The following is a 69,458-nucleotide window of genomic DNA, read 5'->3' on the forward strand; positions in this document are numbered from 1 at the left end:
ATTCACATAACTAAAACAACCTGAATTACACTCTCTGAACATTTTGCCAGTGAATGGCCTTTCGATACTACAGAGCAATTTTGAGAAAGAAAGGAAAAACACCACAACACTTTGGGAAACTTAACAATCACCAGTGTGAAGAGTTGTTACTCTGCCAAATACTCCAGCAGCAGCTGTGACCCAGCTTTCCTCCCACAGCTGTGAGTGGCTGCTGAGATAAATGGATGCTTCAGTCTCCTTTCCGTGTATTACACTCACAGTGTACTATCCAGACTGAGAAAAATCCAGCTGTTGGTAGGGCCAACTGCACATCTTATATCCTTAAGGCATGCTCAGTTTTCAGGAGCTCTACTGCCTGTCCCAGGTGAGACCACCACAGTGCTAGTGATGGATAGGGAGGCTCTCAGGGTAGGTTCATCCCTTGGCTAACTTTCTCAGTGCGCTCAGTCCAAATGTTCACTGTGCCAGTCCTTTCACCACCCCTCACAGGGACCTCAGCTCTGCTCTTCATGCAACAGTGCCTGCAGTGGTTCAGAGAAGACTGACAAACACAGCAATCTCTAACCAGAGGACCTTTCAAAATCAACCTCAAAGATGATCCAACACTGAGTCTTTTTTTTCCCCTCCTTCTAGGAATTACTGAAAACTCCCTTGGTTCATCACTAAAGGCTGTAGAATGAACTAGAATGACACTTTACTTTGGACTGAACTATGCCATCTCATTCAGTTTCTGTAAAATCAGAATAATACTGAACAATTCTCCACTGCTGTGTTGTAACAACAGGCTTACTTCCATGACTCATAACTGGCATGCAAATGTAGTCTGATCCATCCCATAAATTCCTTTGATAGAAACCAGACATTTCAAGTGGCAGAAATTTCAGTGATAGAAACCCGCAGACAACCTTCTGTCCTTCAGTTCTCTTTCCCTGTTCTCAGTCTCTCAGGTGTCAAAAGGGAGCCCCATTCACTGAGGAGGTTCCAAGTCACAATGTTTACGCCAGAAATGTATTATGGCCATCTCCCCGCAGTATAATAGTGGCAAGAGCAGCTGTTCCCTGCTGCTGACCAGTCCTCCTGCCAGGTAAAACATTCTCCCAAGACATCAGAGGCTTTGGGTTAGACCTTACTGCCTGGGGAGATGCCAGCTCCCACCTTACACACTACAGCCTTCCTGTAGGTTATGAGGTCTGGGCTAGCAGAAAGAAGTCTGAAGCAGAGGCAGACACTGTCACTTAGAAACAGTGTATTTTAGGTTGGAAGGGACCACAGGAGATCACACAGACACACTCAAAGCAGGTCCAACTTGTTCCTACTGCAGCTGCTCCACTTTGTAGAGAACAATTAGGGCTCTGTGGGCAGCAAAAGTGAGAGAGAAACTTGAGCACAGTGGCTAGGACCCTCACCTAGGCTCTTCTGCTCTTAGGGACAACAGGGATACATGCCATGGCTGCATTCTGCCTTCTTCTGCATAGTTATGTATTGGTACTAGATGGGGAGTGCATAAAGTATTCAATAAATATTCAAGGCAAAAACTGTTTTTCCTCCTTTTCTGACTGAGTACTGAATCTGACTTGCCCATGCTTTTCCTCCCTCCTTGGCCAAGCTGATCTTTAATGTTTTATTTCCTACTGTCTGATAGGTAGGACAGTCTTCTGAAAGTCAGGAGCTTGAACTGCTTCTTGCTGAGGTGAGACTCAAACCCAGATCCTCTGTCAATCCTGGGGACAATACATAGGAAGCCTAAGTGCTTAACACTAAGCAAGGGATTCTGCTGCAAGGGCAAAGGACAGAAAATACAGAAGCTGGGATACTAAACATTGCAGTGGTGGGGTGGATCTAGGCCTTAACATACAGTGAGCTAAGCTACACATGTATTTCATACCCTCCCTTGAATACAAAGACAACAGGGGTTTTAAATAGTCATCATTTGCTTAAATCACACTTGGTTTTGCCCAAAGGCACACATGGCTACCGAGGCTGCATTGCTTCCATTACCAATTAATAGCTTTCAAATCGAAATGAATTTCCCCATGAGCAGATCTCCACTTGACTGCTGGACATATTGCAAGGCTTATCTGTCTCATTCAAGCTGTTGTTTTATGGGTTGGGAGATGACATTTTTCAGCTGAATTAGGCATTTCTAGTGTTTGCTTGAATGTGCAGACAGGACAATTTTCAAATTTTTATCAAAAGAATTTGTGCATAAAATTAAGTTTGTTTGCTTTATTTCTTTTTCTCTGACTCATTCTCAAGTGACTCACACTGCTTTGTGATAGTACACTGCAAGGAAATATTTTAAAAAATCTAGTGTAGTTTAAAAGTCCCTATTGTTTAGAAGTCCCTATTCCTATTATAATCACTCCCATTGGGAAGTAAAATAAGTGATACCAGCACATGTTTCTGAGCCAATATAACTGTAGTTACTGAGTAATTAAATTTGTAAACAAAAAAGGAGAAACCTTCATAATGAAATAGTTTTACTAGTAAAAGTATTTTAAGCACAGAGGAACTGAATGGCTTTCTGTGATTGCGTGAGGGACCATGACAGCATGTTGACACAATCAAAAATTTCCTGGAATTACTAAATTTGAGGTTACAGAAATAAACTGCTAAGAAACATATTTTTCAGTTTTATGAAGATAAATCTCTTTTAGCCTACTAGAATGTCATTTAACAATGTTGAAAGTACACACAGTAAAAAAAACAAATCCAACTGTACATCTTGGCTGCAGGTTTGTTTAGCGGTAAAGTTGTAATACCAATGCCTACCTTATATTACATGGCATTTCAAAACTACCATAGAACTTGGCAAAGAGTAACGGTTGCATCCTATTACAAAGAGGAAGAGCTTATTTTCCTAATCTTAAGTTAAAAAATGGAAAGAAGTTTGTTGGTTTTCTTTAGGAGATCCCCTTTGCTTTACTCTAAGGAATAAAACATTTGCCGTTTTCACAAGTATGCTGTTGCTCTGGAGGCCAAACTATGTTTTACGGAAATGTTACTGTTTATGGGTATGATTTCACAAGTTTATTTACCTGCTTCTTGATTATGAAGTTATCCGGCTCAGTGGAATTTGTGAGTGTAATGAAGAAGGAATGGTCCCTTTACAGTCTAAAGTTAGCTTTTGTCTTACATTCAGAGAATCCACCTGAGTCTAGTGCTGGGATCAGAAAGAAGTGTGGACTGGAAGCCAGGAAATGGCTATTTTTATTGCAGCTTTTAATCTTGGAAAATAGACAATGTTGACAACATCAGTAGTGTATTTGTAGAGTCACTAAGAACCCACTTCTCTGACTGAATCCTGCATGGTCGTGGAGCCAGGTATTTCAGGATCAGAATGTATCTGTATATGGGTCTCTGGGAAGATGCAGATGGAGCAAGGCTTCAGTAGCCCTCCAGGCCAGGCGGCTGTGGCTGCCTAACTTCCCTGGGAGAACGAGAGGAATTTCTCTGAGGATAACCTTGGAAGTAAAGATCTTCTGCCTAAACTAGCTTCCCTTCCTCACAGCCTTTGGCTGGAGGAAATTGGGGCAAGGAAATGACTGCTCTCTCCAATATTTGTAAAGGAAAATAGTATTATTTGATACTTTTGGAAAGGCCTTTACTCATCTCTCTAATCAGACTGAGCCAATTTCTCCATGTGTTGTTCAAATAAGCAGCTATAGAATAGTGCCTGGACAGGCACGCTCCGCTCACTACTTCTTGCCGTTTAACACAGGCCAGGGGAAAGTTGCCATGTTATTCAGTAAGAAGGATCAACATGCACCAGTGAGACTTAGGAAACAGATGTGCCCTTATCTCAAAGGCTAACACAGCCAGTGATAAGGTACTGCTATCTCTTGAATGTAGTGTGACAGACAGACTCCTAGTTACACACGGACCTGGCTGTGGTTGTGCACATAAACTTCCTGATCTGTGTACAGCCAAGCAGTGGAGTCTTATATTCAAAGGCCTGTTGGAAGTATTTGCATGCTTACAGTACTGGTGCATAACTGAGATCATCCTTTTGATTTCTTGTATTATTCAAAATGCACTCTCCAAAAAAGGTGAAGAGTGTCTCTGCTCCAAGAAACATATAGTCTGAACATATCACAGCGGTTTGGTCACTGTTTACATTTTCACCTGTCTTTCCTCTCACTTTTCAGAAGCAATCTGTCACTTTGCCTTTTTTTGGCAGTCCCTGGAACTTGACCAAAAGTGGAAATACAGGAAAGAGACAACAATGCAAAAGGACAATACACAGATCCAAGGCCAGTCAGTTCCCTGCTACAAATCTTCTGGCATGGACATATTTGTGAAGCCTTATGACTAAGCAGTGTCCCCACTCAGAATTTAGGAGACAGAACTAGGTGACAAGGATAAAGCACACTAACTCTGTCAGCTGCTGCAACTGGATTCACTAGCTGATTTCTGAACTGATAACTGCCACAGGGAAAGAGAATGGGGAGGAAAAGGGATGTGATAAAAATGATAAAAAAGCATCTTTTTTAACCGAAATATCAGTGAAGCGCTGTGCTGAAACAGACTTTGGTCAATCAAGAGCAGAGGTGATTGCCCCTACCCTATTTTTCCCAAAAGAGCACAGGCCAGTTGATCATTAACAGAGTCAAGCTGATCAAGCAGCTCCACAGTCCTGCCACAGTTGTTTTCTCCTGTATAGTCCTTGTACTTCTAGCACTGTGGACTAACAGGAAGATGGTTGAGGATCTGAAGAGAAAGCCTCTGATTGTTCTTGCTGTCATCTTGCTGCTCAGCTTAACACAAGCAGGTAAGAAAGACATGATTACTTGTTAAGCGATTGAAGGTTTTACATAGAAGGCTCTGAATTCAATTCTTCCCGAATAAATTGTGTTTCAAGAGGTCCCTGCTACAATCTAGTTAGATGCCAGGAGACAGGGCAATGCAGGAATGGCTCTTTCTTATCCCATGTTTTGATTCCGTCAGTGATTTTGTTCTGCTGACTTGCTTTAAAAAAATGATCCAAGATTATCCTAAAGAATGAGGAAGTGGGAAAAGGACAACTTGACCTCTGGCATCAGCACTGTATGCTTTGAATGCTGAGCAAATCTAATCTGCAGTAGTCAGGAGAAAATAAACAGAAGCCACACCCATTTCTTTCTTTAATTGTACCAGCAATGAAAACTGTGTTTCTGATCATCACTACGGTTCCACATCACCTACAGCTTCACAGTAGTGCACCTCCTGACTTACCTTCATTCATGATTCCCATCATTCATGATCCCTTTAGGCCATTTCTGGCATGCAGCATGATTTCACTGAACATGCCCTTTCTAGTTAAGTTGTCTACACTTTTCCTGAACTGAACCCAGAGAACCTATCTTTCTTCTTCCCCTTCAATACACCAGAAGACCAAAATAGACAACAGTAAGGGATCGTCACATCCCACAGAAAAGATCTGAGGGTTAAATCTCACTTCTTTGTGCTGACCTTTATGCCATGTTCTGCCTAGCTACTGTAAAGTATCTTTTGTGGGAATAGTTAGCAATTAGGAAGCCAGTTGCTTGATTTTTTTTCGTATTTTATTGTATGTGCAGATTCAAGGCTGTTTCGCTTCCTCCAGTCCAGAAAAGGGAAGGGGCATGCATTGTTATTTCAGCAGAATGTAGCTATGCCAGTTCATACAGCAATATTTTTTTAGGCCAGAAGGGATCATTTAATCAATTAATTGACATCTTGCTCGTCACAAGCTAATAAATTTCACACCATTAGTCCTTCAGTAAACCCAACATTTTGCCTTCAACAAGCCTTCCAAAATGGCAGCCAGTCCTACTCTGAAGTGACATGAGGTGGGGAATCCAGCTCTTCTGTGGGCAACCTGTTCTACTCACTAGCCATATATACTGCTAAACTTCCTTGCTTGATTTTTAGTCTAAATTTATCCAGTTTTGTATTAGTTATAGGTTCGTACCCTTGTGGCAAAGAAGGCCAATAGTATCCTGGGCTACATTAAGAAGAGCGTTGCCAGCAGGTCAAGGGAGGTGATCCTTCCCCTTTACTCAGCACTGGTGAGGCCACATGTGGAGCACTGTGTCCAATTCTGGGTTCCCCCGTACAAGAGCTAGATGGACATACTGGAGCAAGTCCAGAAGAGGGCCACAGAGATGATTAAGGGACAGAAACATCTCTCATATGAGGAGAAGCTGAGAGAGGTGGGACTGTTTAGCCTGGAGAAGAGAAGGTTCGGGGTGGGGATCTTATCAAAGTTTATAAATATCTGATGAGAGGGTATAAAGAAGACAGAGCTAGACTCTTCTCAGTGATGCCCAGTGACAGGACAAGAGGCAATTGGCACAAATCGAAACACAGGAAATTCCATTCAAACATAAGAAAATACTCCTTTGCTGTGAGGGTGGTTGGCCATTGGAACGGGCTGCCCAGAGAAGTTGTGGAGTCTCCATCCTTGGAGATATTTAAAACCCAACTGGACATGGTCCTGGGCAACCTGCTGTAACTGACCCTGCTTGAGCACAGGAGTTGGATCGGATGATCTCCAGAGGCCCCTTCCAGCCCCAACTGTTCTGTGATTCTGTGAGGATATTTTTGCTGGCTAGATGAAAATGCCTTGCAGTAGCTGCCTTTGTCTTCCCATAAAATATTTTCATCCTGTAAACTGATTGTCATTGATTTATTTTATCAACAGCATTCTCATCTTTGTTTCTGGATTTTTGACACAAATATCAGTTAGACTTGTACCTTCTAGTTAGCCCAGGAGAATGCAAATAGAAATATCCTCAATCAATGGTGACTACCTATTGGCAACCCTTTTTTTTTTTTTTTAAAGAATAATAGCCAGCTCATAAATGTGCTTAGTTGCTGTTCCATGCAGCTGATTTGGAAAAAAAATCATATTGTCATTCACTTCTCAGTAAAACAACTCCCAGAACTCAAGGCTATCATGACACCTACACTTACCTTCCCCAGCCAGAGTTGGAACTCCCTCAAAGAATAAAAACAACTTTGTTGGACAAGACATGTTTTCCAGAATAGGTTGATATTGATGTATGTTCTGTCCCTTTACTCTTTATTAATAGAACCCAAATTGCTACCTTCATTTTCCCAGGGAATTAGAATGGCCTTTTTTTCCCCCATTGCACAGACAAGCTAGTTATACTTTTTGCTCCCTTTCATTGCAGGGAATACAGACAAAGTCTCAGGTCATCTCTGCACTGACTTCCAGAGAGCAAATTTCCTGCGGGGCAGTAAACTTAAGGTCCAGTTTCTTCTATTCACCTCCTCCAGACCCAGCTGTGGGGAGCTGATTTTTGCTGATGATGGCATCAAGAACTCCAGTTTCAACAGCAGCCTGGAAACCAAGATCCTAATCCATGGCTTCAGGTGAGAGAAAGAAGAGCATTGTGGCTAAGTTTACACTAGTAAATTAAACACTGCCTGGGGCATTCCCAGGCACTGAGTGGGGCTGGCATGGAAACTCCCCGTCCATGTGACCCTCTTAGTCTCCCCAACAGAGTGGCTGCAGGCAAAGTGACTGCTAAGAACAGTGTCTGGAGTGCTCCAGCTCCTGAACCATTCAGCTCCCGAACTGTACCTGGGAGTTTTCTGGGAAAGTGCTGGTGGGTGGGGGCCAGAAGCATGGAAAATGCTGCTAACTGTTCTCATTCCGACATAACTTTATGTCCTGCAGTTTGTGACCAACTGCCTATCTGGTGTGTGTTTCACATTTTTGGAGCCTAAACAAAATGTAGAAAATTATTTTCTTTCTCTCTTTCTTCCTCTCAATTTCTTCTCTCTCTTCCTCCTTTTTTATTTAATAAGTCTTTTCTTCAAGATTCTATTCCCTTTCAATTGTCTCCTTGCAGCTCAGGTCCTGACTCATCAATACCCTGGATTAGTCAGCCCTGCGACTTCTAATCTTGAAAATGTACAGATTTGAGCCATTTTTTTTAAGCTATCACCATTTTGCAAGCTTATTCTACTGTGCCATTTTCCAGCCAGCTTGTGAACATATAACATTATTTGTTTTGACATGCAAAAGCCTAAATGGAAAGTGCATAGAAAACCATGATGAAACCACCCAATGTGTTACAGGAGCTTTTCAGAAAAACAGCTGCTCCCCTCATTTGACACAGCACTCCCCCCCACACACACCATGTAGTGTTAGGGGAAATGGGCAGGATACAGACTCTTTGATTTTCCTGGTATTCTGTATGTATGTAGATTTTTTTTTATCTTCTGCAGAGGAGGAAATGTAGCAGTGAGAGACTAGGTGATTTGACCAAGGACTTCCTGCCAGCTGATTGCAGAGCAGGACTCAGGTGTCTCTGGTCAGTTCACTTTCCCCAAACCAGCTCTGTTGTGGCCAATTGAAGCACCACAGAAAGACCAAGACTTCAGTCTGAGCCCTGCAAATGTTATTCTCACTCATTAAAATATTTAGTTCCTTTCTGAATCAGGCTGTGCTGGAAAGAGTTTGTTATTAGACTGCAGTAAAGAAATGCCAGGTGTGGCTGTCTGGCAACAGAAAAAACTTTCACGAACAATCTGGAAACCCCCTCTCAGACATGTGAAGCTCCAGCACCAGTGAACAACACATTGGCACATGCCCTGCTTTGGAAGATGCCTAACAGACTTGTTTCTGATGACTCGGCAGGGCTTTGGGTACCAAACCGTCCTGGATTGAAGGGCTCGTCCATGCCATACTGCACGCAAGCCAGGCAAACGTGATTGCAGTGGACTGGGTTTATGGGTCTACAGGAACCTATCCCTCTGCAGTGGAAAATGTCACACAGCTGGCCCTCTCCATCTCACACTTCATCAGCAAGCTGCTGGTAAGCTGCTATGTGTTTCCAGTGGTGGAGGAACATGGCCAGAGAACATCATTCAGGGAGACAATCCAGAGAGCTGCTCCCAACCTGCTGTCCCCAGGAGCTGGTCAAGCAGGCGCTTTATTCCAGACCTAAAGAGTTTTTTTTTTTTTTTTTTCCTTTCTTTCTCAGCCAGGCTTGAGCATGCCACTGTTTCTCTTCTTTCTCTTGAGTTTTTACTTTTTCCTGGAAACACATTCCAGTTGCCAGCTACCTCTCCAAGCCCAGAACAAACCTGCAGGGTGTCTTGGGTTATTGCAGGTCTGTGCTTCACTGGACAGATCTTCTTCCTCCTCTTCTGAGAAATTTTGTCCAGGGAGATGGAGGGGCAGGATTTGAGGCTATTTTATATTTGCTTTGGAGCTTCAGACATACTCTCTAGTGGCAGGAAAACCCTATATGTGTCCCAGTTTGCTCATGTAAAGCACAGCTGAACAACACTTACACAATGAGAATGACCCATCTTCGTATTTACTAGTCATGCGTTAAACTCTCCGTGTGACATTTGCACTGCAGACCAAGGCTGCACAGTGTGGGAGTTCCTGGGTATGCACCACATCGTGCTCAGGCACACATTTCTATCCAGAAATATGGCAACTCTTGGAGCAGATGTGTCATTTGGAGGAAGAGGGGGAGAGTATAAGGGGACTGTCACCCCACATTACTGCTCAGGTCACCCAGTGAACAAATGACTGAGTTGCTATTCAGTCCCCACCATCCATTCTGTGGTTGTGTTGAGCTCTGGTTGGGTACTTAAGGCCTTTCTCTGTCCAGCCTCTCCCACTACACTACACCAGAGCACTTTATTGTGCTTCTTATAAGCCTTGGTACTGCTCCAGGATTTAGCCTCACATATTTCACAGGCATCATTTATAATCGCATTCCTATGCTCTCATGCAAAAAAACGACAAAAAAAACCCAACAACAAACACTGCAAAGTCCTGGGACACCAGAGTGGGTCAGACTTTGGCTCCTGTTGCACAGCATCCTCTCCCATTGTATGGTACTGCATCACACAAAACAGCCTGCAGCCAGCTGAATTCCTTTGGATGGTGTCATCTCACATCATGTCTAAGTGGCTGTGCTTTACCTGACAGTTCAGCCCATGGATAAATACTTAATCTCTGAAAATACAAACTTAAAATGATAATCAGAGTATGGGTATGATGGTGGTATAAAAGTGAGAGAAAGTGAGAGAAAGCCATCTTCCTTCGGTTTACTGAGGAAGAGATTATTCACACAGGTAAGATGTGTTACTCAGCTGAGAGAGGAGGAACTTCAGTCTAAAACAAGTTGTGGCAAGAGGAGCAAAAGGCTGTGTAGTTATGAACAGGAGCATCTGACAGGCCTGGTTAGGGTTGGTTTTGCATCTGTGGACCCCAAGAAAGGCTCTGAAAAACAGTAAGGGCAATATCCATCATTTCCACATCTCTTTGGTTCTCCACTATATACATCAAGAGCAATGCTTTAAAGAATTATGGAGCTGCTGGGTGAGCTGGGACAAACTATTTCAACATTCTGCTACAGAAACACTAAATTGTATTATCATCAATCTGCAGGCCCTGGGAGTCTCAGGGACATCCATCCACATTATTGGGGTGAGCCTCGGTGCACATGTCGGGGGTCTGGTGGGGCACTTCCATGGTGGTCAGCTGGGACGGATAACAGGTATTGTAAAACTGGGTCTTGGGTCCTCACCTGCTGTTCAAGAGAGAGAAGGAAAGAGCAGGGAAGGGGACGTATCCATAGTTGTCCTATAACTGCATAAGGGCTCATTAGGCCCAAGCTTATAGGCTTCTTCTTAGCTTCAGAAGAGCCTGATAATGTCTTTACAGATGCCATTAGTCCCCCATCCACTGCCAAAAGTATACATGTGTTTGCAAAAGGGTCCTTCTGCCTCTGCTCTACCCTTAAAAATGGTGCCAGCTTAGAAGAGTACTAGGCTGCAAAGCTCAGCTAGCCCTGGTGACTAGTGAAACCCCACAACACCCACAGGCCTTGCTTCCACCTTTTAGCATGTATGGCCTCTGTGGTTCCTAAAATTAAAGTTCACAATGCATGTCATTGTGGCAGAGCAGCAAGAGTGGGCTGCTCTTCAAGGAAAGGTGAGCTGGAAACCAAAGGTGACAGCAAAGCGGGTGGGGTAGTGGCCTCACTGACAAGGGACACGGTCCTACAGTACCTGGGCAGGAAGAGCAGAGCAGGTCTGGTGACAGGAACCAGGATCAGCCACAGTGCATCACCAGGCTGGTCTGTAGTGATAAGGCAAGTCCAAGCTCAAGCAGGAAGTAAGTCAGAAAGCCAAGGGCAGGATCAGGCAGGCACAGGTTTGGGCATGGCATCCCTCCAACACAGCTCAGGCAAGGGTCAAGGGCAAGAGCCTGAGCCAATGTGTGTGGGGGGGGACGGGGGGGCAGGGGGACAGGGTGGGGAGGCAATGAGGCTTCTGGCTGCTCTTCCTCACAACTTGGCAACTTTCACAGCCAACTGGTCCAAGGCCACCCGGTTGCACCATACTAGAGCTGACCTTGGTCATAGACAGCCTCTGCTCTGGGTGTGAGGAAGAGGTTGCAGTTGGGTGATTACAGAGAAAGATGGTTACAGGCTAATCATGGCATTTAGAGCTTCTGGGTGCTCTCAGGGCCCTGCCAGCCTTTAGGCTTGAGGCATGCATAGACACACAGAATGTTTTAGGTGGGAAGGGACATTGGGAGGTCTCTAGTCCAACCCCTCACTCAAAGCAGGCCTGACTTCCAAGTCCGATCAGGTTGCTGAGGGCCTTGTCAAGTTCCAGGGATCCCCAGGGATGGAGATTCATCTTGATGGACAGTAAAATGCCACAAAGAAGAAACAGACACAAAGGCACCAAAAGACTGAATACAGTTCCCAGTCTGCCCAGCTACCTCACAGAGGTATCCTTAGTAAGGGTCTCACAGCACAGTCAGCAGGGCAGAACACAGAAACGTTGGCTTGGCCTTCACACATCACAGCTACCCACACTGCGTGAAACACAGGCATTTCTTACCAGGAGATGAGTTTCATGACAGGCTTTTTTTTAAGCTGTGAATGAAAGTATTTATTAGGAGGGGCTTTGGACAATCACGTTCCTGCATCAGCATTTTGTGATCAGCAACATCTTCAGATGAGCAGAAGCAGACTCTTCTAAAGGAAAACATGGTAATTAACCTCAGAGTCAGAGACTCTTCCTCTTTATGTTTTCTACACATAATAAAAACTCTGTAGGTTTATTTATTCCCTTCTTTTTCAGCTCTGCCACAAGACAAACCTTTTCCGCGCTCCTGATTGCCTTATGATTTCAAAGGTACACTGGATACTGCAGGCTGCAGTTCAGACTTAGGAGCTTAAGACAGGTGGAATCAGATCCAGGATATCTGTCTGATCTCGTCCCCTGTTTCCCCCCCCATTCACGCACAGACACACATATAGAGCAATGTGGTCCCAGAGCTATAAATTCCTTAAGTATTTTCAGTCACCCAAAAGGAGCTGTGGAGCAAAAAAAAGAATGAATGTCTTGGAGCTCAGAGCACAAATGTTATTTTTATGAAGTGAGCTTCTTTAACCCAGGCTTGGTCCTGTGGATATCTCCTTTTGCAGGAAGGCAAATGGTACAGGAATTGGAATGGACAGCACGTACGCAAAATTGCTGAAGAGCAATTTGTTTCAGTTCTTGCAGAGGAAATGACAAAGCCTGAGGGAATTCAGCTGCATAGAGAGTTAAGGCTTCAGTGAATAGTCTTCTAAGCTGCTGAGGATGTAGGTCTCAAATGGAGTTCATGCAGTTTGGGCTTAGAGGAGGTAGGCATAGAGAAAAGAGGACAGAAAAGTGCTTGACTTGGAGCTGTGGTGCTAGAACTAACTGCTGTTTGTCTTAAATGTTCCACCATCCTCAGGAATAACTTCAAGCTATACTGAACAGCATTTCAGTCTCTTTTAAAGGGTTTGGCTAAAACTTAATCTGTAGAAGCAGGCAGGGAACTTCCAAGCTTTTCGTATGTGTAAAGATAAAAGAACGTGAAAGAAAGAAAAGCAGCAGTAAATTATTCTTCTGATCACTTCTCTTCCTATTAGCTTTTAGTTTTAGAAGGAATCGGAAAGACTTCTTTTTTTTCCCCCTTCTCCTCCTGCCCCTCTTCACACATCAGTTTGTATTTTTTTGATACCTCCTTCTCCACAGAGAAATAATGGGACTGAGTCCAAGGTAGTGAAACTGGCCAGCTCCGAGGCTAAGTGGTATGTAGAGCAGAGCTGCTTCTTAAACTATTGTTCTTGCCTGGGAAGTGAAAAAAGTCTTGTGAGATGATTTTCCTAGGCAAAGTCAACAGGATAAATCTCAGCTAGAATAAGAAAATGATCTTTAACCTGTTCCTTGGTACTGCCAAGGAGAATTTTCTTTACGCCTTTGACTCCCCAGAATTTGCTCTAGGAGCAAGTTTGAGGCAAAAGTGCAGATGGCTGCTTGAGAACTAGATTTTATTTGGGAGGAGAGGCCTCAGAAGCCCCTTTGTTTTAAGGATGTTTGATAGGTATCAAACCTTTTTAATATTTAGATTGGTTAATGCCTTGGATGCTGACTGCATTATCTTATGGTCTTCAGTGATGTTTCACAGACTCTAGGGTTAATACAGATGACAGTACAAATAGGAAAGGTTTTATAAGTGTGACTGATTCTCTTTCATTGCAAGTCCAAAAGACACTACACCCACTTCTGTCAGAGCTATTTGAAGCTTAATCATGGCAAACTTGAGGTTTCATAGGCTGTTTGGTACAGAACTGCTACATAGGGATGGATGTTTAGGAATAGTAGAGGACAAAGTAAGGAAGCTGTAGTGGAACTTAGTGGGGACAGAAAGCATTCCGGAGCATAATCAGTGCAACACGTGGGAATAACATCACTTCTGCCTAGCAACTTTTTAAATGTTTGGATAAAATAATCAGTACAGAAATAAGAAAGAAAGGATCTGAGGAACATTGGTTGAGATGATTGTTTGATTTTGTTACAGGCCTGGATCCTGCAGGCCCTAGGTACACCAGAGCCAGCCCTGAGGAACGCTTGGATCCTGGGGATGCCATCTTTGTGGAAGCCATTCATACCGATGCTGACAGTAGGCTGGTTTCTATCCTCTTCAGACTGTGCTTCCATTCCTTCTGCCATCATTATTGCTAAGGACCATGTAGGTTATTGTCCCCTTTAGACCAGATGACAATGAGTTCAGGTCAGCTCTGAGATGTCTCTTGATTAGATAGGCTTTAATTAAAAGAGATAAAATCAGGGCAGCTATCTATACCCCAGAGCACTTCACAGCAACACAAATGGAAACTTCCCTGCTGTAGCCACAGGGCAATCTTCCAGCAAATATTTCTTCCTTAATCCTGCTACACTAGAGGGAGTTTCTGCTAGTTCTGCTGGTGTGGCTGTTACCTTCCTGGAAGGAATTTACATGCCCATTCTCTCTTTGCTTTTTCCCACCTGATGTCAGAGAGGTGCCACTGCGAGTGTCCATGGAGAGAATAACAGAGTCAAACCCACAGCTTGTGCAACAACAGAGTAACTTTTCTAAAGCGCTTAGGGTCTGTGTAGGTAGAACACGTCTGAAGAATAGCCTTTCAGTCACACTTTCACCTGGAGATCACAAAACTCTCTACCAACATAACTCTCAATCATACCTCATAATCCCCCATTAGGGTTGTAGTCAGTTGTGTTCCCATTTTACAGAATCAGGAAACTGAGTCACAGACATGGTGATTTAGTCGAACTTACCAGTCATTTTCATGGCAGGGCCAGGAGCAGAAGACCTGTTGGCACTTTCTGCTCCATGCAGCAGAGTCCATAGATGACATTATCTGCACAATGCAGGCGTGTAGGAAGGAACAGGAAATCTGTTCTTGCTGTGTGAAAAAAATAGGTCATGGTGGGTTGGCTGTTGGTTGGCCAATTACTGGGGCCTGTGAAAAAACATGTAGAGTATAGCCTGAGGCAACAGAAGAGTCAGGAATAAGAATAAAGCAGAATTTCATCTCCTTTCAGATTTCGGGATTCGGATACCTGTAGGCCACATTGATTATTTTGTTAATGGAGGCAAAGATCAGCCAGGATGCCCCCGATTCATCTCTGCAGGTGAGAACACTCTGTGGCCAAATGAAGGGCTTTCATGGCCACTTAGCAGCTTGTGAAAACATTGTTTAACAACCAGCTCCCACTATAGCCAGGGCAGGCATCAAAACAGGACAATATATTTGTAAAGACACATGGCAGCAGAGCTTCATGGCTCACAGCTCACAGAAGTACAACAAGCAGCTGGAATAAAAAGCACATACAAGTCAAGTCTCTTAGCAGTACTGCTGGCAAGAGATGTGATTTTGGTGACACTTCTGTATGAGCCAAAAACCTGGCATCAGCAGAGTTATAACAACAAGGGAAACATTTTTATCAGAAAGGCTGTCAGGTACTACCAGCAAAGCTCATTTTTGTTTTCATGCTGCAAGTTGTGTCTATACTTAGAAAGTCAGCTTATACAATTATTGCCTTTTCCTTCTAGAGAGCAGGACTTTACACAGTAAATGTTGTGGATAAATACTCAAATACCTTCTGGATGAGCCATCTCCACTGAGGGTCAGGTGACAGGGGACACCTAGGTCATGTTGCATCCCACAGCAGGGTCACAGTGCAGGTGAGAGTCAGGGTTATCGTACTCTATCGCAGAGAGCCTGGGGCCTTATTGATGGCACACTGACAGAGACTAGGCAGCCCTGTGGTTCCCCTATTCTGGGACACTCTGCTAGTGTAGGAGGTACATTTCCAAGTTCCTGTGTGACTTCCCTTGCAGAGGGATATAGGCTTTTAGTCACAGAGGTATTCTGCAAAACATTATTTGATGAGGAGGAAGTTGCTGCAGAATCTGTAGTAGTGTTTCTTGACCATACGTTCCTTAGAAACATACGGAAAGACTGAAGTAGTCTGCTCATGGCTGCTTTTCCCTGAATACATTTTTTCTTACAGGCTACAAGTATCTGATCTGTGATCACATGAGGGCAGTACATCTCTATGTCAGTGCCTTGAAATATTCCTGTCCTATTGTGGCATTCCCTTGCACAAGTCATCAAGATTTTTTAAATGGACACTGCCTGGATTGTGTGGACCCCTTCGTGGTCTCCTGTCCTCGAATAGGTATGGTACCAGCATAAGACCTTCATGGGGCAGGGGACAATCCATTCCTGAAAAGGTCTCAATGCAGAGCATGGCACATGGTTCAGATTTCTTGGAGGAGAATTTGGTTAGCATCTCTTTGAGGATGATAAGAAACTGTTCTGTTTGCTGGCTTCCATAGAGAAACCCTAAAAGCTCATATACTACCTGAGGCAGAACAACTGCCTTGAACATTTCTGGTCTTTAAATATTTCATAGGGTCCAGAAATAAGTTGAAAGAAAGTCTCCAGAATCGCCAGCCTAACAAGTGGGTGATTAGCTCAAAAAGATTATCTTGTTTAGAGAATCAACTGGAATTTTTAGCCCAAGCCTTAATTCCCATTCTTCTGCAAACCACTTGCTGTTGCTATCTCACTTCCTTCTCGCAAAGCTCCTGCCATGACACCCCAAGGATGGCTGCATCCTTGGATTTGGAAAAGGCAATAGCTGCCACTTTTAAACTTCTGAAACTGGGCTGTACCAAAAGCCTGGAAGCGCCCTCTTGTGCTGCTATTTGGAGTTTGGCACCAGAGGAATATAGGGAGAGGCCTCTTTTGGTATAGGTGCTCCCAGTTCAACCTCCCCCTCCCCACTTCTCCAAAGTCAAATGGTCAGTTTGTCTGTGGTGCAGGCCTCACACTGTGTCTCTCTTCTCAACCAATCCAGAAATCCTGTTTCCCAGCACCTTTTGCTTGGGTTGTTATTTATGTGTTCAATTTCTTTACTTGGTAGTTTTTAGACCCACTCATTTTGCACAGGTGCAAATGATACCACAGTTCATTAGCAGCAAGATAAAACAAAGCCACTCAGGGTAGCTAGAGTTGAATTTTCTGGGGGGGGGGGGGGGGGGATGCTTACTTGTCAATTGTCACCGCAGATTTGTATTTGCTCTCATTTGCACTGGTATAAAGAAAGGGTCTATCCTCCAAGCCAGTGGAGTGGGTGGGATGAGTGAGGGATGAATCAGGCCGATTATGTTTCTGTTCCAGGTCACTCATGTCTGTCCCTTCACCTGAACTGGCTTTTTATTTCCTCCTGCAGGTCTGCTGGAGCAGGCAGGTGTCAACATGAGAAAGCTGCCCAAGGAAGTGAAAGTTTATTTAATGACCAGTCCCTCAGCCCCATTCTGTGGTAAGTAGCAAAGAGAAAAAACAAGTTAGAAGGGGATTGGTTAAATGAGACAGATTCTCTGGAGAAGCAAGGTTGTTGCAACCTACCATCCCCATCAAAACCATACCAGATGCTCTGAGAAACACTGCTGAAGAGCAATAACCCTGCACATCTCCCCCATAAAGCCCTTTCCAATGAGCTTTTTTGTGTGGGCACAGCCTTCAGTTAACACAGCCTCATGGCTTCAGGACTGAAGTAAGGATAATGAAAATGCCTGTCTGTTTACACTGGACTATGCAGACTTGCCCACTGTCTCTCTCATCGTAGAGACTACCTCCTTCCTTTCTTACTTTCTTATGTCTGCTTAATCTTCTTTGTGCTTGTGGGGCCAAGGAGCGAGTGCTGGAGGCCTTCCTTTGGCAGGATTGGTCCAGCCTGCAGTATTTGCTCTCACTCCTGTGTCCTTTGCCTTTTGCCCAGTCCATCACAGCCTGGTTGAGTTCCACTTGCAGAAGAGAAGAAATACAGTCACAAACATTGAGATCACTTTCTGCGGCAACAGCACCAAGAACACTGCAAAGATCACTATGTGAGTGAGAGTGCATGTTTCTGGCCTGGTTTTCCCAGCTCCATGTGTGAGGATGTTTATCCCAGCCTAGGAAAGGCACAACGGTAACATATTGCCCTTAATGCAATCACTGTGTGGCAAACCACATTTCTTCTTGAGTCCCTCCATATTTACCTTAAATGCTCTCCATAACCAGGCATGTGCTACCATTACTTAGTAACCTTGGCTAGGTCCATCTCTTCCAAGAGTGCACGGAGCAGTGGGTGTACTCTGGGATACCCAAATTTGCATACCTTTTTGTGGTTAAAATGGTTCCTTTTCCACACCATACCCTTGCCTGGTGCCAATTCAAATCGCAGTCACTGTCAGATAGTTATTAAACCTACCTTGCCAAACTTGCAAGGCTACAAACTGGCTACAGCAAGCTCCCATCCACCAGAGGTTCCAGACTGACAGACGTGGTGACTCAGATGTTTCTCTCTATACCCATTAGGACAGCAGTTGCAAAGAGGAGAAAACTGCATCTCTGCCCAGTCAGAAGTATGTCACAGAATCACAGAATGGTTGAGGTTGGAAGAGACCTCTGGAGATCATCTAGTCCAACCCCCCTGCTCAAGCAGGGTAATGTCTAGTGGCTTGTTGCCCCTGCAGTAACTCAGCAAAACTCCCAGGCTCCCATTGTAGGGGAAAAAAATCCAGTGGGTAGGGGAACAAGACCACATATGTGGACTGTCAGATCTCTCTTGAAACCACCAATCTCTTCCAAACCCTATCTGAATTAAAGGACCAGACCCAGTGTGCTGTTCCCCCAGCCCTTGCATAACTGGGGATCTCCCCACCACAGAGAAGTTCCCCAGAAGACTTCTTCCTACACCTTCCTGCCCACTGCTGTGGCTCAGGAGCTGCAATGCAGACTTGAAGCTAGTATACGCTGCTGGCTGCTTCAGAAAAGCAGGTGGACTGTCTGCTAAGGACTCCAGGCAGCTCTCACAGGATCACTGGGGCTCCAGCGCTGGCTCCCACACTGTCCTTACTGCTAAGACAAAAGATTGTGGCCTGAAGCTTGGAACTGCGTTGGTTTAGTCCTCGGCACTAGGAAGTAGGGGTGAGATTTGGGGAAGGGTAGGCCTGCTCTAGGGTGCTCTCCCACCATTGCCAGTCGCTTCACCAGCCTAGCATTGCAATTTGGCATTTACACTCCAGCCTGATGGAGCTAAATCTATCTAACCCCTCCCCAAGGCAAAGGCATGTCCAAACAACCCTGGAAACTTGGAGGCCAAATCCGCCTTTTCTGAAGATGCAGGAGGGAGGAAACAGTAACATGCAGGTCAAGTCAGGACCCATGATTTGCTCAGATGGACATGCAGCACTTCCTTTTGCTGTTGTCAGACACATGGTGTTCGATACGTGTCCAGAGGAGGCATGAGAGCTCTGGAGAGAAAAGTTGCCTGGGGAAGTAAGACAGGCAGGCAATCCCAAGGCTTTAGCGTACTGGCAGGTTTTAATGTGACAGCAGAGTTAAAGCAGGGTAACCTGTCCAGAAGACACCCTTAGCCTAGGAGGACAGCAACTCTATCTGTTTCACTTAAGCCTCTCTCCTAAACAGCATAAGGCTAAACTGAAAAATTTACTTACAGCAATAAGCCTACAGATTTGAGGGTGTACATTGAGACAACCATTTTAATTCACATTATAGCTAAGAGCAAAGAAACTCCCCCCTCCGGGCAAGACCAAATCACCCAGTGCAGTCAAGCTCACAGCGTCAAACAGGCATCTAAACGTATCTTCTCACATCGTGGTTTAGGCACTGATTAATCACTGACTTACCATTTCAGCTGATCTGACTTGCATTTCAGCCTGCAGCTCCCAGGAACTGCACAGGGACTTGGGAGCATTCACCCAGTCTCATACCTTCAGCAGGTGACTTGCACAGTTGTCCCCTGCCTCATTGCCATTCTCTCCTCTCCCCTACACCACTTCTGATCTCACTCCTTGGGATGCTGCTACCCTACACAGGCTGTTCAGAGTCCCACAAGAGACAGATTCCCAGGCCCCACAGCTGCCATGGGGCTGACAGAGCAAGGAGCTCATTACACAGCATACTTCCCAGCTGCAATACCATTGCTCACACATCACATGGTGTAACACAGTGTCATTCCCCACACCCAAGAAAACATACTTCTGAAGGTCTGTTCAGTTAGCCAGAGTCCTACATCCAAAAGCTTTGTAGGTTTGGACCAAATGTTAATCCCAGGAGTAAATTTCATCCACCCACTTAACCTTATTATGCTCCTCTGTTCTAGAGTAGGGCTGGATCCTGCCCATGGAAAACATGCATCAGAGAGACAGCTTCTCCTCAGTTTGTTTTCCATTCACTGTCTGTTATTCACCTTTATAGCCACAATTTGATGACGTGTCCTATTTTTGGCAGCTTCAAGCCAGACACAGACACATGTATTGTCCATGATCTACCAGTGCAGTAGAAGGAACGACTAGTTGCTGTGGTTTGGGTTGGTCCCACTGGCCTAGGAGGACTCTGAGTCCAGCCCTTGGCCTGCTCCCTGGAGCAACTTTGGCTAGCAGAACTGTAGCCTGTTCCAGACCCTTTTCTCACTTTTTGCCTTTCCCTACTATCACATTCCTGAACAGGCAAAGTCAGCGAGGCACTTCTGGGATTGTGCTGAGTCAGATACACACATATTCTTCACAAGCACAGGGAAATTGATGTTCCTGTGTAACACCAGGCTCCTGGAGGTGCCCCATAGAACAGACATAAGAAGGCCCATAGGATGCACTTCCTTTAAGGGAGGCAGCCCAGCTAGGCAAAACAGCTGGGCAGTGCTGCTTTGTAGCACAAGGTCTGCCACTTGACTCTGATCATTAGCTGCTTACTCCACATCTGGCATTTCTCAGTTCATGAGAAGAGCATAGGGACAGACAAAGGTCCGTCTATCTAAGCATCCCAACGTCAACATGGTCAAAAGCAAATGCCTCGAGAAGAGTATAAAAAGGCAATGTAAACACATAGCAATACTTCCCCCAAATATTTTCCCAATGTCTAAATAATTACGTCTGAGGGACTTTCTGAGCCAAAGGTAAAATCTTTGTCTTTAATAACTCCCAATGACTTTATCTTCCATGAACTTGTCCAGCCCCCCTGCCTTGAACTCATGTAAGCTTTTTAGCATCTGCAACATCCTGCAGCAAGGATTTTTACAGCTTGAATGGAATGGTACCTTGTGCAGTGTGTCTGCCAGTGTGCAGTTTTAAGCCTGCCACCTGTTAGCTTCCTTTGATGACCTCCAGTTCTTGTACTGGAAGAAATGCTGAACAATCAATCCCTATCCATGCCATTCATGATTTCACAGATGCTGATCATATCTACCACTTACCTCTCTGTAGCAATCTGGGCAGTGTTGCAATCTACAGACAATAGCAGGAAGAGCTGCTGTAATTGTGTGACAGAAGAAAGGATATTTATATATAAATGTTCCTAACTACAGAGATGAAACAAGGAGAGGAACAAAAAGAACATATTAGATCCCAGATTCTCCTGCAGTGCCTTTTGACAGATGAGTCTTCTCACTCATTTTGTTATGTGAGGGGTTCACATTAATATCCCCAGGTTCCTCCAGCGTTTCAACAAATCTGAATCTCACTGTCCTTATTGGACTGCATCTGCAGTTTGATTAAATGCTCTCCCTCACAACTCTCATTCTGCCTTGCAGACATAAGCAGCAGAAGACAGGCAAACGGCTTCTGGCCCACAGAGTTCCTTTCTGCCAGATAAGCAATGTGACACTGAAGTATCTCCCCAGGGATCGATTTTGGAAGAAGGATGAGTTATTCATCACTGGCAAGTTCTGCACAGCCCCGCTGCCTCTCACTAACAAGTAAGCCACAGAAATATCCCTCAGGGATCCACTGCACCTATGGATACAGCCTCTAGCTTGAAGGAATGCATTCTCACGTCCACTTGGATAAATGTGTAAAGGGGTCTCTCCCATCCCCTCTATGTCCCTATGTAAACCATTTTCTACCTGTGAGAGAGAAAAACTGCTGGGGTTATGAGTTTTCTTCAATTCTTCACCCAGGACAAAAGTGTTGTGCCATGGAGGGAAAATGGCTGCCATTCACACTTAGAATACTTCTAAGTCACAGACCCTGACAAAAGCTTGTCCAACTAGGTATCATCTTTTTGCCCTTGCTTGCTCTCTCCTTCTTTCCCCTGCCTACAATGAGACCCATTCTGAGACATGCCAGGCACTCATATTTTTCAGGATGAAACAGCAGAAATGTAATACATTTCCATTTCTTATACTGCACAGGTTTATAAAGCACTGAGGCTAAAGACAACCATTTTGACATTGTCTGGGCCAGGCACTGCAGAGTACTTGCCTTCAGCCATAATTAATTTCTCCAGGGTAGAAGCAGCCAAGTCCTTCTAACCCTGAGAGAGGTAATGGTCTTCTCCATAATACAGTATTTTTGCCAATAGTGTTGTAGACCCAGAGTTCTTGCAAGCAGGGCAAAATAGCTGGGTCTATACTGACACATTAAATTATCCAAATTGCTGCTGAGCTAATTCTTATCCTGGCTCTGAGCTGAAGTAAGCTAGTGGGCACTCCAAGTAGGGAAACCCAGAAGCAGAAGGGGGTCTGGCTAACATTCAAATTCTGTTTCCACAGGCAATAAGGACATTCAAGCACAAGGCAGCAAAAATGTAGCCAGGAGGCCCAGACAGGGATAGGTGTTCCTAAGTAAATACCAGGCACTCCCTTGAGCATAAGGATTATTCCTTACCAGCATGCTCTGCAGAGCAAAGCACTCCAAAGGTGGGATGTAGGTGCAGGTACATGGCTTTGTACCACTTATGAATGGGACAACATGACACACTGCCTTGAGTGGGTGCTAACCTGCATTCCTGGAAGCACTGGCCTCAGCTGTGATGCAGGTGGAGAGCTGTAGGATTGCACAGGTTCACAACTGCTCTCTTATCTCAAAACCAGGAACACTCAGAGCAAGAAAGATGCTGCTGGGAAGGGGTGGTGGAAGGGTGAGGGGCACAACCTCCTCACTCCTCTGGCAAACTCATCCCAGCTGGGGCACGGCATACCCTCAAAAAAGCAGCCGAAGGTCCATCAGCAGCTTGCTTGCTTCTGTGTTAGGATAGCAACCTCTGCCTGCTCAAACGCACCCTGACTTCCCTGTGTTCCTCCCGCAGCAGGACTGTGTTCTGCCTGCCCTGGAACCTCACCCTCCCTGGCAACACAGACCTCTCCTTTGAGCTTCCTGCTGCCTGTGCCTAGTACCGCCTTCCAAGCATGCAAGCGTACCCGAAACAGAAAGGAATCCAAAACCTATTGCTTCTCTCTGCTCATGGACAATACTTTGACCGTAAAGAATTGAACTGGATGTGTTTTTTACTCCCTGCATTAGGGACAGGATGTCTCGGAAAAGTAGCATGCAGTACGTTAACAAAGGCCAGCTGCACTGGTTACGGCAAGATCTCTCAGTTAAAAGGGTGGACTGGGACTTCTATCTCACCAGTTCTGCTCCCAGCTCTGAAAGAAACTCTGGGCAAGTCATTTAATCTCAATGTTTGTATCTATAAGAAAGAAAAAATGGAGATAAATGTCACTCCTCCTACACAGAGTGTGTTGGGATGATTCATTTGTGTTTTATTAAAGCTTCCAAAGATCTTCATATTAAAGGTGCAAGGTATTATTTTTCCTCAGCACAGGGGAACAGTGTGGTTAGCCAGCATCCCCAGTGCGAAACTCACTAGTCCCACCTACAAGACACTTTCAGGGTGAGACCCTAATGAATTCATGTTAGTACTCCTGCCAAGTAATCAGAATGGATCTCCTTCCCACGACAGGACTGGAGCAGCTCTTCTGGCTGTTGACATGTTCTCTTTGAAGCTCACATGAAGTGAAACAGATGCCAGGATCACACGCACTTACATCCATTTTGCACTGCTTTGAACAACTGCCTAGAATAGAAGGTAATACGAGGAGAAAAGAGCATCCTAGCTACAGGGCCATCAAAAACTAGTCCCAGGAACTCAGCATAGCCCTTCAGAAGAAGGAAGGGTCTGGAAAGAACTGGCTAGAAGACTACAATGTGAGGGACACGTTGGCATACACAGAGACAGCCCTCACTCATCCTCCCATTTTCCATTCTCCATCCCCCCACCGCCTTGATGTATCTGCAAATTAAAGGAGACAAGTCTTCCATTACTTTTGGCCACAAAACACATCTTCTGTAGACCACAGTCTCTGGATCTCTGGACTGGCTTCACTGGGTGATCCAAAAGTGCACCAGGAACACTGTGGTCAGCAGAGAGGGGCACGGTAAAGGCATTTCTGCCTTGAGGAAGCCTCAGTGACTTGGCATGGGCTGTCACTACTGCTCCACTAGACATGTCACTGCAGTTAGCTCCTGCTCTCAGGTCATGTCCAAGTTTTTGGACCCTGCCATGTGGCTGTTTGCGGGGTTAGTTAACAAATACCATCTCCAGCATACACTCAGGAGAGGGTTAGAGTCCAGCTTTGACAACCTGGCAGAGATCCCAGTAAGCTAGTGCCATGACTGAAGAGTTTCCAGGGAGCTTCTTATTGAAGACTGGAGTATAACCTCAAAAGGCACCTATGGGCGCAGTGGGAAATTCAGCCCAGTGCAGTCCACTACTTGAGGCGGGTGTATGAGGCACCATGACAGGCCAATGCTGTTTCATCGTGATGAGCAGCGCTTCACTTCCTTTGCAAAAGGGACCCCAGCAACTCTTGTGTTAATTTGCTGGAGACACTTCCTAGCTGTGAAGGGCAACAGGGACAGGCAGAAGCAGAAGTGTACAGCAACTGAGCACAGAGACAGCCATTACCAGGATGATCCCCAGGGCTGGGGCCACCCCTTCTCCTGCACATGGGAATGCTGACAGAGGGACTAAGGTTCTTTGCTCCTCCCCTGGAAATTTGTGCTGGAGAGACTCCTAGGCTCACTTGGTGCCCCAGGCTCTGCAGGATAGGGATTTCCTCCACCGGTACTGCTGTCTCCGTGATTCCCTGACAGAGGAAATGGCCAGGGGAGCTTATCAGCCAAATCCTGTTGCAGCTGAACTTGGAAGCAGCCTTCGATTTCTGTACCATTTTCATCTAACATATTGCACTTCTTCCTCACTGCTGGTCTCCCCAGACCTTTCATACTCACTCATTTCTTCTCTCTGCCTTTGTGTGCACCCTGAGGCCACCCTCCACTGAGCATGAAAAAAGAGTTCAGGCCCCTCCTGCCTAAACCTGCCCCCAGCATCTTGCATCAGGAGAACCCAGAAATGCAGTCTCAGTTCCTCCCCTTTCTTATTCCAAATGAAATAACTCAAACAACCAATCTGTCATCTGCCTCAGAAACTAGTAACTTCATTGCTAAGTGGTGTTTATCATATACAAGAAGGGCAAATCCCTGGAAATGGAATTTCAGGTCTGATCAGAGCAGATGCCCATTAAGACACATTACACCAAATCTCTACCTAAAGCTCTGCCATCACACGTCTGTTACCAAAGCCTTCAGCCATCCCACTGTCCACTGTCCTTTCCCCCATGCTTTGAGAACACCTCACACCGTTCAAACAGTACATCTCCCTTTCCAAATCCACAAACACCAGCAATTTCATCTCTGTCTTTAATGGGAGCTATCAAATCAAAGGGAAAACAGATTCTGTGAGCAGGCTAGTATTGTTTCCGGTGATATCATTGCACCTTGGTATCGGAGCTGCCAACACACCTCGGAGAGGCAGTACTAGAAGACAAAACAGGGAAATGCATCGAGGCAGGCAGCTCTGGTGAACAGAACGTGGCGTGGGAGGTGCTGGAGTGTCACACTGCAGTCTCACAAGTGTGCTTCACGTGTTCCCAAATGTACTCATCTGCGGGCAGACATTTCAGTGCATTCTATCTGGTCAGAAACATATGTGAGCATACAACCCCCCAGAGGGGCTTCGGGATCCAAACAGCCTGCTGTTCCCTAGAGTTCAGGGGTCTGGGTGGGAGCCAGAGGGGCTCTTCCTTTGAAGAGAGGATGAGGGTAACTCCCAAGAAGGTTTCCATGGGCTGCAAATGGAAAGCAGTGGAGGGAAAGGAAAAAGAGAGAGACAGAGAAAAAGAGAGACCACCATTATTATCACAGCAATAATTCTTACCTGTCTTCCAAACTTTTCCAACACACAAGCCTCATGGATCCCACTGTTACCTGTCCCTCTCCCCTCCCCTCTTAAATTAGCATGTAAAATTATATCATTCTTCCACACATTATAAATCAGAAACTAGGGCTACACACCCATCCAGAGACAGCAAAAGCAAACCTCTCACAAGCATCTCCTGTCATGCCAGTGACACCAAGGCTGCAGTTCCTTTGCTTTTGCTCTCAGAGCAGTTCTTACTAGTTCAGATACCAGGCTACAGGCCACCAAGCACTGGGGGTTGATCCTTACATTGCGCCCACCAAATAGAAAGCCAACCCACAGATGTAACTGTATATCAGTTCCACATCCAGCAAGCATCCTATAGCAACAAACTAGTGCAAATGCTATATGAAAGGAAGAAAACACAGGTAGCTTTTGTTTTTTGAATGTCTATTTAAGATATAAAACTTAATTTGCTAGGGAACATTGAACTATATCACAGTACATTGCCAAAGCAAGTTTTGCACAGAATCTTTGAATGTGTCTATTTTAAACAGGCAGCCTGTAAGTTACTGAAACAGCTCTCCTCAGAAAAAGAAGGTGCTCATCAGTGGGATATCACAGTCTGTCTTATTCTTCACCAGACTAGAAACTCTTTCAAGGAATTAGGTAGTAAATGCAGTAGGCCAATATATCTCCCAAGAACATGTCTTGTTCTTCATGATCTGTGCAGCACTGGACATTCAAAAATTATTTCCTGCACTGTAGCGTAGCAAGGTGGCTATTGCAGCAACAGATAATGAAAAGGAATGTGACACATCAAAACACTTCAGCAAGGGGAATTTAGAGAAGCAGAAAGTAACTACCTAACTTAGAAGCTGCTGGGGAAGCAGATGTGAGCACAGAACAGGGGAAAGCCCCAGGGGAGCTCTGACCGCTGGGACTGCAGCTATGTCTCACTTCGAACAACGGGACTGAAGGGAATATCCACATTTACTATTAACGTTTTTACCACTCCTAAAAGAGAGATTATGAAATTGCTCTCCCCAGGCAATGGCTGGTCTGCTAAGATTGTCTGTTGAGCTGTGATGAGTGCTTGGCCACAACAGAGAACTGCAGCTGCTCTTTGTCACAAATTAATGTCAGTAGAAGCTCAGGTCACTATGAAATACTGTCCTAACATTGACTTGCTGTTGGAGACAATTGCTGCTGTGCTGCTGGGAGGTGACATGCCTAGGAATACCTAAGAGGCGAGCAGAATAACAAGGAAATTACCTTTCTGCTATGGCGCCACACTAAGCAGTTTGCATTTCCTTGTCTAAGAACCTTAGAAATTAAAATACCACACTAGGCTATTGTCTCAATACTGATAGACAAGGAAGGTCACCCCTCCCCCCAAATGCCCGCCTCTGAAACATTTGGGCTTGCACTGCAGGTCTCCACTCCAAATATTAGCACACATTGATACTGCCTCATTCACAAGGTCTAGAAAGTCAAAAGCTTCTAGCAAGGTTTAAAAGGACTGTGTGAAAGAAAGAATAGTTTTGCATTGTGTCCCACAAGTTCTCTCCAAATCACACATGCACACACAAATACACATACCTCTTGCATGTATGCTCACAGTACTGTCTGATGCAAAAAAGGGGAGCTGAAAGGTTTGATTCAAAAAAAGCTGTGGTGTTCCCTGCCTCTTTCCCCCCTCCCCCCTTTTTTAATTTCATTTGAAATTCTGATTTTATTGATCTTGATCAACCAGGAGAACTCTGCCAATGACCTGAGAATGAACATCCTTCTGCTGAGAAGACAACATACAAGCAAAGTCAAGGCAAAGTGACTTTACTTCATTTACAATACTCACTGCATTTATTTTTGATTACATCTGTTCAACACAAATGCCTGACAGTTAAGAGGATGGCTGTCTCATAAATGATTCAGTGTTCCTACCTATCCAAGTAAGGACTGAGAAAGCTGCAAATCCATATTTCTAAGTAGTCTACCAGCAAAGCAGGGACTGGTCAGACGTGATATTCCTAGGACTTCTAAGCTAGAAAATAAAGGAAGAATAATCTTTTTGTTCTTTCTCCCTTTCTGCCTTTTATTAAAAAAAAACCCAACACCCTGGCTGACTTTTTTATCCAGTTCAGGGAAAACCAGATATACTTGTTCCTTTTCTAGTCAGTTCTTTCATATCCCAGATCTAAAGTTTGGAGGCATGGAAGCAGTACAGGAACAGGCGAGCAACTCAAAGCAAAGCATGATTGTACAAAACAGGAAGATCTTCTAGTTCGTTTTCAAAAACTAAGAACAATAATTGAGGAAACAGACAACAAGGCCTCTCCCACCATAGGCTTATTGCACATAGCAACTGCTATCTGATCCAAAGAACCTTTTCATTTAGACCCCCTAGGAGGGACAGTCCCCTTGCTATTAGAGCAGTGAAGCTTGCACAGCCCTGCAGAGTGGGGAAGATTACTGCAGACTTGTCAGGGCTTATGCTAGGAGTCAGTGTGTCCTGTTTCACGCTCCCCTCTAGTAAGGCCATGACCCAAGCAGTTGCAGCACAGCCTTGGACCCTCTCCCCACTTCTTAAGCCCACCCATTAGTAGCCCCAGTTGGGTGCAGGGAAGGCTAGAGTGCTGGAGTGCACAGTATTCAAGGATCCCTGCTGGAAGACAATCTCCCCAGCTGCAGCCCAGCACCATAACTTCCTCCCTGCCATATGGACCCAACTGGCATGCACACAGTGAGGGGCAGAAAACAAGGCAATCTGCTAATGCCAGGCTCAGCTCTCTTGCACAGGGACTGCCTATCAAGAAGCACTGGGAACCTGCAGAATGCAAGGGAGCCCAGAGACCCACCACTGGCCATACTGTGGTGGTCACCTCCCGGACAGAAATCCTGGGCCCAAGCTCAGTATCTGGCTACTGGATGCCAGAAAGCAGCTATCGGGGGGTGACAACAGGAATGCACAATCAGAGACTGCAGCTGGCATGCAGCAGCTGGCATGCAGCAGCTGGCTAAAAGTAGCTCAGCATGGAATTTAACTCTTGGCCATTTGAATCTGAATTTCAAGTGCAAGTCACCCTACCATCTATTTCTGTTTGCCTGTGTTGCTCCTCTGCCCCACCATTCACCAGGCCCAGGAATTTTTCCCTTGCAGAGCAAGAAGCTGGCATTTTAGAAGAGCACATTATTCCCACTCCCCAGAAGACAGGAAGAACATTTCTGCAGTACTTACCCTGTGAATCTGCACAGGGGAGTTTGGGACACATTAAAACAAGACTTGCCAGCCTATGCAGGGTCACTGGAGATAACAGCTATACCACACAGGGCAGTCTTGTCAATGCCTTACTGATCTGGCTGAGCCAAAGGTCAACAGATCAAGGAGGACAGAGCAAGTGCTGTGGTCTGCCACCATGGGCAGGGGGAGGAAGGACTCTGAGCTCTCTCTGTGCTGCTCAGATTGCACACTTGCAAGAAGTACAGCAGCCCCCACTGTAAATCCACCTTAAACCCAGCTGCTGTTTTAATCAACATCAACCTTACCCAGGCTGTCTGCTCTATCGCCTACAGCAGTCTTCCTCAGTTCAATACTGGCATATCTCCAGGCACAGCTCTACCTCACAGCAAGCCAGTGCTGTCTCTGTGGGCAGTCATCTACCACCCACCAGTCTGGACACTCTTACAATTCCTTTTCATCCCCAGAGAGATGGAGAGAGGACACAGCAGGGAATGGTTTCCTTTAGTCAAGTTAACCATCCTTCTTCCACCCCACTGTTTGATGCCTGGAATTAAGTCTTTACCATACTTTTCCCAAAGAAAAATCACACAGATCCAGCAAATGTCCTGGGATTCTTTGTGGAAGCAAGTGAAAAATGCTGCAGCACAGCAAACCTCACAGCAGTGGCACAGACCTTGCTAGCATAATTATGACCAAGTATGTACATCTGGTAATCATGAGGTTATTTTGGGTGATTTCCATGAAAAAAAAAAAAAAGAAGGAGCAGGGTTGATACCTAATTATAGACCCATCTATGTACCCATAGACAGAGACAGTGTTCTGTGCTAGTTAAACTATTCTATGGCAGGAAACTACCAGGACAGAACTGATAAGGCCTACAAGTCAACTGCTTTCAACCTCCTTCTGGGGCTATCAGGCACCTCACTGTATGTACCTCAGCCCTTCAGGACCTGAGGGAAGCCACCTGAACTTCTACCACTTTCTCAGGTTAGCAAAGAATCAAACCTGTGGCAAATAGGGGCAGAGACTGGGGTGTGTTAGGTCTCATCTCTTCCAGGCAGAGTTAGTGCTAAGTTTTGCACAGGCAATTGCATTGCAAAGGCCCAGGCAGAGATAGAAGAACCTGCTTCCACAAGCAAGTACTTACACAGGAATCCCACAAAGGGTGACGTGTGCCCGTGCTAGGAGTGCCCTCACTTCATATACTCCCCTTCGCTCACATAGTCCATAAAAGACCCTGGCAACTCAGCAAAATCTTCCAAGACAAGACTGGTAGAGTCCTCACCCAGCAGGTCACTGTCAGGCCGGGAGGCCCTGGGGTGCGGAGCAGGTGGAGGCGGTGGTGGCTGCGGAGGAGGCTCTGAGGCACTGGACTGGATGCAGTCAGGCGAAGGGTGAGGTGGCAGCTCCTCACACTCCTCCAGCTCCCCCTCCGCCTCTGAGGAGGCTGGTCCTAGGACGTGGTAGAGGCTGGGCAAGCGGATATCAAAGTGAAGGCCGAACTTGGCAAAGAGCTTCTCATTGAGGGAGTACAGCTTCTCTGAGATGTCATAGCCAAGGTGCGATGAGAAGAGGCGGGCAATGTAGCGGTCCCTTCTCAAGAGGAGATACAGCTTCTTCCTTGGCCAGGTGACATAACTGCAGTCGGTCTCGGCCGTCAGTGTGACCTGCGGGGCAGGGAGAAGAACAGCACAAGGAAGGAACAGAGTAAGTCGCACTACTCTGGTGGGAATCATCCACCATGGGGACGTGCAGCTCCTCTCTGATAAAAGACTTTACTCCCTTTGATACCCACTCTCTTCGGGGATGGCAGAGGTGGAGAGCCAGAGCATCAAATCTGTATGATTAGATAGATCTTTACCCTCCTCTGCTTCTTCCCCCGCAAAAAACGGAAACCAGGTTTTCCTATGTTTTTACTTTCTTGCTTTCAAATCATGATCACTGTTTCTACCTGAGCAATGCAGCTGAAACGAATAGGGTGGCAGAGACAGCATGGAGGGCCTTATCCTTCTACAGAAACAGAGGGGCAGTTCTGCCTGTAAAATATGCCCAGATCACTGGCTGCCACCCCTTCCCCAGGCTGGGTCACATACCCCCATGCTTTGAAAAGGTCTGGGGCATGGGAAGTGCCACCTGGTAGGGTTGCCTTTTCTTTCACTGGAGGGACATTGCTTCTACCCAGCTCTTGCAGGTGCTGTAGGGCAGAACAGCATTTAACAACGCACAGCAGCACAGGGCAGTTTAGCAAGAGAGGAAGACTGTCATAAGCAGTTGTTACCATGTTTGCATGTAGAGAGGGAAGGGAATGGACAGTTAGAGGATGTCAGACATAATAATCCAAGGTGGAACAGAGTCCATCTCAGGCTATTAGAAGTTTCATTTGGTTGATTTCAAGTACATTCATTTTGCTTTGGGTTTTGCCAACACAAAAAAGGCATTTTTTTCCCTAGCCATAAGACTAGGTTAATTATAATAATAAAAAAATCATATACAATATATGTGTGTGTGTTGAAATATAAATATAATAATAATAAACAAACCATAAGATAGAGAAACACATGAAGGGTCAGACTGCCTTGGGCCAGAGAAGAACATCCAAGAGCAATGGAGACACCGGCATGCGAACAAGCGATAGAGCCAAAATATCCCAGGGGCTCCCTTTCACTCTATATCCAGGGGTCTCCTTGGTCAGCCACCATGGCAGAAGGCCACTGGGAAGCTAAACATGGCTTGGCTACAAGTGTGTGTCCTTGGGTTTGATATTTAATGCCATAGCCTTTGCAAGCAGCTGCCTTACGAAAGAAATATAGGAGCGAGAACCTGACAACTTTCCCAGGCTGAGGTGAGAGGGAGTAAGGATCACATGGAAATTTGAATGACCAGATTCTCATTTTCCTAACCAATGTCTGGCAAAGCTATTGAAATTCTCTGCTTCTCACAAGGGATAAAGTAAAATATAGTGACAAAACCTCTCTCTTAACCAGGGCAGCAGGACAGAATTCACTCGTGAATCCCCCTGACACACATGCTCCTGCATCTCATCAGAGCTCATAATTCAGTCTTCTGGGGGAAAGAGTGCCAGTCATGAAACCCAACTCCTCCAGACACTGGGAACCAGCAGTTCTGTGGGAAGAAGACACAGCCAAAGCAGAAAGCATAAGGAAACTGGATTGTCTTATGGAATGAGTCAGACTTTTGCCATTTTTTGCTAGGCCCAGAATTGAAGCTGCTCAACCCAGACAGCTATGAGGAGAACTTGAACAAGAAAACCCTTCCCTGACTTCCTACAACAAAGCCCTAAAGTCAAACATGCTTTCTTTACCCAAATGATTTTGGTGTTGGGAATAAAATTGAGATAAACAACCGAGTTTTGTTAACTACTCAGATAAGAGGAACTGATGGGTTAAACAGCTGCCAAAAGCAGCACATCACCATAACTAAGCATGGCTGTCAAAAGTAATGCCCTGCCAGGAACGCGGACTTGTCACGTCTCACTTAATGAATGCCATTCTCACATAGCCTGCTCTTTTCTCATGCTCCTAAGTAAGCAGACCTGGTTTTGAGGCATTTCCAACACATCACTGCAGCCTTTCCGCCACCTACAACCCTCTCCTCCCCTCCTGGTGTCAGGCACAACTGATCTCCCTGACCAGCTGCATCTCATTGAGCAGGACAGGGGCCAAGAGTGTGGTGCTTTGCAGGGCTGTGCTGTAGCCCCGGCACCAGCTTGCTCTGGAGCTGTCTCACACACCACACAAAGACACTCAGGAGGTCTGGGAACATTCAGTTCCACAGAAATTACCTTAGAAAACATTGCAGATATCTTTGCAGGTCACATGTCATCTGGCCAGCCATCTCCTCCCTTAGAGGGAATATTTCCCCCACCCCAAGTAGCACTGGGCAGCCACCGTTCTCTCTACTTGGTTCTTATGCAAACACAACCTGGGAGCTAGCAGCAATCTGCCACTGGGCTGGGGACCTGTGCATGGGGCACCACCACTGCCAGCACAGGCACACCGTAACTGCCCTGTTATCTTGACCTGACATCCCAGTTTCTGCTGCCCACCTCCTTGCAAATTGTAGCTCTATGCCACATTCACAAGGTCAGTCATCACCTGCAACTGTTCTTCTCGCAAGACCATAATCATCAGTATAGCTTTCAGGAGTGACTGCCATGAACCCTCTCACACAGTACAAGGGCCAAATTCAGAGCTGAGGGAAGCAGATTCTGAGAGCTGCCCCGTTTTAACCAAGTCTGAACTTGGCTGCCCTCATAATAAAGCATCATCATTCCCTCATGACTGTCCCATGCTCCCAAGGGATTAGCAAAATCCCTCCTTATATGCCCTAACTGGCATATTCTAGATTCACATCCTGATAGGGACCAGCCTATCTTGGCTTGCAAGTTAAAGGCAGAGAGATGTGGGCTGGAGTAATCTCCTCCAGAAGGAAAGCCAAACAAATACTATGGTGTTGACAGCAAGGGCAAAACCCTATTTTTCAGTTGCTGCAAATAGGAATTGGTCTGACCTCTAAAGAAGGGATTCTTGTACTCAGAAAGAACCATATTCAGGCTTGAATCATCCTTTCTACTTCTCCACCCCGAACACATCATCATCAGAAACTTCTGTGTGGAATGGGATATTTATGGATTTACATCACTATCACATTTTGCCACAGCTGCCATCCTGATCATGAAATGATGCATCCCTCTGGCAGTATGCAGGGCAAATGCATCAATACAGGTATTAGAGAGCACCGTAATGGAAGTGAGCCAGCAATCCAATGCCTTGTCTCCCTGGTAACCTACAACCAGCACCCCGGTCCTTGCTTCAGAGGAAGGTAGAAGCACAACAACACAGCGGATTGTGCTGTGCTGTGCTGTCAGCCATGAGGAGGGGTAGGAAATTATTCCTGGTTAGCTTTGAACAGCAGATATGAACCCACTCTGTCCCTTTCCCAGGCACATAACTAAGTGGCCAGGAGCAAGCCTAGGCTACTACAGAGCCGAGGCAGTTGCACGGAGTTACCTGGAAAGTTCCTTCCTCAGAGGGTCGCAGTGACTCCCATTCTGGAGAGTCCAAGAACTGATATGGAAATATATAGTGCAGGAATTGTCCATCCTGGCTCACTCGGATCCTGCAGAGAGGACAGATGACACACACAAAGCCACTTAAGCCACAAAATAGATGTTGCATGAACCTGACTGGCTCACAAAATGTGCGGGCAGCCTGTCCCTACCAGGGAGGAATGGCCTCCCCACCTGGCACATGTCTTATACCCTCTCAAGGGCATTTGCAAATGCTTCAATCTGTGGGGCTGTCCCCCCTTTTTCCGTGGGGAACCATCTTCACGGAGGCCACTGCCCTTCCCCCATATTCCATCTGTGTTTCTTACAAAAAGCCAGCCCTCACAGGTGCAATGCTTGCTCATGAACTAGAGCTTTTCATCGCTCAAGGCTGCTCCTTTTCAAGTACTTCTGACTGTGGCTCTTGGTACTTACCTCTTCCTCCTCTCCTCATAGTTTGGGGGGGGGGGGGGGCGAGGAGAAGGAGAGGAAATAAACCATCTTGATGCTGGGAAGCCTCTACACCCAGAACCCAAAAAATGACACTGGCCATCCTTCCTGGCACATCACACTGCAAGCTCATAGTTTGCTGCCATTCATCATTCAATCTCTTTTGGCCTCTTTGCCTTCCAAGTATCCCTTTCTCCTATTTTTGCTGCAATTGCCTGGCAATGTCAAGGTCAAACTTGCACCCAGCTCTGCTGTGGAGCAGAAAGGAAGAGCTGCACAGGCTGTGGCAGGAAATTTTGAACTCTAGGGAATGCAGGATCCATTTCTGACTCTGCACCGTCACATTACTGTGTGATTTGGGGCCTCTTGCTCCCCTGCCCCCATGTCCCCCAGCTGTATGATGCACAAAGGCAAATTAGCCTTCAGGAATCATAAGGCTCCATTCATTGTTAGTAAGTCAGTTGGAAACACCACATGGAAAGGTCAGGGAGTTGCAAGGCAGGCGCTCTGATCCAGGCACATTCTGCCCTTCCAAGACTCCCCTGTCTCAATACTTTTCAGCTTAAAAGGGGAGCACCATAACAGTAGCAATGGTCTGTTGGGTCTGCAAGGACCTCACAAGCTCATTGCAAGGCAGTAGACTGGGTGCCAGGAAATAGAAATCCAACCCCATCTCTACAGAGCATACTATACCAAAGGAGATGCATACTTCCCACTGCAAAAGAGAGCAGAACTGCCCCTCCAGCAGTGGCTGGCTGCTGCAGCACTTCCATGCCCACAGCGCAGCATCAGAGCATCTGGTGTGAGGTAAGACAGCACAAACTCCTCCCGCTAGCATTATTTGCAGGTATGGTACACTACAGAGGAGGCTGCTCAGCACAGCTGTTTGGTGAGGGGAAAGACATCTAATGAAAATACATGTACTCAATTTCCTCCCCCTGCAGTTTCTTAGTGGATTAGCTCTTCTTCAGATAGCGGAAGCAAGGAGGCTGGCAAGTGCACAGATCTGCTTTACTCGGATAGAGCCTGCTTTTTACACAGTCCCCTCCTCCCAGCACAGCCTTAAGACATGGGCGCAAGGCGAGAGCAAGATGTGAACTGAACAGAGACCTGAGAATCAGGATTCCCTAGGTTCGAGCTGCGACTCCTCACTATTTTCCTGCAATGTACCTTACACTCCTCCTCTTTAGGCTTCAGTTTCTCCCTTTTTCAAAAAGAAGGAAGAACACAACTCACGGCAGAGAAGGATTTGAATTCTTGGACCAGGAGAGCTGTACAAGCACTCTGAATAATTAGCCTTGAAACATCCAGCACTTTCTGAGCACACAGTAGTTGGGCTAGGTACGTTCAGTTACAACTGCCTGCAGAGGGAGTCTTTTAAAGGTGTTATTTATGACATGCTTTGAGATCACTAGAGAAGGGTTGTTAGCAAAGCATTTGCTGCTGCCTTTTGCCATTTGGCATCGGACAGTGGTCCCAGGATGCTCTTAATACATTCTAGAAAAGGTGGGAAAGGAACAAACACCAAGAAAAGAAAGGACAGCCCTTCTTCTTTACACCTCCCCTCCCCCACCAGGGAGGATGGACCACTGCAGTAAAACACATGAGCTCCAGGTGACACTGGGTTTGTCTTCCCAAAGGAAAATCCTTGTGAGACACAGTTCCTACAGCTTAACACCGTTCACATTTACTGGTGTCTCTCCTTTCCCACTCCCAGTTAATGTCGATGCCAAGTGTCTGGCAGCAGGTGGAAAGCTAGTATCGCTACCACCTTTCTATATTTCGATTTTGCAAATTGGAAAAGAGATAAGCTCATATAAGCATGCCACTGGATCTCAAGTGAACAAATGTCTGTACTTCGTTAGCACAGTTCACTCAATAATCAAATCCCCAGTAAACGAACAGCAACTGAACATTGCTTGCAGGCAATCAGCTGCGACCACCTACAGGTCCATGGGGTCCTCCTTGATGATCCAGAGGAAGGAACATCATGAATGGATGAGAGCACAGGGAAAGAAAGAGGCCTAATGAAGGGGAATCCATCACAGGAGAGCTCGCTCTCTTCTTAATGAAATGATTCTCAAAGTGAAAAATTTCCAAGCCCTGGGAATAGAGGGTAGAACCTTTCCCTTCAACACAGCTGGCCAGGGTGAACAGGTGAACCAAAGACTACTACTCATCATACTTAGTGCATGGCCATTCACATCACAGAGACGTTTCCAGTACCCACAGAGACCACAGGTTCAGGCACATCTTCCTGCCTTGAGAAACAATCTCTCAAGGCTTTCAGACTCCAGGTGCTCTTCTATCAGAAATAACATCTCTTTAAAATGACAGAAAAAGAGATAAGAATTCCCCAACAGTATTACAAGCAGGGCTGAGTTGGCAGCTTCACTGTATACAGTTTGATTATGCAAACCCCTCCCTGAAATATTCTAACTTTAAAAGACGCCCCAAAACAAAATAACAAACCCATCCCCCAACAGACATGTCTCAAAGCCCTTTTAGGGGAAGGAAATCGTCACCACCCATTTATACAAAGGAAGAAAGACTAATGCATAGAACAATAAGCCACACTGCTTCACTATCAGGCTTTGTTCAGAAACAGAGAGGCCTTTACCTGCCAGACAGCAACAACGAGAGGCGGTCAATGGGTGTCTTGCCCTCCACTGCGTAATTCTGGTCTCTAACTAATGACCGGACTTGTTCTTCACAGCACTTCACAACTTCTTTGTAGACTTCCAGGGGCACCTGCAAGGGCAGGTACATGGTCTTGTAGAGAAGGTCAAACTCTTCTGGGATGATGTCTTTGTGGAGACGGTAAGCCAGGTGAGCCAGCTGAAGCAAGCAGACTAGGACAAGCAGCATGTTCCAGATGAAGATATCCAGGCCACAGGCACTCAGCCAGCCCCACAGAGCATAGCAGAAGTAGCCTGGGGCCAGTAGGCCAAAGATATAGAGGGAGCCAAAAATGCCGCTTCCCCCCATGTACCCCAGGAGGACAGTGCAACTGGCCAGCTGGTAGGCTGCTCCCTCCATGTGCTCTTTCCAGGCATCGCACACAGGGGGCTGGAGAATGGCCTGGTCCCAGGAGAGGCTGCTTCCACTCATCCTTCCCCGTTCCCCACCCTCCCTGTTCGTCCTGCTTTACAAGTGAATTGTCATACAAAAAGTCTGCAGATATCTAAAAGCAGAGCCTCCAGGTAGCTGTTCCTCCTCCTTCTCTTGAGCACCAGCCAGCCGGTTCCACAGCAGCGTGCTTCAGAGCAACACGGTAAAGTGCCTCTGGACGTTTTCACTCCTGCCAAATCCAAAAGAGCTTGCTTTTCCTCTTTACGGTGTTCAAACTGGCAGCTGGCCCCCACACTAGCCACACCAGTACCGATCAAAGCTGGCAAATACGAGACCAAAGAGCTCAGTCAAAGAAAGCATGGAGGCCATTAGCTGGAAAACTCATAGAGGAGAGGACTGGTTAGAGATCTTGTTGCACTGTCTCTCTCGCCAGCCCTCCGGCAGTGAAAACAGAGACTGTGAGAGAGCAGCGGGGCGGGGAGGGGAGCAGAGCAGAGTGAGCTTGTGTTGAATTTGGAATGTATATCACTTGGCAACGGAAAGTAGAGAGACCCCAACTGGATAACCATGTTTGGAATTGAAATCCAAGGAGCAAAAGCAGCGAGGAGAACAGAGAAAAGGCATGCACCCGCTACTTAACATAACTCAGACACCCAGATAAGCCCAGCACAGTACAAAGAGGAGAAAGGAAAAGCTAATTTATCGCTGGAGACTTTAACCACACGTAGGGTTACACACTGCTCTTCGCTCTTGCAGAAGAGTGCCTTTCATCCAGCACAAAAAAGGAAAAAGGTCATCTCCCTCTTGAACCGTAAACTAGTAGTGATGGCAGGAACTTAGCAAAAGAAGGGAGATTGATTCTTGGGAAATATTTTCCAATGATAGGCTGTGTAGCACAGCCCCCCTACAGAGACAGTGGCAGTTCCATGTTGTGGAACATTTTAGACCAAGGGATACATGGTAAAATTCTGCATGGGACCACACTTGGGAGCATAAGGGACAAAGCTAAAGTAAATGAGCCATTAGGACCCCACTGTGTCTATCACGAAGATGACACTATCCTGCCTAAAAAGTCTAGGAGCATAACACTTGAAAGTGTGTTTTGCTGGGAAAGTCTCATCAAGGGAGGATTCTCTTATCCCATGGACAACAGGTTCTGGAGAAGTTCCTTTTTCATCTCATACACAGGATAAAGGATATTGGGCAGGGATGGGGCACTTTGAGCAGGTCTTCTGTTTGCATCTCCATTAAAACAAAAAACAGTGATTCTGGTAGTGTTGAGAAACCCAGCCTGGGCTGGTGCTACTTGATGTTGGCAGAAGGCAAACTCCTTGGGAAATACAGTGTCACTTCTTTTATTATTATTATTATTTTTTTAATAGTTATTTAGAAACATCCTGGGCCTTCAATGAACATGAAGAGAAAATCAAACACCTCTGGATCAGCTAACGTGGAATACAGACACAAGAGGGACCCACTGAGTTCAATCCTCCACAGTCAGGCATGGAAAAGGCATGTAAATGCAAAGGGTGCACAGAACTGCCACTCTACCAACTACTCCAAGGTACTCCAAGGCTGCAGCACATTTCCCAACAACCTCAGTCAACCTAGAAAGCTCTAACAGGAGATCTCCCAAAAAACAAACAAACAAAAAAACCCAATGCAATGTACCATACAGAGAGCAGGAGAAAGAGGCCATCACTAACATCATAGGTTTTTGCTTTTCTTGTGAAAAGACAGATAGAAGAGTACTAGGTAACAATGCCAGCAGTCAGTACGCACATTTCGCCTTGATCCAAGGGTCCAGCACGTTCTCCTTGGTTCTCACAGGACGGCCATAGAACAGCAAAGCAGAGTAACTCCTCTCCTGCTTCTAGTAAAACACCAGTCATAAAGGCAGAATCTGCCCAGCTTGCCAGGAAGTAGTTACATTTCGGGCATTGACACAACCTGTGTGGTCAGTCAACAGGATGAAGTCAGCCTGCATGGGTCAGTGGAGTAGAGATAGGATTTCAAGACTGGTTGTGTTTCAGGATGAACTTGCAGCTGCCCTGCCTTGCATACCATTCCCATTGGCACCATTCACTTAAAGATAACACAATCAGCTCTTCTACTAATAGTGCTCTGGAATAGCACTATCTACTGAAAGAGGCTAAAGTAACATTTCAAGGTAACCTTAAAAAAAATTAGTCGTGGCCTTGGATGATACAACCCGTTTTTGCAATGATTAGTCCATGTGGAACACTGAATACTCTAAGAGTATCAAAGGCTGTGCCATCTTGACAGATTGCCATATGACGGGCAAGTGAGGAGTTAACAGGACTAAAGAAGTCTACCAACCGATATGCGCAAGGATTGACATGCTCAAGGCTGTGGAAGGGAAGCATTAACAAGGCTGAAGAAGTCTGCCACCTGGAATCTGCACGGACCCCTGGGGAGGGAAGAAACAATACGGAGGTGTTGGGATCTTGCCTCGCTAGCAGGGTCCTCCCGAGCAGACAAACAAACAGTCCTGTGATTGCGAAACTTGCAAAAAGCCAGCAAAAGCAGTGATTGCCCAGAGCCCCAGCCGTATAAAAAGAGACTTGGCAGCTAGGAGAGTTTGAGCAGGGACGGGAACGTGACCTATCATCCTCTCCGGCTGGACCGTGATTTCCCCCCCCCCCCCCCTTTTCCTGGGACGCTGGGTTAAGGTAACTCCTCGAGGTTGAGAGCCCTCTCACTAGGAGAGTTAACAAGAAAGCTTTCAAGTAGGGATAAGCAGTCCTTCCAATTAATAGCGCAGTAATTGACGGTTTCAGGTTATCCTTTCTAAATTAGTAACTGATGGTTTTGTGTTATCCTTTCTAAATTAGTAATCACAATATTTTAATAGATGTTACTAATCCAAAAACTTGTGTGAGGAAATAAACATTTTTTATTATTATTATTACATTACTGTCTCAATCGTTGCTATCGAACCTTCATAGCATGACAGTGCGACACCATATGGTAAGGAAACAACACAAATTAAGATTTGAGAGTACAGTTCACTCAGAAAGATGCTTTCTGCTAAGGCTGAAATGAAACCAGGAACCTTGTGTTCAGTGATCCCTCCTTTAAGTGAGGAAATCACTCCTATGACTCAAGCAGGACAAGCTGCAAGGGCTATGGGGAAATAGAAAATTTGTTTATTTCTCTCGGTCTTCTAAGCAAAGGGGGAAGGATGATCTTATGGCCAAAGCATTACAATAAAAATCTTGGGAGCCGAGTTCTGCTTTTCCTACCTTCACCATTTACTTGCTAGGTAGTCCCAACAATAACTTGTCTATATTTAGGCATCTGGAAAACCAATATTATAATGGATCCTCTTTCTAGGATGGGCTGGCATTTGATATAAAAGGCTAACAAAGCATTTTACCTGCACTGATGAGGAGGTTGCAATATCAAGATTGGGAATGCTTACCAGAAAGGTAATTTACATAAGATATGCAAGACAAACTGAACTGTTGAACTACATTAGGGGAAGAATTCTGAAAAGCAAAGTTGCAATAAGGTTACTGCCAGATATAATCTGCTGCACCTGAATAAGAGGATCCACTTCGCAGCCAGCCTCAGCATAGTTCGTAAAACACCTTCCAGCTCCTCCTTTGCCTTGTTTCAGATCCTGTTTCTGCACACAGCCTCAGGTCATAGTTTCTCCCCCCTTTCTGTGCTACCCAAAGTCTTCTGAGGCAACAAATAAAGTGACAAAATACCTTACTAATTTCACTCAATTTGGGCAATTCCTGAGCTAGAATAGTCTGAAACACCACATTAACAACTCAGTAGGACAAAGAAAGTGTTTCATTTGGTATCTTCCAGAATGTGCCTTACCTAGAAAAGAACAGCAGTATCAGTAACTGCAGTCTTTAAGATTGTATGGAGTATATTCCAGAGTGGGATTTCCTTTATATTAGCATTTTCAGTCATGCCCTCTGATACTTGATATTAGTGCAAGCACAGGCAAGGAGGAGAGGAAGGCAGGAAGAGAATAAAATCATAACTCACACATTTCAAAGCCTGTATTACTGAAGATAAAGAATGGAAAACCCAAAATGGTAATGTGTGGGAGAGCCAAAGTTGTTGTGATTGCTTCAAGTATATATCTGTATCAGTTCCTGTGGAGGTATCTGGTAAGAAGTGACCTCCTGGGAGTAGCTGTATTAAAGAATTCCTGAATCACTTTTTGGTGATCTTGGCAGCCACCCAGCCACTGTCTCAAGGTTATAAAGCTTAAAGATTAGCAAATTGTTCATTAGCAAGTAGATCAAAGAAAGGATCTGCAGCTGGTGGCACATGCCTACGTGTTCCCAGGAGCGGGAGACACACTGGTCAGTTGGCAGCATATGGAAATGCACTGTGTGATCCACTAACCCTGGCCTTCAGATGTGCTGAATAATTCCTTTCACTGAGGAAGACAGACAGAAGGCTTTAATCCCACAGCAATAACAGCACAAAGCTCTCATTATAAACCATACAGCTTTTCTGCCGGGGCTGAATGAGATGCTGGCAGAAAACATCACAGCTTTTTAAAAAGTAGATCACCAAGCACATATTAGAGATTAGTTTAGGTGGCCCACTTTATTTATGGAAAGAATGTTTGAACTACCAAGGCTCAGGATCAAGGATCCTCAAGGATCTTACTTTCTCCCTTGAGAGTACAATGACCACACAGACCATCTTCATAAGGTAGTGCCTTCAGGTTTCCGTACAGCAAGAATTCAAAGAGCTTTCTGAATTTTCCAGAAGAGAAGAACTATTTTCACAACTTGCTTAGGATTAGAATACATGCCTTCCATCCAGGGGGTTGCTGGGGTTCACCCGATATGAGTGCACATAAGCCAGCACTGACTCAAGGGAAGCCACATAAATAGTAGAAGGGAAGACAGCAGAGGTCAAAACAATTTGGGCTCAAGAGAGCAAGTATGTAGAAAACACTTGAGCAGCTTTAAAAGGCTTCACTGGAAAAAAGACATATAGGTATTACAACAGAATGAGCCCATGAAGAGAAAAATTGACATTCTAAGCTCTTCAACATTGAAATAGGCAGTGTGTAAATAGTTATTCTACTGCATTCGTTTTACTCTAACTTAGCCATATGAATAATCTTTTTGATTTTTAAGTCTTTCTGTGAGGTTTCCCACTGTGTAAGTTTCAGACAGATAATGAATTCTGCCAGTGGCACTTAATATTAAGCTGTATGCAATGATGCCATCCAGGTGCAGCCCGCTTTGTGTTTGCCAAATGAATTTGCGTACTTGGCATTAACCAGAATCCTTGAGAACAGCCAGGTACTGAGAGATTATCAGTCCTAGAAACCACAGTCGCTACATGGCTGGTTATTTTGCACACCATCAGGAAGTCTGCAAGGTCATTACTGATACCAGAAGGTGAAAACTAGTGCAATAACCTGTGTTGAGGACACTAAGACCTTGATGGCTTAAAGTCAGAGAGGGCATAAGAAGACACTTCCTTTCTAATTTGTTATACAGTGCATTACTGACATTTTTTTCTGTTAGGAGAACTAAAAATCAAAAACAAAGGGAACTCTGCACAACTGTTACTTACACACTAATAAATTCTGCAGCTTCAGAATATCCATCTGCTATTTCAAGTCATATTGGATTTACAATGATTGGGAGAGGTCTAAAGCCTGCTCCAGACATGCTCATGGTCAGTCAGAAAGGGACAAAATGACATCTACTGTGTTTAGGTGAACTACTGCTGTATAGTTTAGTCAAGTTTCCCACTACTGCTGCATTTCATGCCCTCACAGCTTCTTTGACCACCCTGTGCAAGACAGAGTCTGTCACCAGCTTCATCAGGTAAGTAGCAACATGGAACAAATAAAAAAACCCACACAAGTAAGCCTTGAATTCACTCCATAGGAATTCTGTAGTAACAAAGTCTCAGAAAGTAATCTGATTTGACTACAGTTTTTTTCTGTTGTTGTTTTTAAGTATATAGCTGTCCAGTATCTCTTCAGTACCTGTTGCACGCTGGTATCACAGTATCCCACTGATCACCTTTCTTTTAAAGTGTTTCTAAAATATCTACCATGATCTTACCTTTATGTAGGGCTAGATGTCCCATTTCTTAGGCTTATAGAATTGTGTATATTTGTATAGAGCTGTTTTTTCTTTTCTCAACCTCATTCAAGTAACTCTCCACTCTTATTTGACCATTGCCATCCTCTGCCCTGCTCTTCATGACACAATTTCCAGTTTCACACATAGTAGACGTGCTGCCCCAAAGCCAGTGCTCTTCTGCCTCTTAACATCCTCTTCAGTTCAAAAGCTATGATGCCAGTTGGTTCAACAATAGATGGACTAGTTCAGGCCAAGTTTCTAATCTCAAGAGAACAATAAATGCCAAGAAGAGTATGGGGTCCTGCTCCCAACCAGCTACAATGTCACAGGTGGTTCTGATTTTTTTATTTTTTTTATTTTAAAGAACAGAACATACACCTGTGTCCATTCTCTTAGGTGGCAAGTCAGCACAGGTACAATTCCGACTTCAGTACAGCAGTGCAGACGAACAGTGTAGAGTTACGCCTCACACTACTGTTCACTGCAAGGATTTTAGAGCATATTTCCTCAGGACCTTCACAGAACATTCCAGAAAGCAGAATCTCAGGCTCTTGTCACACAACTTGCAAGCCTTGGCAGAAGCAGTACTGAGTGTCACATATCAATGCGCACAACCTGCTCATCGCTAGCTCAGAATATGCAACCCCTGGCAGGCAAAGTAAGGATCACAACTGCACCTATCCTTGCAATGGGATCAAAGCCCAGGGAATAACCAAGATAAAGCACACATTTCACACCTTCAATTTCTGAAAAGTCTGTAGGAGGAGAGGAAGTAATCAGTGACACTGTCTTAAACAAAGTCAATTGCCAAAGAATGAACAACAATCTTAAAGGCTCCACAGAGACATAGCATGAAGCTAACAGTCATATACATGCAACAAACCCCACCAGTGCCACTTCTTTGCTCTGTATTGTAAGGAGGAATCAGAAGCCACCACCAGCTTCTTGCTGTTGTATCACATACGCGAGGAAAAAGCCAGAAAATGAAACCCCATATGCTCCCAGCACAAGATCAACACGAGAAAAAAACGGCATCAAAAAATGCTCTTATTTTAGGCCAGTGACCCGTACCAACATATATCTCAATTTTTCTGCTCCCCTTCCCTTGAAAAACTACAGACTGAAGAACTTGAGCTTGATATAGGAAGTTTTTAGTTTTACATTATATAGAATGAAGCTTGAATCCTAGTGTGAAATTGTGCTATTAGAATCGTTTCAGCTTTTGAATAAGGGAAAGTAAATCCAGTTTTGACACTAAGGAAACTTCCATTCACAAGACTGTGGTTATCTTTGTACAAATATAGTTACACTCAAGTCACAAACAGTGCTATAAGCTTCAGCATGATCATGCTTTTTGATTACAACAGAGTTACCAGTGTGATTTCTCAATTCGCATGAGAGGGAAAACCCCCTGAAGGACCATCTGTTCAACCACAAAACTTAGTAATCACTGTTCTCATTTTGGTGACTAAAGCAGCTTTTCTCATTCTCTCCTTTCCTATAGCACACTGTTTGAATGAGGAGGGCACTGCCATTTTATTCTAAAAAAGAAACAGAGGTCAGGAAGACTGGTCATTTTTAGATTTTTATTAAGAGGAGAAAATATATTTTCTATAGCAGGAGTCAAGAGCTAACAGTGGAAAAGCCACAGATGTGATACACAGTCAATCATTAGATATTCTTTATAAATAGATTCTTTGTTTATATTTGGTCCTTTGAAGCAACTTGCAGAAATAATTTAATATTTTTCAGCTTTCCAGAACACCAGTCACACAACAGACATCACCTGGAAGAGAGGGGACAAAAAGCTTCACAAACATGGATTTCCACTGGGTATCAAGGGACAGCGCAGCATCCTCTAGTCAGTGTTGTATACAAACAGCCTGAGTCTGTTCCTAGACAGGCTTCCAGAATTTCTTTCTGAACACCAGGAATATACCATGCAAGATGCACCTTTCCAATCAGGAAAAGAAGATTTTCTTCTCTCTCCTTTGTTTAGCTTTTGTGTTTGAAAACAAACAAACAAACAAACAGATCACTGCCCTAACCATTAAATATCTAAACTGAAGTCAGATTAAACAGTAACAGAGGCAGACCCATCCTTTATTTTTGAAGAGCTGCTCACAAAGACTATACTTCTAGAAGGCTTCACCACCCTCACAAGACCAGCAGTAGTTACTCCAATGCCAATGAGGATTGCTTTCTCTTCCCCCTCCTAAGATGTCTTTGCCATCATTGACAGTACTCTGGGTTTTCTAGCAGTATCCACTCAGATGCCAGGGCACTTCAGAAGCAGAGATCAAGTAATGAGCATGTTCCTGAAGTCTGTACTCACCACATTCACAGTCCTGTTCATCTCACTCATATCTTGAAGCCCAGAGCTCTCATGCACTCTTTATGAGCTTCAATAAGGTGCCCACAGTTTTCTTCACCCTTCTCAATGATGCTGCAAAACAAAAGGATTTCTAGGGTTCAACAACAAAATGTTATTATTAGTCAAAGGAACAGAGCTAACAAGCTGTTGGAGACAATCAAAAGAGCCTATTAGACTCCACAGATCATCTTTTTGCCTATCTTGTCCAGGGCAGCACTGTTTAGGAAAGTAGAATACTGTCTCAAAAAGGTGCACAAGCCTGGAGCAAAGCACTCTTAAAACTCTGATTAGATTCATAAGAGAATTTCCTATAAACAAGCCAGTGTCTATTCTGAGCAAGTCTAGACTGGGATTTGTTATGTAACACAGGACTGTCACCTCACTTCATCCAGCATGCTGATCTTGTCAGCAGCGAGTTTCAAATCATTCTGTAGGTAAGGAACAAGGCTTCTGCAGTAAAAGGCAAACACACAATAGCTTGACCAGTAAGTGAAGTTTTAGTCCAGCTTCAGGTGGTATTCAGGGAATAATCTGAAGCCAAAAATTGTCTAGGTACTGTCAAAAAAAAAAAAAAAAAGAGGGGGGGTTATATCACATCAGGTAATTTTTGATGTTACTCATTTTTCCAAGTGTCTAATACATATTCAAATAGCGGTAGAAGTCTACCATAGCTGGTGTATAGGATATACCACAAAAGCAGTTCAGACTCACTGTTTGATGGCTTGCAGAGCACTTCCTGTCCTCTGCAGTGGGGACTCCATCACACTGCAGTGGGCAGGTCACAGGTTTCATCAACCCTGATCTATCAGGCTAGGCTATTTTCACTCTCAAAAAAAGCTATCAAAGTGTGAACAACTAAAATAACTTTTTTTTTCGTCACTTAAGTCTCATTGTAGTAAGTGTCACCAGAGGTGCTGGCTGCTCAGGGCAACTCAATCTGATCCATGGCTTCCATCCTACCACCCTTTTCTTAGAGGGCCTTGCCTTTTCTATCATGTAATTAGATGTCCACACCTCACCTTGACAAAAATAGAGTACCTGCTATTACGTCACCTACCGGAAAACACTTGTACAACCTGTAAAGTAAAAAAGACAGGCAGTTTGGCCTCTTGACTGAAGTCATTTATTGTCATATACAAAGGACCTCAACTGCAGGGTGCAACTACATGTTGATAGGGCATGTTACACTGACTAAGCCTATAGTTAAAAATACAATGACATATATCATGGCCAATATTTGCATATTTGTGAGAAATGCCAGTCCTCCTGAGATCTAACAAACATGGCATTTTGTTTTCTTTACAGAGTAACAACCCTTACAATCAAATAAATAATAAAATGAGAACATTAGTACCTGCAGATACTCGTTGCTGCAGCCAATCAACAGTATTGAGTAATAATCAACAGGATTTGCAAGCAGCATTAAAAGCTAGTCTCTGGCGCTGTTTTAAGCTAGGATCGTTACATGTTAAACTCTTTATTTTTAATAATCCCTTAAAGACACTTCCTCCTCCTCCCTCCTCGTGCTCCTCCCTACCCCTCTTGGGCGTTTCAGCACCCTCAGCTGGCGGGGGGAGAGGAGGGCTCGCAAACACCACCCCAGCCCCCTGGAGAGGACACAGATCCACAGCGGGTGGCGGCAATCGGAGCCGGGCGGGGAACCCACCGAGAGGGGCCCAGCGCGCAGGCCGGGCGGGGGCGGCGGGCAGGCTAGGGCCCCCGGCAAAGCCGTGCAGGGCGGCGCTGGCTAACCGCACCCCCGGGAGCCCTGAGCAGGAGCCGGCGGCGGCGAGACGGGCCCGGGAAGGGGCGCGGCCGCCCGGCCCGCGCGCGGGGAAGGCAGTTGGGGCGAGGCGGGGCGAGGGCGGCCGCGCCCCGTCGCTCACTCACCAGGCGTCGCGAGCTTTCTTGGTCTCGGGGCAGGCGCAGCAGGGTTTCAGCGGCTTCTTCTCCGCCCGCGGCTCCTCCGCGCCCTGCGAGTCGCAGCTGGCGGCTGCGACCGTCGACATGGCGGGCGGCTCACCCGCAGCCACGGCCTGCGGACAGGACGGGACGGGCCGTCAGCGGGGGGAGGGGGGAACCATCCCCCCACTCCGAGCCACGATGGAACCGCCCGCGCGGGCCAGCCCCGCCCCCCCCCGCGCTCCTCTACCTGCTCCCCGGCACGAAAGCGGCACGGCACCACGACACCCTTCGCGCTACACTTGCTCCTTGCGGAAGCCTTCTGGTTCCGGGTAACGTCCCACTCCCCCTCCCCGCCACCAGCACCCTCGACAGACACCCGCCAGTTTGCGCTTGCGCGCAGAGCCCGCGGCATGCTGGGAGATGTAGTTCTGAATCACTTCCTCCGTCATCCTCCCCGCCTCGCCCCTTCCCGGCAGTACCCGCAAGCGGGGGGGGGCCTCCGCCCTGCGGCTCGTGCGCATGCGTGGGGCCTGTTGTGCCCCTCCCCCCGGGCTGCCGAGTTGCTTCTTCCCCTTCCGCGTTTCCCAGCGCCCTGTCCCGGAGGCAGGTGCCTCCTTGTGGCCTCTGCACGACAAGGACAAGGCCCTGGGGGCCGCTGGGTCACCTTTACCCTGGGGTCACGCTGCCATGAAGGACGGAGGCCGCTGCCCATGTCCTCTGCGTCCGCGGCCCCCGCAGGGTGCTTCCACCAGCACTGCAAGAGAGAGCATCCAGGGGCTGCACCATGCCTTGTGGTGCCCCCAAGTAATGTATCTGTGCACCTCGAAAATTATCTTGCCTTCACATAAAAGTCAAACAGCCTAACCCTTGAAAAAATCATTTTGAGTCATTGTTAGCAACGTTTTATCAGGCAGTAAACAACACTGGATCTTGAAAACAAAAATCAGTGTTGTGCTTTCCATAAGAATCATGCTGGTTCAAAGGCTGTGTTCGTTGTTATCCCAGTACAAGGATAGTTACCATACAAACAGATCCTGATCTTGTGATAATTATCCAACATGCTGTAAGAGTTATTGCCTAGGAATACTCATCCTTAGTATTTACAAGCCAGAAAGAAAGGGGAAGGAGAAGCAAGCAGAAGGATGAAAAATGATTTATCAATTGATAGAAGTGGAAAAGAACTTGTATCTCTCAACTTCAGGGGCCTGTCTCCTATAACATGCTGCCTCTGCTTTTCAGTTTGCTTCTGCCCTCTCCCTGCCATGTATTTGCAGAAAACTCATACTGTCTTGGAATTGGTGCTGTTGTCCTACAGTGCTTTCATCAGCACTCCTTTTGGTCTGGCCTCTGCAGAAACACAAAACAACCCTACTTCTTAAGGGATATTTGTGCTACTCTAGCTCGTACAGTTATTCTGTCCCACATGATCGTTATGTGTCTGGTTTCTCTTTGTGCAATGCTTCCACTTGTTCAGCAGAACGTCACAATGGTATCAAAGCTCCCACTACTGAAAGCTGTTCTGCACCATTCAGCTCTGCTTCATTCACCTGCCATCTGCTGCAATAGTAACAAGAACAAGAATTTAAACAGAAGATTTCAATTCTGATAGAGACAGGCACTAGAATCAAAAAGTTGTAGCCAGTTATCTAATGCCCTTCTTTCTCTCCTATTCAAGCAGTGGAGAAAATATGGTCTCAAGTCATTATAGCAACGGTGCAAAGAAAGCTAGAACTCCATGGGAGGAAAGAGAAGAACATGCAGGTGAGCAGGTTCACATATGCGAATAGCCATCAGGACTGGCAAAATTTAATTTTGCCGTTTATGGCTGAGGGCCAGCCTGGCCTGCTCCTGCCATGGGAAGAATGTGAAAAGCTGCTTTTCCTCCCCTTACCAAGAGCCACCATCCTGCTTATTCTGCCCCATACCGGGCATCAGCAGCCACTCTTGCTTTCCAGAGCTCTGGCATATACAAAATAGTTTGACTATTTTGCCACAGTCAGCTGTCCTAGGCAACTGCCTGCTACACCTGTGGCGGCAGTCAGCCCTGATGATGATGATACCTGCAGATGTATATACTGGCAGACATTGTAGAGCAAAGGAACTCCCTGCACAGGTAACAGTGGGAAGGCTGCATGTCAGCAGATGTGATACTGCTGAGAGCTTGGAGGGGGAAGAGAAGAATATGCCCGCTGGGATGCAGCTGCTATGCTTTTGAATGGGATGTAGCAAGAGTCAAAAAAGAACTGGCAGCTTACAGCATCTAGTAAGATTATCTGTAGTTATAAGAATACCAACAAGAACACTTGGAGGGACAGGAAGCCTAATATTTCAGGACTCTAAATCATTTCTGACTAAAAGGATGAATTTTTCACTTGTTCTTTGGTCTACTATGAAAAGTAGTTAGCAATAGCTACCATAGAACAGGTTACCTGCTCTCAGTCTCAGCAGAACTCAGGAGCAGGGAAATAATCTGCTAGGGTTGTGAACACTCCAGTCAGATAAAAGACTGAAACAAGTCCTGCCTTATAAACATCATGAAATATCAAGCAACCCTTTTTTTTTTTTTTTTCCCAAAAGTCCTCAGCAAGATAGGTAGAATGATTATTTTACTGTCAGCCCTCAACCTTCTGAGAAGCCAGGTCAAAAGTGAGATGATTCTCTCTTGGGAGATTTTGCTCTTATTCTTCTCTGGAGCGCCAAGGTGAATGCCAAGATCACTGACTCTTGCTATCTGAATGAGTAAATGACACATGAGGAATTCTTCTCTGATTCTGTCATTCTTAGAGAGAGAGGAGAAATGTAATTAACTCTTTTCCAGAGGGGCCAAGCTCCTCATTTTCATCACGTGGATACATGAGGCTGTCTCATTTTCAGAGTTGAAACACCGCTGTGGCACTCCTGTCAGTGCAACTCCTTGAAACACAGGCCCTGTGGATCTTGCCTCTGCATTGCCATCCTACCTCTAAACTGGTGCTGTGAAACACTAACTCACCTAATCAAGTTAGTTATCCATCAGTCTCAGATCAGTAGCCTGTCCCCAGCTATTCCTTTTTGTCTGGTAAAACTGTTCAAGTTGATCTATGCCCACATATAACCCTATGTTATTGTGTTAATATTTTAAGCATGTTTTCCTTTCAAACAAACTTGTTTGGCCTTTTCTTCCTAGAGCTTTATCCACTTCTTCAGGGCTTGGAGTTCATGATAGCCACACAAATTCTGAGGGAAAGCCTGTGGTAAAAAAAACCCTCAAAGGGGATTTTCCAAGTCTGCAAGTGAACAGTATCCCACATCTTCTATTTGAAGAAGAGTTTGAATGAGACTGATTTGGCCTGTAGAAACCAGGAAAAGCCCAAACCAAACACACTGTATACTCTTGCTAGAGTTGCAGAATAACAACAGGAGAAGGGAGGTAAAACTTAGTCTTCTGCATTCTCTGCACAAAGGTATAGCCTTTGGAGACTAAGCATCCCTGCAAGCAGCACTCCATTTTAACTCTAGCAGCTTCCCAAATAAATTAAGGAGGAGCACAGTTATTTTTGCCCTGCCTGCATGGTTATGGTTTATAACAGAATCACCATGGAAGAAGGCATCACTTCCTGGGGGGTGGGGGGAAGAGCAGCAGAGGGGAAGGAGAAGGAAGGGAACTGTTGTTAAAGCACAGTCAGGTTAACACACTTTCATATTGATTACGCTTTGGAGTACAGCACGGAGGGGAGATGCACAGCCTTTTTTCTTCTGACATTACATTGTGCATACAGACGTGTCCTTAACTGGGTGCTTCCCCCCCCCCCTTCATCCTCTGCCTGCTGAATCAAAGAGTGTATGTCAGAATGAACATATTCATTTACAAGTCAAAGAGGAATGGTTGAGGGCAGGCTACTGAGTTGAGACTGCTGGAAAATTGTCAGATCCAGCACCCAAGAAAGGAGATACAGTGAAAACATCAGAGACTCTGAAAGAGATAATGAATAAAGAGCATCTCCAGTCTACCACACCACTTAGCAGCCTGGTGCCACATGTGAGAGTACCGGGAATACAGAGAGCACTGCACATTTACAGCCTTGGGTTTAGAGAAGTAGGTTAAGTAGGGGAGAGACTGTCCATGGGGTTATGAATTATTTTACCTGTACAGCCTTTCTTCAGAATTAAACAACATGTAGCAGTGACTCATAATGTGTGAGCATATACTAGCACTGCAGTCTATGCCTTTGGCTTCTTATATCTTCAATGTCAGCACACTTCACAAAAGGCTGAGCATAGTCACCCTCATGAACACATCTCTGAAGCTTCATGGTATCTAAAAAAACCAACTTGACTGTTAGAGGGATTCAAGTGGCTGGACTTTTCAAGGAACCTCAAAAATACATATATGTTCATTGTTACTGTTTTGTAGGGTAAGCTCCTACTGACATCATTTGAAAGGAGTAGTCTGAGGTAATCTGGGTTTTTCCAGATTTCTCACACTTCTGATATACATGCATATATTGGTGAATTTAGCTGTGGAAAATGTGAGTAGTGAAACAGATCTGAAGGTATTTTGGTATCTTCCCCATACTGTCTATTCTTGAAACCACTAACCCTTCACCACCCTAAAAAAAAGAAACCTTTTCATTATTAGTCTAGAGAAATATTTTTGTCTTTGATTTAGTATAAACATGAGACAGCCACTGTCACAGCAGTCCAGTCAACCATACACTGTGTTTGATTGTTGAAAAAGGTGTCTATGTTTTGGTCAGCACTTACATACTCATGCTAAGGAAAAAGGACTCCAGACATCTGTGAGTAAGATGACTGGTCAGGGCCCTGTTGCCTGTTAAATTAACTGCCCAGGTACAAGATAGATAGGTTTTCTCTCTTTGATAAGAGCTGCAGATTTGCAACTGCCAAATACTATCTGCTCAGTAGTGTGACCTGAGAGAGAATGAATGCTGGGATAGGAGGAGCTTTGCTCTAATCTTGTACAACGGAAGAGGCTCTAAGGTGATTAATTATGTCTCCCCAAAGTTTCAAACTCCATCTTCAGGTGAAAGCAAGTGGCTCCCTGAGCTAAAATAACCTCAAAAAATAAAGTGCTAGTCCCTTCTCAGGCTGAAGAGGAAAAGCCCATTGTTTCAGGACAATGGCATGATGTTTATATGTAGGCATTTTGCACCACAGCACTGAATCCTTCTGTCCTGCGAGATCATCAGGGAAGACTGTAAGGAGAGAGGATGTACCTCCTTCAATTCTGGAAAACAAGTCCTTGAAGAAACAATAGTAGAATCAAAATTACTTTTAAAGCATTTCTGCCTGTTTTGAATGCCCTATGAGCTAGTACTACAACCAATCATCTTTTGCCAGAAATACAGCCAAATCTTCAGACTGTCAAAGGCCAGAGATGGAAAGCAGTTTGCAGACTGCAGTCACTTTCCATGTTAGAAACAGAACGGCTATCTCTGTCATTGTGGGACTCGGCCAACAGTGTTGCAGGGATTTGGAAATCTCATGCTGAGACCGGGACTCTGTGGCCAGTCCCTTCACAGTAAAGAAAATGGTAATCCCTGTACAACAACAGGCAGAGCAGAAAACTTTTGTCCCGATCAAAATTTGCAGCAAAACTAATTTCAAGCATTGTCACCATGACTTACTTCAGCTAACAAACCAATATTTTTATAATACAGGTGGGACACTGTTTCCAGTAATGTATGACTTTTCCAGTGAAATCTGGGTGTCTGTGCAGAAAAGAAATGGACATCAGTGCTTCCTTTTGTATAAACTTAGAAGACCTTATGTTTTTCTCACATTTTTCTGCAAATCTCTCTCCACAGATTGTGCTAAGATTATGACTAGCATTGCTTTCCTGTTTTCCTCTTCACTGCCTGCTGAAAGCATATCCAGAGATATTAGTAAAGATTATGAGTTTGCCATGCAACACTGCAAAAGCCAGATCAACAAATTCAGTATGCAATCTCCCTGGTAACATCACAAAAGAAGGAAGCTGGGATTTTGTGCTCAACCCCAAAGTAACTTGCCTGTTCCACATGCATTTGAAGCAAGAACAACTGAGTTTGTGGCAATATGACAGCTTTTTCGCAATGCAGATGTGCAGCAGCTGACATTGGATGTGCATTCCAGGCATGCTGAAGCTTAGTTCAGTGCATGCTGGGGTGGCTGCTCAGCTGGTCCCCTTCTTGGAGGGAATACCCATGCAAATCTGTACATTCTGGGATAGCCCATTGCACAGATTGGTGGGAAGGAAGAGCCAGCTGTTTGCACACAAACAGCTGCATGTTATACTTACACAACAAAAGAACATGGTTGAGGAAGACAAGCGTATGTTGTCTGACAGCCTCTATACTTAGTAATTGATGAAATCCTAACTTGAATTTGGAAAAAGAACATCACTAATCCTCCAAAAGACATGAATCTGCAAAGACCTGTCTATCTACTCTAGTCAGACTCAGGCTTTCAGTTAAAAATCAGGAAGCAAATGCCCAGCAGTTAGAAATCAGAAAACACAAATTCCCAGCTTTCAAAAGAGTTTAGGCATGAACAAGATACACATTAGTCACCCAGAGGGAAGTTTTGCTGTACTCAGATTTCTTTTTTTTTTTTTTTTCCTCTGCTCAGGTTTTGTAATTGCAGAGTTAACCAAGACAGCTGGCTATATAATTCTGCCCAAACAGGAAACCTCTTTTATTCTCACTGCTCATGACTTGAAAGAGTAAGACTTTCAAACTTCTGCATAACTCCTATACAAAGCATCAGAACTGATCTGAATGTGACCCCAAACAGTCAGACAGCTGAGCCACTGTTAATATATAGTACCATGCATAGATGATCTCTGATTAGTCACCACACAGAAAGCAAATGCTGCCCACTGTTTATGCTTATATGTTACAGGAAATCTCTTTCAGAACCCAAGTTCACTTGCCTGTGTATTGAAGAAAAATGACCCACTGTAATTCCATTAAATAGTCCATAATACCAACCTTCAACCTTGATCAATTCTGCTGCAAACCAGGCAGTGCTACTGAACAGCTCTGATGAATGGCATTCACCTGTCTGTCAACTGAGAAGCAGTGATACAGTAGGTCAACTTCCTTTCCACTGCACACATTGCAGTTGCCCTTTTTTCCCCTAAGAGTTGCTGCCATTAACAATTCTATTCTACCTGGTGGTGTGCCATTTTGATGTCAGTGTCTAGCAAATCTGGCTTGTTTCAATCTACTCAAGTCTTTCTTGATCATGTTTTACGAAATGTGAAGCTCCACAATAGCAAATAGTTTAACAATCATGACAAACGGCAGAAGCTAAGTGGAAGCCTGGAAAGAATCATTAGTATGTACAGATAGAAGAGTCATTCCATTTTTGAGATGTTACTGATTGCAGCTGCATTCTTCTATGCACTTAAGTCCCAGCATCTCACACCTTTTAAATATTGCATCCAGACACATGCTGTATAGCTCTGCAAGCTGCTTGTCAAGAGCAGGTATCATTACAAGTCTTCTGCATCCATTTAGACCCTTCATAGCTGTTACTCACTGGCCAAAGTTATAAAATGATGTAGAAAATGCAGACCTCTTAAGCCATTTCTTTCACTTCAGTGGAGAAGCTAGGTTTCAACTTTAAACACTTAAGAGTCTCTTGTACTTGTTTTCTTCTGCTCTTCCTGTCAATCCAGGAGAAGGATTTTTAACAGCGCCTCATGAGCATCATTGCCACTTTCTAAAGTAGACCTTCAGGAACCTAATTCCCACCAAAAATCAACAGCACTTGATTATTAAGTGCCTAAGAGTCAGATTTTAAGAAGCATTGGGGCATCTCTACGTACATGTCAAGCGATTCTCAAAAGAGCCTATCTACATTGTCAGCTGCCTAAATACCATTATGTATTGGAGTACAATTATTTTTGCACAAGTGACATGGGAACAAAAGTCATCTACATGGCAGAAAATTTCATCTAAAGCTTCAGCTCCAGCCCACATCTTAAGTATTTTGCCCTGGTTTTCAATACCAGCATCCCGTGCAGTATTGCCTCCAAGTATTGAGTGCCTATTGGGTGGGTACTTACTCTGCGTAATAAACTAAATTTCACTGAACACATCCTGCCTGGACTGGCACATCCTTAACTCTAACTAATCCGGTACCTCATTTAAAACCCAGAATGGATTCTTGCAAGTCTTATTTTCCAAGGGGGGGGGGACATCCAAAGACTTAATCAGGATCAAAGAGAGGATGTTTCCGGATCAATATGCTAGAGGCTGCATTCCTATCATACTCACACAGTTGGTATGTCAAGACAGTGATGTCCTCTATATCCCGTAGCATGTTCTGTTTATTCTCCATCATTTGCAGTTGTTATACTCGTGACAAAGTTGGTCTTAAAGCAAATGGGATCATACACTTAAAGTTAGCTAGTCCTTTCTTAACAGACTGGATCAGCAGGTCCAAGAAGCAGCCTGCACAGCAGATTTGGCCCAAGAGGAAAATACTAGGCCATCAGAAAAGTAAGAGAGAAACTGTTCAGGCAGTATGTAAACCCCATTGTTGCTTTTGTCTCAATGGACAGATTCTGTGAAATAGCGCTGCTCACACATGAGGAGAAAAAGATCTGGAGGCAGGGCTCTTGCTCTGCTTGGACACAGTTTGGTATATTGGATCTGCAGGCTGTCACAGCTGCCTTCTTATGGACTGTGAAAACAGGGACCCCCAAACCAGGGTGTAACTGGAAAGGCTGTGCGAGTCAGGAGGGTTCAAAGAAGTGAATTTAATGTATTTGGAAACAACACACAAAATCAAATCCCTCACAGCCTGGGCAGAGTGTTTTAAGATACATATACATGCAAAGTGGGAAGGACTATGTAGGTACTCATGAAGAGAGAGGGGAGAGATATGAGAACTTGTAAGACCTGGAGAAAGCCCAGGCTTGGCTATCTTACACAAAGGATATGCTGCTTACACATCCCTCCCCAACCCTTGAAAGGGCTCTGTTCAGCTCCCACCCCATTCCAGGGTATTTCTTCCCATGAGCTGAGTGTCCTGCCACTGCGCTCTCACCCTCATATTTCTGGTGGGCCTTCCCCTGAGTCCTTGGATGTGCAATAGCTCTCAGCCTATCTCAGTCCACTAGATAACAACCGTAAGGATGATCAGCAAAGTTGTTTTTTGGAAAGGTTTAATAGAGAGGATTAAGGTCATGTTGCACTAGCTGTTTGTGGTTTATGGAAGAGTTATGCTGTATTTATAATGACAGGCTGAAATAAGGCTCCATAACACTTCCGTCCAGCTATTTAATTTCCATGAACAAAGTGGCTAAAAAGGTCACTGAAAATGAAGAGTCCCTAGGGCTGCCTATACATCAGGTCTTTGTGCAGACACAAAGACAAACATTCACTCCCTGGAAAAGTTTTGCAACTACTTGGAAGCCAGACTTGACCAGGCACTTCGGCAAACAATAGGAGGAAGAGCAAGGATAGCTGATACGCTGCAGAGGTCAGCAGTATACTTCATTTCATAGTTTTTGACATATCAGACAAATACATACCGCATGTCTCCACATCTGCTGAATTGTTAAGCTACCCTGAACTAATGTGGGGTTTAGTACAAACTATCTATCATGCAGCCAGTAAAAATCTAGCTATTGAATTCCTGAGCTTCTGGGAAAAGGGATCACCTTGAAATCGCTTTTGTTCAAGGTGACAACTTTTGCTGAAGGCGACAACCTCCTCTCTAGGGCCCTTGACATTCTTAGAAAGTCACCACTCTCAGTCATGCTTGACCCCTGCCTAGGCTGGGGAAAGGAAGATCCAGATGGCCTGAGTCAATTGTCCAGGCTAGGCCAGGCCGGTCTTTGCTGGTGACAGTACCCTCCCTGCACCCATGCAGCCTCTTCTCAGGCCCTGTGAGTAAAATAGGGTGATCCAAATTTATCCCATCCAAAGTATTAACAGGCTTCCATCTGTTTTCGGGATTGCCCTTTTAAAGAAAGAACTGTTCTCTTTCAGCCTAGCATGGTGCTGACAGGAAGCTTCTTGCTTCACCAGAGCAAGAACTCAGTGGCACCTGGAATCCTTCTACTAACTCAGATAGCCCCCATCCCTCCTCAGGCTCCTTCCAGTTACAACTGCCTTTTGCTTTCCTTCCCTCCCTCCCTGCACTTCCACTCCCTTTTCCAAGTCAGTGGGTATAATCTCTTCCCCACACTCCTACAGACAGCTTCTAGCAAATGCAGTAGTTGATTATTTTTTTTTTTTTTACTTTTCAAAATACAGAAACTGATGAAAGGGCTGGAGCTGATCCTTCATAAAAAGCAGATATGGCTCCGATCACACCCCAGCTGTATGCACATTCCTCATCCAGGTCTCCAGAAGCAAGGAGTAGTTGGATTGCTCTAAAGACACAAGTTCTTCCCAAGTCATACTAATGCAGAAATATGGTGTGAAATCCTGTCAAGTCACTATAATATTCCCCTTCCATCAAATTGATGTTCCTTGGGCTCTGAGGAGGATTGTTCTCTCACCTCTTGTGCTCTGACTAGCATGTAGCATCTCCTCTACTGATTTGACCATGGAGGAGCAAGGAAGAGAGGGAACCTAAGGTTTAATTTTGAAATGAAACATTTTAACACATTGGAACTTGAAAGCTGCAAGCTAACATGTTGGCATTGACATTTGTTTCTCTGAGTATTGTATGGGAAGGTTGAGAATACTACACAGTCCTAGGAATTCATTAGTTCCCTAAGGAATTTGACCCAAGACCCTCTTACTACTGAGGTAAGACAAGATTCCTGACTTCAGCCCAGCATATCAGCCAAATGTCTGCTTCAGTCTTTCCTTGATCACAGATGAGTTCTGGATCAGATTCTCAAAGTGAAATGAGGTTTAAGAATGCCTAATTACATTGCTGAACTTGGGTTTTTGTCATTAACCTGCCCAAGGGCATGAAAATGTCCTTAATTCCCGCCTTTTCTCCCTCTCCCTCTCTCTCTCTCTCAATTTCTCTCTCTCTCTCTCTTTCTCTCTCTCTCTTTCTCTCTCTCTCTCTTTCTCTCTCTCTTTCTCTCTCTTTCTTTCTCTTCCTCTCTTTCTCTCTCTCTTTCTCTCTCCCTCTTTTTCTCTCTCTCTTTCTCTTTCTTTCTTTCTCTCTCTTTCTCTCTCTTTCTCTCTCTCTCTTTCTCTCTTTCTCTCTTTCTCTCTCTCTTTCTCTCTCTCTTTCTCTCTCTCTCTTTCTCTCGTATGCCTCTCGCACGCACCTCTCTCGCGCACCAATCTCTCGCCTCTCTCTCACACCCATTTCTCTCTCGCGCGCCCCTCTCTTCCACGCACCTCTCACACCTCTCTCACGTGTGACACACTCTTGCACACGCACACCTCACTCTCACCGCTCTCATGCATGCGCCTCTCTCGCGCACGGCTCTCTCTCGCCTCTCTCACCCCTCTCTCGCCCCCCTCTCTCGCCCCTCTCTCTCTCGCCCCCTCTCTAACCTCTCTCTCGCCCCTCTCTCTCTCTCGCCTGTGCCTCTCTCTCTCGCCTGCATCTCACTCTCTCGCCCGCACCTCTCTCTCTCTCTCTCCTGCGCCTCTCTCTCTCTTTCTCGCCCGCCCCTCTCTCTCTCTCTCGCCTGCGCCTCTCTCTCTCTCGCCTGCGCCTCTGTCTCTCTCTCTCGCCTGCGCCTCTCTCTCTCGCCTGTGCCTCTCTCTCTCTCTTGCCTGCGACTCTCTCTCTCTCTCCCCTGCGCCTCTCTCTCTCTCTCACCTGCGCCTCTCTCTCTCTTTCTCGCCCGCCCCTCTCTCTCTCTCTCGCCTGCGCCTCTCTCTCTCTCGCCTGCGCCTCTGTCTCTCTCTCTCGCCTGCGCCTCTCTCTCTCGCCTGTGCCTCTCTCTCTCTCTTGCCTGCGCCTCTCTCTCTCTCTCACCTGCGCCTCTCTCTCTCTCTCACCTGCGCCTCTCTCTCTCTCCCCTGCGCCTCGCTCTCTCTCTCCCCTGTGCCTCTCTCTCTCTCTCTCACCTGCGCCTCTCTCTCTCGCCTGTGCCTCTCTCTCTCTCTTGCCTGCGCCTCTCTCTCTCTCCCCTGCGCCTCTCTCTCTCTCTCCCCTGCGCCTCTCTCCCCCTCTCGCCTGCGCCTCTCTCTCTCCCTCGCCTGCGCCTCTCTCTCTCTCGCCTGTGCCTCTCTCTCTCTCTTGCCTGCGCCTCTCTCTCTCTCTCACCTGCGCCTCTCTCTCTCGCCTGTGCCTCTCTCTCTCTCTTGCCTGTGCCTCTCTCTCTCTCTCTCACCTGCGCCTCTCTCTCTCTCTCACCTGCGCCTCTCTCTCTCTCCCCTGCGCCTCGCTCTCTCTCTCCACTGCGCCTCTCTCTCTCTCTCACCTGCGCCTCTCTCTCTCGCCTGCGCCTCTCTCTCTCTCCCCTGCGCCTCGCTCTCTCTCTCCCCTGCGCCTCTCTCTCTCTCTCTCACATGCACCTCTCTCTCTCCCTCGCCTGCCCCCCTCTCTCCCCCTCTCGCCTGCACCTCTCTCTCTCTCTCGCCTGCGCCTCTTTCTCTCTCACCTGCACCTCTCTCTCTCTCCCCTGCGCCTCTCTCTCTCTCTCACCTGTGCCTCTCTCTCTCTCTCACCTGCGCCTCTCTCTCTCGCCTGTGCCTCTCTCTCTCTTGCCTGCGCCTCTCTCTCTCTCTCCCCTGCGCCTCTCTCCCCCTCTCGCCTGCGCCTCTCTCTCTCCCTCGCCTGCCCCCCTCTCTCCCCCTCTCACCTGCGCCTCTCTCTCTCTCTCGCCTGCGCCTCTCTATCTCTCACCTGCACCTCTCTCTCTCTCCCCTGCGCCTCTCTCTCTCTCTCCCCTGCACCTCTGTCTCTCTCTCACCTGCCCCTCTCTTTCTCGCCTGCATCTCTCTCTCTCGCCTGCGCCTCTCTCTCTCTCTCTCGCCTGCGCCTCTCTCTCTCTCGCCTGTGCCTCTCTCTCTCTCTTGCCTGCGCCTCTCTCTCTCTCTCGCCTGTGCCTCTCTCTCTCTCTTGCCTGCGCCTCTCTCTCTCTCACCTGCGCCTCTCTCTCTCTCTCCCCTGCACCTCTGTCTCTCTCTCACCTGCCCCTCTCTTTCTCGCCTGCATCTCTCTCTCTCGCCTGCGCCTCTCTCTCTCTCTCGCCTGCGCCTCTCTCTCTCTCGCCTGTGCCTCTCTCTCTCTCTTGCCTGCGCCTCTCTCTCTCTCGCCTGTGCCTCTCTCTCTCTCACCTGCACCTCTCTCTCTCTCTCGCCTGTGCCTCTCTCTCTCTCTCACCTGCGCCTCTCTCTCTCTCTCCCCTGCACCTCTGTCTCTCTCTCACCTGCCCCTCTCTTTCTCGCCTGCATCTCTCTCTCTCGCCTGCGCCTCTCTCTCTCTCTCTCGCCTGCGCCTCTCTCTCTCTCGCCTGTGCCTCTCTCTCTCTCTTGCCTGCGCCTCTCTCTCTCTCTCGCCTGTGCCTCTCTCTCTCTCTCCCCTGCGCCTCTCTCTCTCTCACCTGCGCCTCTCTCTCTCTCTCCCCTGCACCTCTGTCTCTCTCTCACCTGCCCCTCTCTTTCTCGCCTGCATCTCTCTCTCTCGCCTGCGCCTCTCTCTCTCTCTCGCCTGCGCCTCTCTCTCTCTCGCCTGTGCCTCTCTCTCTCTCTTGCCTGCGCCTCTCTCTCTCTCGCCTGTGCCTCTCTCTCTCTCACCTGCACCTCTCTCTCTCTCACCTGCGCCTCTCTCTCTCTCTCTCCCCTGCGCCTCTCTCTCTCGCCTGCGCCTCTCTCTCTCTCCCCTGCGCCTCGCTCTCTCTCTCCCCTGCGCCTCTCTCTCTCTCTCTCACATGCGCCTCTCTCTCTCCCTCGCCTGCCCCCCTCTCTCCCCCTCTCGCCTGCACCTCTCTCTCTCTCTCGCCTGCGCCTCTCTCTCTCTCACCTGCACCTCTCTCTCTCTCACCTGCACCTCTCTCTCTCTCTCACCTGCGCCTCTCTCTCTCGCCTGTGCCTCTCTCTCTCTTGCCTGCGCCTCTCTCTCTCTCTCCCCTGCGCCTCTCTCTCTCTCTCGCCTGCGCCTCTCTCTCTCCCTCGCCTGCCCCCCTCTCTCCCCCTCTCGCCTGCGCCTCTCTCTCTCTCTCGCCTGCGCCTCTCTATCTCTCACCTGCGCCTCTCTCTCTCCCTCGCCTGCCCCCCTCTCCCCCTCTCGCCTGCGCCTCACTCTCTCTCTCGCCTGCGCCTCTCTATCTCTCACCTGCGCATCTCTCTCTCTCCCCTGCGCCTCTCTCTCTCTCTCCCCTGCACCTCTGTCTCTCTCTCACCTGCCCCTATCTTTCTCGCCTGCATCTCTCTCTCTCGCCTGCGCCTCTCTCTCTCTCTCGCCTGCGCCTCTCTCTCTCTCGCCTGTGCCTCTCTCTCTCTCTTGCCTGCGCCTCTCTCTCTCCCCTGCGCCTCTCTCTCTCTCTCGCCTGTGCCTCTCTCTCTCTCTCTCACCTGCGCCTCTCTCTCTCTCTCCCCTGTGCCTCTCTCTCTCTCTCCCCTGCACCTCTGTCTCTCTCTCACCTGCCCCTCTCTTTCTCGCCTGCATCTCTCTCTCTTGCCTGCGCCTCTCTCTCTCTCGCCTGCACCTCTCTCTCTCTCGCCTGTGCCTCTCTCTCTCTCTCGCCTGCGCCTCTCTCTCTCTCCCCCCTGCACCTCTCTCTCTCTCTCCTGCGCCTCTCTCTCTCTCCCCTGCGCCTCTCTCTCTCTCTCCCCTGCGCCTCTCTCTCTCTCTCCCCTGCGCCTCTCTCTCTCTTTCTCTCTCGCCTGCGCCTCTCTCTCTTTCTCTCTCGCATGCACCTCTCTCTATCTCCCTCACCTGCCCCTCTCTGTCTTTCTCTAGCCTGCGCCTCTCTCTCTCTCTCTCCCCTGCGCCTCTCTCTCTCTCTCGCCTGCCCCCCTCTCTCTCACCTGCACCTCTCTCTCTCTCTCACCTGTTCCTCTCTCTCTCTCTCGCCTACTCCTCTCTCTCTCTCTCCCCTGCGCCTCTCTCTCTCTCCTGCATCTCTCTGTCTCTCGCCTGCACCTCTCCTTCTCTCTCTCTCTCCCCTGTGCCTCTCTCTCCCCTGCATCTCTCTCTCTCGCCTGCGCCTCTCTCTCCCCTGCGCCTCTCTCTCTCTCCCCTGCGCCTCTCTCTCTCCCCTGCACCTCTCTCTCTCTCCCCTGCACCTCTCTCTCTCTCTCTCTCCCCTGCACCTCTCTCTCTCTCCCCTGTGCCTCTCTCTCTCTCTCGCCTGCCCCTCTCTCTCTCTCTCTCCCCTGCACCTCTCTCTCTCCCCTGTGCCCCTCTCTCTCTCTTGCCTGCCCCTCTCTCTCTCTCTCCCCTGTGCCTCTCTCTCTCTCTCGCCTACACCTCTCTCTCTCTCTCTCTCTCGCCTGAGCCTCTCTCTCACCTGCTCCTCTCTCTCTCTCTCGCCTTCTCCTCTCTCTCTCTCCCCTGCGCTTCTCTCTCTCTCTCTCTCCCCTGCGCCTCTCTCTCTCGCCTGCATCTCTCTGTCTCTCGCCTGTGCCTCTCTCTCTCTCTCCCCTGCACCTCTCTCTCTCTCTCTCGCCTGCGCCTCTCTCTCTCTCTCTCTCCCCCCTGCACCTCTCTCTCTCTCTCCTGCGCCTCTCTCTCTCTCCCCTGCGCCTCTCTCTCTCCCCTGCGCCTCTCTCTCTCTTTCTCTCTCGCCTGCGCCTCTCTCTCTTTCTCTCTCGCATGCACCTCTCTCTATCTCCCTCACCTGCCCCTCTCTGTCTTTCTCTCGCCTGTGCCTCTCTCTCTCTCACCTGCGCCTCTCTCTAGCCTGCGCCTCTCTCTCTCCCCTGCACCTCCCTCTCTCTCTCGCCTGCCCCCTCTCTCTCTCGCCTGCACCTCTCTCTCTCTCTCACCTGTTCCTCTCTCTCTCTCTCGCCTACTCCTCTCTCTCTCTCTCTCCCCTGCGCCTCTCTCTCTCTCCTGCATCTCTCTGTCTCTCGCCTGCACCTCTCTCTCTCTCTCCCCTGTGCCTCTCCCTCGCCTGCATCTCTCTCTCTCCCCTGCATCTCTCTCTCTCGCCTGCGCTTCTCTCTCTCACCTGCGCCTCTCTCTCTCTCTCGCCTGCACCCCTCTCTCTCTCTCCCCTGCACCTCTCTCTCTCTCCCCTGCACCTCTCTCTCTCTCTCTCCCCTGCACCTCTCTCTCTCTCCCCTGTGCCTCTCTCTCTCTCTCGCCTGCACCTCTCTCTCTCTCTCCCCTGCGCCTCTCTCTCTCTCCCCTGCACCTCTCTCTCTCTCTCTCCTCTGCACCTCTCTCTCTCTCCCCTGCGCCTCTCTCTCTCTCTCTCGCCTACACCTCTCTCTCTCTCTCTCGTCTGAGCCTCTCTCTCGCCTGCTCCTCTCTCTCTCTCTCGCCTTCTCCTCTCTCTCTCTCCGCCCTGCGCCTCTCTCTCTCTCTCGCCTGCCCCCTCTCTCTCTCGCCTGCACCTCTCTCTCTCTCTCACCTGTTCCTCTCTCTCTCTCTCGCCTACTCCTCTCTCTCTCTCTCTCTCCCCTGCGCCTCTCTCTCTCTCCTGCATCTCTCTGTCTCTCGCCTGTGCCTCTCTCTCTCTCTCGCCTGCACCTCTCTCTCTCTCTCTCCCCTGTGCCTCTCTCTCGCCTGCATCTCTCTCTCTCCCCTGCATCTTTCTCTCTCGCCTGCGCCTCTCTCTCTCACCTGCGCCTCTCTCTCTCTCTCTTTCTCGCCTTCGCCTCTCTTTCTCTCACGCCTTTGCCTCTCTCGCGTGCGCGCCTGTGCATCTCTCTCTCTCTCGCCTGTGCCTCTCTCTCTCGCCTGAATCTCTATCTCTTTCACGCCTTTGCCTCTCTCGCGTGCGCGCCTGTGCCTCTCTTTCTCTCTCGCCTGCCCCTCTCTCTCTCGCCTGCCCCTCTCTCTCTCTCGCCTGCTTCTCTCTCTCTCTCTCTCCCTTGCACCTCTCTCTCTCTCCCCTGCGCCTCTCTCGCCTGCATCACTCTCTCTCGCCTGCGCCTCTCTCTCTCACCTGCGCCTCTCTCTCTCTCGCCTGCCCCTCTCTCTGTCACCTGAGCCTCCCTCTCTCTCTCTCGCCTGCCCCCCTCTCTCTCTCTTGCCTGCACCTCTCTCTCTCTTTTGCCTGCACCTCTCTCTCTCTCTTGCCTGCTCCTCTCTCTCTCTCTCGCCTGCTCCTCTCTCTCTCTCTCCCCCCCCGCGCCTCTCTCTCTCGCCTGCATCTCTCTGTCTCTCGCCTGTGCCTCTCTCTCTCTCTCGCCTGCGCCTCTCTCTCTCTCTCTCGCCTGCACCTCTCTCTCTCTCCCCCCTGTGCCTCTCTCTCGCCTGCATCTCTCTCTCTCGCCTGCATCTCTCTCTCTCGCCTTTGTCTCTCTCTCTCTCGCCTGCGCCTCTCTCTCTCTCGCCTGCCCCTCTCTCTCTCGACTGCCCCTCTCTCTCTCTCTCGCCTGCCCCTCTCTCTTTCACCTGCGCCTCTCTCTCTCTCTTTCTCGCCTTCGCCTCTCTCTCTTTCTCTCACACCTTTGCCTCTCTCGCGTGCGTGCCTGTGCATCTCTCTCTCTCTCGCTGTGCCTCTCTCTCTCGCCTGAATCTCTATCTCTCTCTCGCCTGCTACTCTCTCTCTCCCCTGCGCCTCTCTCTCTCCCCTGCTCCTCTCTCTCTCTCTCCCCTGCGCCTCTCTCTCTCTCTCTCTCTCCCCTGCGCCTCTCTCTCTCTCCCCTGCGTCTCTCTCTCTCGCCTGCATCTCTCTCTCTCTCGCCTGTGCCTCTCTCTCTCTCTCGCATGCACCTCTCTCTCTCTCTCTCGCCTGCCCCCTCACTCTCTCGCCTGCACCTCTCTCTCTCTCTCTCCCCTGCGCCTCTCTCTCTCTCTCGCCTGCCCCCTCTCTCTCTCGCCTGCACCTCTCTCTCTCTCTCACCTGTTCCTCTCTCTCTCTCTCGCCTACTCCTCTCTCTCTCTCTCTCTCCCCTGCGCCTCTCTCTCTCTCCTGCATCTCTCTGTCTCTCGCCTGTGCCTCTCTCTCTCTCTCGCCTGCACCTCTCTCTCTCTCTCCCCTGTGCCTCTCTCTCGCCTGCATCTCTCTCTCTCCCCTGCATCTTTCTCTCTCGCCTGCGCCTCTCTCTCTCTCGCCTGCGCCTCTCTCTCTCTCTTTCTCGCCTTTGCCTCTCTCTTTCTCTCACGCCTTTGCCTCTCTCGCGTGCGCGCCTGTGCATCTCTCTCTCTCTCTCGCCTGCACCCCTCTCTCTCTCTCCCCTGCACCTCTCTCTCTCTCCCCTGCACCTCTCTCTCTCTCTCTCCCCTGCGCCTCGCTCTCTCTCTCCACTGCGCCTCTCTCTCTCTCTCACCTGCGCCTCTCTCTCTCGCCTGCGCCTCTCTCTCTCTCCCCTGCGCCTCGCTCTCTCTCTCCCCTGCGCCTCTCTCTCTCTCTCTCACATGCACCTCTCTCTCTCCCTCACCTGCCCCCCTCTCTCCCCCTCTCGCCTGCACCTCTCTCTCTCTCTCGCCTGCGCCTCTTTCTCTCTCACCTGCACCTCTCTCTCTCTCCCCTGCGCCTCTCTCTCTCTCTCACCTGTGCCTCTCTCTCTCTCTCACCTGCGCCTCTCTCTCTCGCCTGTGCCTCTCTCTCTCTTGCCTGCGCCTCTCTCTCTCTCTCCCCTGCGCCTCTCTCCCCCTCTCGCCTGCGCCTCTCTCTCTCCCTCGCCTGCCCCCCTCTCTCCCCCTCTCACCTGCGCCTCTCTCTCTCTCTCGCCTGCGCCTCTCTATCTCTCACCTGCACCTCTCTCTCTCTCCCCTGCGCCTCTCTCTCTCTCTCCCCTGCACCTCTGTCTCTCTCTCACCTGCCCCTCTCTTTCTCGCCTGCATCTCTCTCTCTCGCCTGCGCCTCTCTCTCTCTCTCTCGCCTGCGCCTCTCTCTCTCTCGCCTGTGCCTCTCTCTCTCTCTTGCCTGCGCCTCTCTCTCTCTCTCGCCTGTGCCTCTCTCTCTCTCTTGCCTGCGCCTCTCTCTCTCTCACCTGCGCCTCTCTCTCTCTCTCCCCTGCACCTCTGTCTCTCTCTCACCTGCCCCTCTCTTTCTCGCCTGCATCTCTCTCTCTCGCCTGCGCCTCTCTCTCTCTCTCGCCTGCGCCTCTCTCTCTCTCGCCTGTGCCTCTCTCTCTCTCTTGCCTGCGCCTCTCTCTCTCTCGCCTGTGCCTCTCTCTCTCTCACCTGCACCTCTCTCTCTCTCTCGCCTGTGCCTCTGTCTCTCTCTCACCTGCGCCTCTCTCTCTCTCTCCCCTGCACCTCTGTCTCTCTCTCACCTGCCCCTCTCTTTCTCGCCTGCATCTCTCTCTCTCGCCTGCGCCTCTCTCTCTCTCTCTCGCCTGCGCCTCTCTCTCTCTCGCCTGTGCCTCTCTCTCTCTCTTGCCTGCGCCTCTCTCTCTCTCTCGCCTGTGCCTCTCTCTCTCTCTCCCCTGCGCCTCTCTCTCTCTCACCTGCGCCTCTCTCTCTCTCTCCCCTGCACCTCTGTCTCTCTCTCACCTGCCCCTCTCTTTCTCGCCTGCATCTCTCTCTCTCGCCTGCGCCTCTCTCTCTCTCTCGCCTGCGCCTCTCTCTCTCTCGCCTGTGCCTCTCTCTCTCTTGCCTGCGCCTCTCTCTCTCTCGCCTGTGCCTCTCTCTCTCTCACCTGCACCTCTCTCTCTCTCACCTGCGCCTCTCTCTCTCTCTCTCCCCTGCGCCTCTCTCTCTCGCCTGCGCCTCTCTCTCTCTCCCCTGCGCCTCGCTCTCTCTCTCCCCTGCGCCTCTCTCTCTCTCTCTCACATGCGCCTCTCTCTCTCCCTCGCCTGCCCCCCTCTCTCCCCCTCTCGCCTGCACCTCTCTCTCTCTCTCGCCTGCGCCTCTCTCTCTCTCACCTGCACCTCTCTCTCTCTCTCTCACATGCACCTCTCTCTCTCTCTCACCTGCGCCTCTCTCTCTCGCCTGTGCCTCTCTCTCTCTTGCCTGCGCCTCTCTCTCTCTCCCCTGCGCCTCTCTCTCTCTCTCGCCTGCGCCTCTCTCTCTCCCTCGCCTGCCCCCCTCTCTCCCCCTCTCGCCTGCGCCTCTCTCTCTCTCTCGCCTGCGCCTCTCTATCTCTCACCTGCGCCTCTCTCTCTCCCTCGCCTGCCCCCCTCTCCCCCTCTCGCCTGCGCCTCACTCTCTCTCTCGCCTGCGCCTCTCTATCTCTCACCTGCGCATCTCTCTCTCTCCCCTGCGCCTCTCTCTCTCTCTCCCCTGCACCTCTGTCTCTCTCTCACCTGCCCCTATCTTTCTCGCCTGCATCTCTCTCTCTCGCCTGCGCCTCTCTCTCTCTCTCGCCTGCGCCTCTCTCTCTCTCGCCTGTGCCTCTCTCTCTCTCTTGCCTGCGCCTCTCTCTCTCCCCTGCGCCTCTCTCTCTCTCTCGCCTGTGCCTCTCTCTCTCTCTCTCACCTGCGCCTCTCTCTCTCTCTCCCCTGTGCCTCTCTCTCTCTCTCCCCTGCACCTCTGTCTCTCTCTCACCTGCCCCTCTCTTTCTCGCCTGCATCTCTCTCTCTTGCCTGCGCCTCTCTCTCTCTCGCCTGCACCTCTCTCTCTCTCGCCTGTGCCTCTCTCTCTCTCGCCTGCGCCTCTCTCTCTCTCCCCCCTGCACCTCTCTCTCTCTCTCTCCTGCGCCTCTCTCTCTCTCCCCTGCGCCTCTCTCTCTCTCTCCCCTGCGCCTCTCTCTCTCTCTCCCCTGCGCCTCTCTCTCTCTTTCTCTCTCGCCTGCGCCTCTCTCTCTTTCTCTCTCGCATGCACCTCTCTCTATCTCCCTCACCTGCCCCTCTCTGTCTTTCTCTAGCCTGCGCCTCTCTCTCTCTCTCTCCCCTGCGCCTCTCTCTCTCTCTCGCCTGCCCCCCTCTCTCTCGCCTGCACCTCTCTCTCTCTCTCACCTGTTCCTCTCTCTCTCTCTCGCCTACTCCTCTCTCTCTCTCTCCCCTGCGCCTCTCTCTCTCTCCTGCATCTCTCTGTCTCTCGCCTGCACCTCTCCTTCTCTCTCTCTCTCCCCTGTGCCTCTCTCTCCCCTGCATCTCTCTCTCTCGCCTGCGCCTCTCTCTCCCCTGCGCCTCTCTCTCTCTCCCCTGCGCCTCTCTCTCTCCCCTGCACCTCTCTCTCTCTCCCCTGCACCTCTCTCTCTCTCTCTCTCCCCTGCACCTCTCTCTCTCTCCCCTGTGCCTCTCTCTCTCTCTCGCCTGCCCCTCTCTCTCTCTCTCTCCCCTGCACCTCTCTCTCTCCCCTGTGCCCCTCTCTCTCTCTTGCCTGCCCCCCTCTCTCTCTCTCCCCTGTGCCTCTCTCTCTCTCTCGCCTACACCTCTCTCTCTCTCTCTCTCTCGCCTGA

General features: G+C 47.6%; 3 protein-coding genes across 8 annotated transcripts; 1 reads left to right on the forward strand and 2 right to left on the reverse strand.

Annotated features, from left to right (window-relative positions):
• Window positions 1-4,698: 4,698 nt before the first annotated feature.
• Window positions 4,699-23,369, forward strand: PLA1A (phospholipase A1 member A). The gene is made up of 11 exons (XM_013950047.1): window positions 4,699-4,771; window positions 7,158-7,359; window positions 8,633-8,810; window positions 10,406-10,514; window positions 13,868-13,969; window positions 14,893-14,982; window positions 15,865-16,032; window positions 17,092-17,181; window positions 17,641-17,749; window positions 21,457-21,621; window positions 22,953-23,369. Exons 1-11 carry the CDS (start codon window positions 4,699-4,701, stop codon window positions 23,035-23,037), a joined length of 1,371 nt encoding a protein of 456 aa, XP_013805501.1. The 3' UTR covers window positions 23,038-23,369.
• Window positions 23,370-25,394: 2,025 nt separating this feature from the next.
• Window positions 25,395-38,217, reverse strand: POPDC2 (popeye domain containing 2). Of its 2 annotated transcripts, none has more exons than XM_013950202.2 (4): window positions 37,287-38,217; window positions 34,179-34,287; window positions 30,434-30,815; window positions 25,395-25,836 (listed from the first exon to the last, which is right to left on the reverse strand). In XM_013950202.2, the coding sequence occupies exons 1-4, from the start codon at window positions 37,775-37,777 to the stop codon at window positions 25,751-25,753; spliced, it is 1,068 nt and encodes a 355-aa protein (XP_013805656.2). In that variant the 5' UTR covers window positions 37,778-38,217; the 3' UTR covers window positions 25,395-25,750. The 2 variants fall into 2 exon arrangements, with proteins under 2 accessions (XP_013805656.2, XP_013805655.2); XM_013950201.2 differs by having other exon boundaries at window positions 25,751-25,836; window positions 30,296-30,815.
• A 7,203-nt stretch (window positions 38,218-45,420) lies between these two features.
• On the reverse strand, window positions 45,421-48,609 carry COX17 (cytochrome c oxidase copper chaperone COX17). 5 transcript variants are annotated; one of them, XM_067302226.1, is made up of 5 exons: window positions 48,375-48,599; window positions 48,113-48,258; window positions 47,261-47,298; window positions 46,184-46,294; window positions 45,421-45,634 (listed from the first exon to the last, which is right to left on the reverse strand). In XM_067302226.1, the coding sequence occupies exons 1-4, from the start codon at window positions 48,537-48,539 to the stop codon at window positions 46,233-46,235; spliced, it is 411 nt and encodes a 136-aa protein (XP_067158327.1). In that variant the 5' UTR covers window positions 48,540-48,599; the 3' UTR covers window positions 45,421-45,634; window positions 46,184-46,232. The 5 variants fall into 5 exon arrangements, with proteins under 5 accessions (XP_067158327.1, XP_067158323.1, XP_067158330.1 ...); XM_067302222.1 differs by having other exon boundaries at window positions 47,242-47,298; window positions 48,375-48,596; XM_067302229.1 differs by lacking the exon at window positions 47,261-47,298 and having other exon boundaries at window positions 48,375-48,572.
• Between the last annotated feature and the right edge of the window lie 20,849 nt (window positions 48,610-69,458).

This window comes from Apteryx mantelli, chromosome 1 (genome assembly GCF_036417845.1).
Source record: "Apteryx mantelli isolate bAptMan1 chromosome 1, bAptMan1.hap1, whole genome shotgun sequence".
In the NCBI taxonomy this organism is placed as follows: domain Eukaryota; kingdom Metazoa; phylum Chordata; class Aves; order Apterygiformes; family Apterygidae; genus Apteryx; species Apteryx mantelli.

Bases quoted from the DNA above. Each gene is read 5' to 3' on its own strand.
- COX17 (XM_067302222.1), bottom strand. From the start codon at position 48,539: ATGCCGCGGGCTCTGCGCGCAAGCGCAAACTGGCGGGTGTCTGTCGAG. The intron at 47,299-48,112 runs GTGAGTGAGCGA...TTTACTTTACAG, and splicing joins AAGAAAGCTCGCGACGCCTG to GTTGTACAAGTGTTTTCCGG. The intron at 46,295-47,241 runs GTGAGGTGTGGA...TTTGTTTTGCAG, and splicing joins GGTACTCTATTTTTGTCAAG to CATCATTGAGAAGGGTGAAG.
- PLA1A (XM_013950047.1), top strand. From the start codon at position 4,699: ATGGTTGAGGATCTGAAGAGAAAGCCTCTGATTGTTCTTGCTGTCATC. The intron at 17,182-17,640 runs GTAAGTAGCAAA...CCTTTTGCCCAG, and splicing joins TCCCTCAGCCCCATTCTGTG to TCCATCACAGCCTGGTTGAG. The intron at 17,750-21,456 runs GTGAGTGAGAGT...TCTGCCTTGCAG, and splicing joins AACACTGCAAAGATCACTAT to ACATAAGCAGCAGAAGACAG.
- POPDC2 (XM_013950201.2), bottom strand. From the start codon at position 37,777: ATGAGTGGAAGCAGCCTCTCCTGGGACCAGGCCATTCTCCAGCCCCCT. The intron at 34,288-37,286 runs GTAAAGGCCTCT...TCCTCTCTGCAG, and splicing joins TCGTTGTTGCTGTCTGGCAG to GATCCGAGTGAGCCAGGATG. The intron at 30,816-34,178 runs GTAACTCCGTGC...CCTGCCCCGCAG, and splicing joins CTGAGGAAGGAACTTTCCAG to GTCACACTGACGGCCGAGAC.